Source organism: Squalius cephalus, assembly GCF_949319135.1.
Source record: "Squalius cephalus genome assembly, chromosome: 10".
Taxonomy (NCBI): Eukaryota; Metazoa; Chordata; class Actinopteri; order Cypriniformes; family Leuciscidae; genus Squalius; species Squalius cephalus.
In genome coordinates, this window is record NC_137131.1 from 20,980,937 (window position 1) to 21,036,776 (window position 55,840).

The 55,840-nt window shown below is 41.4% G+C and overlaps 2 long non-coding RNA genes across 2 annotated transcripts; both read left to right on the forward strand.

The window, feature by feature from the left end:
* Positions 1-15,958: 15,958 nt before the first annotated feature.
* Positions 15,959-17,053, forward strand: LOC307165540. Its single transcript, XR_013822495.1, has 3 exons — positions 15,959-16,037; positions 16,665-16,900; positions 16,981-17,053. It is a non-coding gene; the product is annotated as an uncharacterized lncRNA (long non-coding RNA).
* Positions 17,054-37,488: 20,435 nt separating this feature from the next.
* On the forward strand, positions 37,489-39,018 carry LOC307166044. Its single transcript, XR_013822575.1, has 3 exons — positions 37,489-37,551; positions 38,067-38,176; positions 38,951-39,018. It is a non-coding gene; the product is annotated as an uncharacterized lncRNA (long non-coding RNA).
* Positions 39,019-55,840: the final 16,822 nt, after the last annotated feature.

Consider the following 55,840-nt stretch of genomic DNA (forward strand, 5'->3'; position numbering starts at 1 on the left):
GATTTTTATTAAGAGGGGGTCATTTTTTAGGATTCTTAACCCAACCCAAGTCTCTGAGACCCTGACACCTTGCTCTTCTGGAGACTCCAGGTAGGTTGCAGTTCTGGAAAATGGTGGCGCTGGAGACTAAAGGGTTCCTGATGGTTTCACACTTAATTCTTCACCTTAATTCTTCATTCTTTTAAAGTTAACGTGTGTCTTTTCTTCTCCACCTGTATTTGTCTGACCCTGCTGACCTAATGAGCATTTCACTGTCCAATGGTCATGCCTTAACTGCAATCTCTAATAATGCATTAGTATTGCATCCTTCTCATGGGCATTTAATAATTTTTGACTTTTCAGTCTGAGTTAAATCTCTTTTTTAGCTTATTTTATCTGTAAAAGAAAACTTGCCTAATAATTCTGCACACCTGAAAATAAGGCATTTTTCATTTCCAGCCTTCATGAACAATTATATATCACTTATAAATGATTAAATACAAAATTAATTGTAGTTATTACGATTAATGTGGTTTGGAATTGGTCAAATGTGCCTGGAAAAAAAATATGATCAGAAAATCAATGTGCCTAATAATTCTGCACATACTGTATATATGAAGACTTCATGATGCAAAAGCCTCTGAGTGCCATCTGAAATTTTCTTCTAAAACAATCATTTGTATCAAGCTCGTATATTTAAGTTCAGTAATTTCACTTTAATGACAATTAATAGGTAGTCTACTTTTCATTGCCATTTAAGTGTTAACATAAACATACAAGCTTGATAAAAATGCTCTTTTAGAAGAAAATTTCAGATGGTACTTAGAGGCTTTTGTCTCTGAAGTCATCATATATATATAAAATGATATTATTTAGATTTTGTTTATTTAAATGACTATTATTATCAGCTATCTTTGCAACAAAAACAGAAGAGAGACGTAAGCATTATTTCTGCCATCTGTATAGCTCGAAAATCATTGCCTGTTCTCTGGTTTGTATAATAGTAACTTATACAACTACGTTTGGATTATTAGACAATGTCGAAATAAAGTGAATCTGCAGAGTGTTGCATTCAAAGGCATGTATTGTATCAGTATCATGTATCAGAAAAAGCGCTATATAAATGTAACAAATTATTAATTATGTATTGACAGAGAAGAGTTAAAAACTCTTCACATGTGCTCACGCTCATGACTGCTACTGAACATCTGAACACAAAAAAAAAAAAAAAAAAAAAAAAAAAAAGTACTTCGACGGATCTTCTTCTGACTGTTCTCCAAAATATAATCAAATGTATATTTCTGCAAGCATGTTTAAACTGGTTAACTGTGTCTACTACGGCAGGCAAAGGCATTCGTTTTCAATTCGAGTTCGCACGCCACTGCGCAACAATACACACAATACCGCGGGATGGCGGGTGTTCATAAACTGTGAACAATGGTAGCTTTATTTAATGTAAATTAATGTATATGTCCAAAAAAACGGGTAATGTCATACTTTCTAGTATCGTGGCGTAATAATCTGTTTGGTTGTAAAATGTATTACCTGAGTGAAATGAAATCGAATATATCATCCTGACTCCTGTGGAATCATTCATTCAGACAGCTTACGAAGATGTTCAAGTTCAACTAATAAAGATCTTCATCGCTGGCAAAAATATGATGCATTTGAAGATTTGCTCTCACTTGACTTGTGCTTAAAACTTGATGTGCTTAAAACTTCCTGTTACGACTCCGAGTCCAGTGTGAATTGAAATCGCTTCAGATGATTCAGTGCGTGCAGGGAACTGAACAGATCATTCAAACTGATTCGCGAACCGATTTAGACAGATCTAACTTGTTGTTTGATGAAGTCTTTGAACAGAATCGACTCAAAAGAGTGATTCATTTGTGAATTGAGCATCGCTCAAGTCCAGAAAAAAAGATACAGCGCCCTTGGAATAAACTACGCATTTAACACCACATATTGCATTAAAATAAAGTAACGAGAGGAACGTCGCCCAATGTAACAAAGTAAAAGTACAATTTTTTCATTAGAAATGTACTCGAGTTAAAGTAAAAAGTACCCACATTCAAATCTACTCTTAAAAGTAACATTTTCCTAAAAAAGTACTCAAGTAAATGTAACGAAGTAAATGTACTTCGTTACTACCCACCTCTGCTTGCAGTTGATGGAGATTTGTGGGATGGACATTCAGGGCACGAAGCTCCCGGTCCACCACATCCCAAAGATGCTCTATTGGGTTGAGATCTGGTGACTGTGGGGGCCATTTTAGTACAGTGAACTCATTGTCATGTTCAAGAAACCAATTTGAAATGATTCGAGCTTTGTGACATGGTGCATTATCCTGCTGGAAGTAGCAATCAGAGGATGGGTACATGGTGGTCATAAAGGGATGGACATGGTCTGAAACAATGCTCAGGTAGGCCGTGGCATTTAAACGATGCCCAATTGGCACTAAGGGGCCTAAAGTGTGCCAAGAAAACATCCCCCACACCAGCCTGCACAGTGGTAACAAGGCATGATGGATCCATGTTTTCATTCTGTTTACGCCAAATTCTGACTCTACCATCTGAATGTCTCAACAGAAATCGAGACTCATCAGACCAGGCAACATTTTTCCAGTCTTCAACTGTCCAATTTTGGTGAGCTCGTGCAAATTGTAGCCTCTTTTTCCTATTTGTAGTGGAGATGAGTGGTACCCGGTGGGGTCTTCTGCTGTTGTAGCCCATCCGCCTCAAGGTTGTGCGTGTTGTGGCTTCACAAATGCTTTGCTGCATACCTCGGTTGTAACGAGTGGTTATTTCAGTCAAAGTTGGTCTTCTATCAGCTTGAATCAGTCGGCCCATTCTCCTCTGACCTCTAGCATCAACAAGGCATTTTCGCCCACAGGACTGCCGCATACTGGATGTTTTTCCCTTTTCACACCATTCTTTGTAAACCCTAGAAATGGTTGTGCGTGAAAATCCCAGTAACTGAGCAGATTGTGAAATACTCAGACCGGCCCGTCTGGCACCAACAACCATGACACGCTCAAAATTGCTTTCCCATTCTGACATTCAGTTTGGAGTTCAGGAGATTGTCTTGACCAGGACCACACCCCTAGATGCATTGAAGCAACTGCCATGTGATTGGTTGATAAGATAATTGCATTAATGAGAAATTGAACAGGTGTTCCTAATAATCCTTTAGGTGAGTGTATATGTATATATGTATATATATATATATAAACGATATGTTACAGACGAACTATGAATGTTTAGACAAGATTTCGTTGACTAGTTGTGGATAGATTATAAAGTTTTTACTGTAAAATAGACTACTGCCACATCAAGCTTTTGTTTGCCAATTTCTACTCATATGTTAAATATATAGTATGGGATGTTGTGTCAAAAAAAAAAGTAGGTATATTGAATAATCAACTAAGATGTTATTATAGTGTTTGTTCCAATGTATATTCAAACTAATGAACTTTGAAATACATATGATAAAATTTATGCTTTTTACAAAGAAAGATTACACTTGAAATATTATTTTAATTGTTGTTGATTTACATGTGAAAAGTTTTTATTAAAATAGCCCAAAAATATTTACAAGGTAGATGTAAACAAAATCCTAAGATGTTAATATAAGCCTTCTCATTAAATTATTTATTATTGTGTTTCATGAACTTTCTGAAAATACAGTATGAGATTTAACTGCACAATTACTAGAAATGTTTACCTTGGATATTATACAATTTGCAGGCATACACAATTTGTGAAAAAAGTTTGTTTTGCATACATTTTTTTCCAGATGTTTCCAACTCTAACTTTCGAATCAATTCTATAGAATGGCCCATTTAGCCTATTTGAAGAGGATTTGTTTCCAGGTATGACTGTGTACTTAAAATGTGCTTTTGACTTTTATTTATATTTGGATTACATTGTTAACTATTCTAAATAAATTAAAAGCAATATATATATATATATATATATATATATATATTTATTTTGTCCTCACATTCTTTCTAGTAGTTCCCTCTCAGTGGGCTCATTATGCAGCTCATTATCTTATGTGTGAATCACAGCATTATTCATGATCATTCATGCACCCACACATATTGCCTTTCTAAACAAAAAGTATCTTACAAAATTTAAATCAATAGATTGTTTTATGTGAATGAGTAGGCAAGATCATTTTCAGATCATTTTCAAGCAAAAACTCTAGGCGACAACATCCATTAGTCAAAAGTCTTGGACACATATTTAGTACATTGTTTTTTAAATAACCATGCATAAACATTATTCTCTCAAAAATACAAACACTTTAAGTGCACTCCTTCTGTCACATTGGCTTTCCCATCATGAACTATACTTCCCATAACCCATTGCCTGGACGCATTATTGTTTAAATCACTTCCACCTGTGTGTCATTACCCTTGTCTATTTAAGCCCTGTTTATTCAGTCATTCTCTGCGAAATCTTGTACGTCACACTGCATTTCTGAGCATGCTCTCATTTCTCCTGTGTTTTGGTTTTGGTTTTGACCTTCTGCATGATTTCCTGGATTCCCTTGTTTGTCCATTATTTCTACCCTTGATGGATCGACTGATCGATTGCTCCTGTCTGCCTTGCTGCTGGTTTGTGTCTGTAAGCTCCGTATAGCTTTCTGTTTTGAATCTCTATTTACTATCATTTTGTTTATATTGCTAAATATAACTTACTCATCAACATATATTAGAAATAGTCTAAATATTGCCTATCACATTAATCTGACATTGCTAGCTTTTATCTAAATAGTTATCGCTAGCACAACACGCTAGTATCTCGCTAGCCTGTTTACCTGCCATCCGTGCTTTGCCGCCTTTTTTTCTCGCACTTTTTACGAGTCTATCAAACAACAGTGGTAAGTAGGATCAGTCAACAAACACGGTGAGTAATGTCTTCTCCTGTTATTGTCACTTGCACTTCGTGTCACATGTATAGCATAACCTTCTCTGTCAGCACAGAGGGCTTTTCATGTGATAAATGCAGGGAGATAGTCAGGCTGATGGAGAAGATTTCAGAACTAGAGACACGCATCCCAACTTTAATCGAGGGTAGTAAGAATGCAAGGGCTTTAGATATTGCTTTGGATGCGACTAGCTTAGTGAACTCTGTACATTGTTCGGTTCCGGCTATAGAGCCTGTGCAGCAGGGCAACTGGGTGACTGTGAGACGCTGTAGTTGCTGGACAAAATACCACTCTTCTGTTCCGATTACCATAACAAACAGATTCTCCCCACTCAGTGAAACACCCACTGAGAATCCTGTTGAAAGTGCCCTAGTTACTGGCGATTCTATTACACGGAACGTGAAAATAGAGACACCAGCCACCGTAGTCACATGTTTGCCGGGAGCCAGAGCGCCTGACATCAAAGCAAATTTAAAAGTGCTGGCTCTAAGATTATTATTCATATTGATAATAATGATGTTCGACTTCGCCAGTCGGAATTAAAAATTAAAAACTAAAATTAACGTTACAGAGGTGTGTGAACTCGCAAGTACGATGTCAGGCAGTGTAATTTGCTTTGGCCCCCTTCCTGTTCGCCAGAGTGATAATTAGTAGACTGTTCTCACTCAATGGCTTGCTGTCTAAGTGGTGTCCGCAAAATAATATTGAATTCATAGACAATTGGAAAGGTTTTTGGGGCAGACCTGACCTGTTGAAAAGAGATTGTATTCATCCCTCCTGGGATGGTGCTGCTCTTCTCTCTAGTAATATGGCACATAGTCTTAGAGCTCAAACATGAATTGAACATGATAAACATAGTGGCATGGCACATACATTTATATATATATATATATATATATATATATATATATATATATATATATATATATAAATGTATGTATATATATATATATATATATATATATATATATAAACACAGTAAACAACATGTTTTGTTTGTTTGCTTTTTTACTTAAGTGAGCATCGTGCAGGGCTTTACTGTGGCAGTGTCACAAGCTCTCATCTTGCTCTTATCATCCGATCGTGGTTGTATCTCTCTATTTTTGCTGAATTTGATACTATTGACTACAACATTCTTTTAAATAGACTCGGAAATTATGTTGGCATTAGTGGAATTGCATTATCATGGTTTAAATCATACTTACCTGACCGTTATCAGTTTGTAGCAGTAAATTAAGAGTTCTCTTAACTCGTCTCTCGTACTGCGTAAGATATCTTACGCTAGGGGAAAATCCTTTTTCCGCGAGATATTGAAGCCAAAAATTATCCTTAATTTTTCAATAATGCAAAACGCGTTGCGGCAGCATACAGACATAGGCGAGGCAGCTCGCGCGCCTATTGGCTGTTCTGCGGCAACTGCAACAGCCTATCGAGCGAGGCCTGGCGTGACGCCAGACCCAATGAGGGTGCTTCGGGCCCGTTGCGTCACATCCCGCCAAAACGGGCGTGGTCTAGGCCTATAAATACCGCTCGCAGGCAGCTATTATCTGATTTTTCATCCTTCAAGCGAAGCACACGCATCGCTGGAGCTGGAGAGAAGCCGCGCCGTCTGAGAGAGAGCATCTTCAGCGGGACGAGTCACTGAAGTCGCTGGCCGCGCCGCCTTCCTTGCCTTCCTGCTGCGCTTTCCGGCGCTTATATCCTTTTACTCTCTGTACTGTGTGTGTGTGTGTCGCCGCCGCGACACACATCCTAAAAGAGCAGCGTCTTTTTTAAGATGCCTTCCTGCGGCTCGTGCAGAGCCACACTCAGCGACGGGGACCGCCACATGATCTGCGTTTCCTGCCTGGGTGAGGAACATGCAGCTCTCGCGCTCGCTGACGGCGGCTGCCCTCACTGCGAGCTATTGCCCATGGCGACTCTGAGGACTCGCCTGGCCTTCTTCGCCGAGACTGCTCCCCCGCCTGCCGCAGTGTCGCGCCGCAAAAAGCGCCGTGCCCAGCGGGTCCCGGAACCTTCCCCCAGCCGCCAAAGCTTGCCGGTTCGCCCACCTTCACCGGCTTCGTCAGCCTCTCTTCCTGACGGACAGCGGGCGCTGTCTGCCGCCGCTTCCGTCGACATTGCTGACTAGGAAGCCCTGCTGGGAGAGGAGGAATCCTGCTCTATCCTGGCGTCAGGCAGTGAGGATTGGGCGAGCTCTGAGGATCTCGCGCCCCCTGCCCGCACATCGTCAGGCAAGAGAGCGTCCATCGAGACGGAGCTCATGCGAGTACTCGCACAGGCGAGCCTCGAGTGGTCTTCGCCCGAGCAGCCCGCTCACAACCGGCTGGATGGCTTTTTTCTGCCTGGGGAGTGCGCTTCGCTTGCGTCCAAACCAGCGCCCTTTCTTCCTGAGCTACATGAAGAAGTCGCTAAGTCCTGGAACGCCCCCTATTCAGCTAGAGTGCGTCCATCTGTTTCTTTGGCATTCTCTGCAGTTGACGATGCCAAGAACAGGGGATACCATTCGCTGCCGCCGGTCGAAGAGGCGATAGCGGCCCACTTATGCCCGCCCTCCGCTGGACGGCGCACTAAGCTGACCCTACCCTCAAAAGCTTGCCGCACGACGTCAAGCCTGCTCCGCCGCACTTTCTCCGCCGCCGGGCAAGCTGCGTCAGCGCTGCACACCATGGCCACGTTGCAGATCTTCCAGGCCGATCTCCTCCGAAAGCTGGATGAGAAAGGACCCGACGCGATCTGCGTGCCGGACTTAAGAAGCGCCACGGACCTCGCTCTCCATGCCACTAAGTCCGCAGCACAGGCCATTGGACAGAGTATGGCCTCTCTTACTGTGACTGAGAGGCACCTGTGGCTGACGCTCTCAGAGATGGCCGAGTCCGAGCGCACCGCGTTCCTCGACGCCCCGCTTTCTCCCGCTGGCCTCTTTAGATCCTCCGTGAAGGATTTTGCGGAGAGATTCACCGAGGTACAGAAAGCGTCACAAGCTATGAAGCACTTCCTCCCGAAGCGCTCCAGCTCTGCAGCAGGCCGTGCGAAACCGTCTGCACAGAGCTCACAGCCCCAGCCACCGCCCACTGCCGCCACTTCGCAGCGCCACCAGGTCCGAAGCGCGAGACCGCGCTCTCGCTCATCCGGCCGCCGCCCCGCCATGCGTGGCCCGCGGCCTAGGATTGTGGTAAAGCCCGAGGCCCCGAAGTCGTTCTAGCACGCCTAGGAAAACGACGGTGTTCGAGTCCCGCCGCGGCCGGACTTCCACCAAAGCTATTCGCTCGTCCAGTTCCAGCAAATGTGACTGGTCCAGTGTTTTCTGCAGCCAACGCCGGTTCTGTCGCCCCCTTGCCTGCACACAAATGCCGTTTTCATGGCTACCCAGATAAATCCCCAAGAGAGTGTAATTTCTGGTGTCCCGGCCACGGCCGATGGTGTTTCATGTGTAGAAAGAATGCCCACTGCCCAGTGCCCATCTCTACACACAAGCACAGCCTGTCACACAGGGCTCGCGCACATAAAATCGACTCAGATCGATTGCGCATCAAACGTGGTAAATGTGCCCACTACCCAGTGCCCACAAACACTACGTTATGCATGTCTCACGGTTTCTGTAAAAACTAAACCAACGTGCATTCGCTTCACTCAAGCGAACAATGCTTTCGGTGTGGTAAATGTGCCCGCTATCCCGCGCCCACATCCACACACAGACATGACAGTTCCTACGGGACTCGCCCAGCCCTCCCCCTCTCGGTTGACTGCCGCAGAGCAGTCGAGCGCGAGCAATCTGCCCGCTGTTATCAGCGCGCCCCCTGCCTCAAATGTCACGAGCGCGACGCCTGTGTTACAGCACACCGAAGCCTCTCCATCGCTGAGCGAACGGAGCGCGCCTCGTATTCAACCCCTAGCTATTCATGCAGATGCATGGGCAAAGCTGCCCGGGGTTTCGAAGTGGGTGCTAGACATTATAAAAAGAGGCTATTCGCTGCAGTTTCGCCGACGCCCTCGCCGCGTCACGTCACAGGCGATTTTTGAGATTCGCCTTCGAGGGCCAGGCATATCAGTACACAGTCCTGCCGTTCGGTTTATCCCTGGCTCCCCGTACATTTACGAAGTGCATGGATGCGGCGCTCGCACCCCTCAGAATGAGGGGCGTGCGAGTACTGAACTATTTGGACGATTGGCTGATTCTAGCGCAATCTCGCTCAGTGCTCATAGAGCACACGACCATTTTACTCGATCACCTCGAGAATTTGGGTCTCAGAGTCAATTGGGCGAAGAGCTCTCTGTCCCCCAGTCAGACGATATCTTTCCTGGGCACAGATTTGGACTTGCTGTCCATGATAGTGCGACTAATCCCCACAGCGCGGTAGACATTCAGCGCACAGCGAACTCTTACCGCTGCGGCGCATCTGTCCCGCTCAAGAAATTTCAGAAGATGCTGGGTCTCATGGCCTCAGCATCATCAGTGCTCCAGCTGGGCCTGCTCCGCATGCACCCACTGCAGTTCTGGCTGAAAGCGCGAGTCCCACGCCGAGCGTGGACATCCGGTCTGCTTCGTCTCAAGGTCAATCAGAAGTGCGTCACAGCTCTGAAACCTTGGAAAGCGGACGACTGGTACCGATCAGGTGTAAGCCTGGGGACTTCCTCGAGGGTGAAGGTGGTGTCTACGGACGCATCGAGGGCAGACCGTTCTTCGGCCAGAGGTCAGAACGGGAGAAGCTCCTGCACATAGGAGAGACCTCCTCTCTGAGGCCCACGGCTCGATCTGGCATCCTCACCCGGAATTGTGGTCCCTTCATGTCTGGGCCATCAACGGGTACATGTTGAACTCCCTAAGGGAGTGTTAAACACGATCACGCAGGCTAGAGCTCCGTCTACGAGACGTCTCTACTCCTCGAAATGGTCAGTGTTTTCGGGCTGGTGCACAGCCCGTGGCGTGTCACCCACAGACTGTGGAGTGACGGAGGTGCTTTCCTTCCTACAAGAGCTGTTGGATAAGGGCAGGACCCCTTCCACGCTCAAAGTTTATGTGGCGGCTATAGCAGCGTTCTCGAGAACAACGCTTGGTCAGTCAATAGGAAGGAACGATTTAGTCATCCGCTTCCTTAGAGGGGCTAAGAGACTGAATCCTCCCAGACCTCCCTCAGTCCCCGTATGGGACCTTTCTACGGTGCTGGAAGCCATGAAAGGTGGCCCAGTCGAGCCTTTACAGACGATTGATCTGAAACATCTGTCTTTCAAGACTGTGTTTCTGCTGGCTCTCGCTTCAGTGAAGCGCATAGGGGACTTACACGCGCTCTCAGTGAGCGCAACGTGCATGGAATTTGGGCCTAATGACTCAAGGGTTATACTCAAACCTAAGCACGGTTATGTTCCAAAATCCCTCAACACACCGTTTAGGGCGCAGGTCATTTCCCTGTCAGCCCTACCGGTCCCTGATGAGGAAAGAGACGCGAGCCTCCTTTGCCCAGTCAGGGCATTGCGAGCTTATGTGTCTCGCTCGTCTGTTTTCAGACAGACAGAGCAGCTCTTTGTTTCGTTCAGCGGGCGCTCTAAGGGACTAGCCGCGTCGAAACAGAGCCTATCCAGATGGATAGTTGATGCTATTGCGCTAGCATACGCCTCCAAGAGCATGCAGTGCCCGATGGGTGTCAGAGCGCACTTCACGAGAGGCATGGCCTCTTCGTGGGCCTGGTCAAGTGGGATTGCCTTGCAAGATATTTGTACGGCGGCGGGCTGGGCCTCCCCGTCTACATTTATAAGGTTTTACAACCTAGAGGTTCCCGCCCTGCAGGCCAGGCTGCTGTCGGTCTAGTTAACCAGTATTGTCTGTCCTGATGCTATCAGCTCAGAATGCTGCGTCTACTGAGCACAGCTAAATGATCGACAGTGTAAAACAATAGCACAAAGATGTGTTTGGGCAAACTGTGTAAGACCCACATTTCCCCATCAGTTCAGGCCGTACCCCGCCCTGTCTGTATGATGTAATTCGCGTCTAAGCTACCCTGCTATACGTGGAAGAGTGCGGCTTCGCCCCTCCCTCTTCCCGGACTCCCTGTGAGTTCCCTGGGTGATTGCGCACTATATGAATCCCGGGCTTTCGCCCTTGGGTCTTTGGTGTCAGATCCCAGCATGCACGGCGTCTTGCATTGGGTCCCCTAGCGTAAGATATCTTACACAGTACGAGAGACCTCTCGTAAGAGAACGTACTCGGTTACTAACGTAACCTCGGTTCTCTCTAGTAGAGGGAATGAGTACTGCGTATCTTGCCGTGCATGCACACGCTCTGGTTGCTTCGGTGATGAAAAACCAGATAATAGCTGCCTGCGAGCGGTATTTATAGGCCTAGACCACGCCCGTTTCGGCGGGATGTGATGCAGCGGGCGCGAAGCACCCTCATTGGGTCTGGTGTCACGCCAGGCCTCGCTCGATAGGCTGCTGCAGTTGCCGCAGAACAGCCAATAGGCGCGCGAGCTGCCTCGCCTATGTCTGTATGCTGCCGCAACGCGTTTTGCATTATTGAAAAATTAAGGATAATTTTTGGCTTCAATATCTCGCGGAAAAAGGATTTTCCCCGAGCGTAAGATATCTTACGCAGTACTCGTTCCCTCTACTAGAGAGAACCGAGGTTACGTTAGTAACCGAGTACGATTTCTTATCGATCACATGTTCAGTATGGAGTACCACAAGGCTCAGTACTAGGACCATTGCTGTTCACTCTGTACATGCTACCCTTGGGAGATATCATTAGGAAGCATGGCATTAGTTTTCACTGTTATGCTGATGATACTATATTTCTTAAAAGCTCTATATTTCTTCATGCCCTGATGAAACTTACCAATTCACAAAATTAACGGTTTAGCTCCCCAGTACTTGAGTGAGCTCTTAATGCATTATAGTCATTCACATCTATTGCAATCTCAAAACTCTAGCCAGTTGATAATACCTAGAATATCAAAATCAACTGCTGGCGGTAGATCCTTTTCCTATTTAGCACCAAAACTTTGTAACAGTCTTTCTAACATTGTCTGGGAAGCAGACACACTCAGATTGTCAGTTTAAATCTAGAATAAAAGCACATCTCTTTTACCTGGCATTCACATAGAACATTATAGATTTCTATTATTCAAATCAGTTAAATGATTATTAGGCTGCATAGATTAGGTCAGCCGGAACCGGGGACACTTCCTATAACACCCAGTGTACTTGTTACATCATAAGAAGAATGGCATCTATGCTAATGTTAGTCATTCAGTTTATTCCGAGGTTTACTGAAGTCAGCTGGATCCAGGCCGTATCCAGATCAGACGGTGAACCTCCACCTGGACACAATCACAACGCATCCCTGAAGTGCCATTATTATATCCCTGAAGTGCCATTATTATTATTATTATTTTATTAAAAAATAAAAGCGTGGAGCGCGTTAAGGGTTTTCTGTTAGAACGGTGTTGTATAAGCGGCCCCTAAGTTAATAAATAATGATCTTTGCAACAGAAGTGAATCAATCAAAACTATCTTTAGCTGGACAATAAATTTATTCTAGAGCTGCTGTAAAGCCAAAACAATCTCTTTTACTTTAATTTCCTATTATCATTGTAGCTCCTTTGAAACAGTCCATTTTGTTAAAAGTGCTATATAAATGAAGGTGACTTGACTTGACTTTTGCTTGTTTTGTCAACCCTTCATGTCTCATACGTGACACCTGGCAAGAGCCAGGATATTATTTAATATAACTCGGCTGAAAGAAGAAAGTCATACACCTAGGATGGCTTGAGGGAATTATGGGATAATTTAAAATGTTCCTTTGAGAATTAGGTGGAATATTTTTGCAAGACACAAATTGCTGTTTACTCACTAGGTTACAGTGGTAAATGGCTTGTGGGTGCTACTCGTTTTTAAAAGTGTGCATTTTTTAAATGTGCATACTTCATTTGCAGGTTAATATCTCCATTGTCAAGGGTCACTCTCCCTCATGTAGTGACTTGGCATTTGCAGGAACTGTGCCTAGTGCATTAATAACAATAACAATAAAAAAGATAATAGGCGCTTAAAGCTCACCTCATCAAAGGGGAGATTAGTGGCAACTTTATTAACTAGGCAGAGCGGTCATTGAGAGAACATACATAATTCAGTGAGCTGTCTGTGGGAAAGCACTTTGATTTAATTCTGCAGAATCGAGTTTGCGGCTACGTCGACACTACTGTATGAACTAGAGATCCCCTCATTCTTGCTCTCTTTCACTGTTTGTTGCTTGTGTTATACATGCTCTCTTTCTTTCTCTCTCTCTCTCTTTCTCTTTGCATACCCTATGTTCACTCACTATGGTTCATTCCTTATCGTCAGGTAGCACCTTGGCAACACTCTTGCCAACTACATTAATCTCTCAGGCATGTGCCCTCAGCAGGAATAGTGAGAAAGGAGGGAGGAAAAAAAATTATATGAAAGGGAAGCCTGTTTTCCTCTTCTGTTTGTGCTATAAAAGAAATGAGACAGAATATGCAGAGTGCAGCCACATGTGTAAGATTCAAATGTTATGAGCACTGACACGTCATATTTCTTTATTAACACAGATTTTTGACTTTCAACCCAGTAAACACAGAAAGTTCCCCCACCGTTATTGTATGGATCACATTTGGTTATTTCTTTGGGAACCAAAACATAATTAAAGTATAATTAAATATAATTGTATGTATCCTAAATGCACATTATTGACTAAAATCATTTTCACAATTCACACAATAAACATTCATTGTTGTTTGAAATAAAAATGGAATGTTTTGTTTGTTTCATTATTTTTCACTATTTTAGTACTTTAATTTTTAAAAAGAGTAAAATAGTGAATATTTTACGCTTGTGCAAGCTTCAAATGTCATAACCACTGACTCTTTCTTTATTATCACAGATTTCTGACCTTCAACCGTAAACACAGAACTCTCCATGGTCATTATTGTGTGGTTTTATTTACAATTTACATTTATTTAACATTTATTTAAAAACATTTATTTAAAAAAATGTAATAAACATAAACTAACATTCTGAGAATGTTCTGGGCACCAAAAAATTGTTAGCTCTGAAGAGGTGTATTCCTATATAGAGATAGTTACCCACCTCTCTTGGAATGCCACATATATAAAAGACCCAAGTAAGCTGAGCTCTTGTGGGTTTGTTTGTGTTTTGTTTCGATTTCTGAGCTCAGATGGGAAGTTATAAACAGAGAGGGGGCAGGTTTTGATATGAGGAGTGAAATAGCTTTCCCTCCCATGTGTCGCACTGTGAATCCTTAAGGGGCAGCTGCTGTGACTGATGTAATGGCAAGGCAGTATCAGCAGCAATAGCAGGGAACTGAGACGCGGCTTATATGAGCAGGACCTGGGGCTTGAAGTAGGGTGGGGTAATAGTGCCGATAGGAGCAGCAGCCACATTGCAATCAGTTCCGCTGCTCTGACTCACTCTGTCACCTGGTGGCTTGTCACCACAACCACCATGGTATTTTGATATGTGGGAGTTCCTATAAGATGATATTAATGGCAGGATGAACCCAGAGTTAGTTATCTGTCCCTGAAACACAGCCTCAGACAAGGGGAGGGCTCTTTCCTCAGCAAACTGCTGCGGATATTATATAATGCTGAAAAATAGCAGACAAACAGCCTCCTCCAAGGCCAGAGCAGTCAGACTCTCATTTAATCTCTTCCTTGTTTTATTTCAAGGTTTTTCTCGGTTGGATATATGAGTGTGTGTTTTTTCAAGGATAAAAGGAGGCGAGATTCACAAACATCTCTGCAGTGATGTGGAGATTTTAATGGCTCTCTTGGGGAAGCCTGTGGTCTGTTTTGGTGAGATGGAAGACCTGTTGCTGTCTCTGCTGGGACGTTTTTGCATTTCCCACTTCTCACTCTCTTCAAACTGCAAACACTCTGACACTAAAAGACTGTACTCACATCTCTTGTGCTTATTCACAGTTTGGCCAGCAAGCTATATGTCTGAATTTACTTTCAAATGCAAATTGCCGTTTCTTAAAGGTGCAGCAGTCACATCCTTTAGATGTGAGCTGTCTTGTTTTTGGGTTGGTTGCCATGTTTGTTTTGAGACAAACTTTATTACATTTTCTAGACCTACTTAGATCACTTGGTCACAAGTAGACATTCTAAAGTCTGGTTGTGCTTGTAACCCAAAGGTTAAAGGGGGGGTGAAATGCTCATTTTCACTCAATCTCCTGTTAATCTTGAGTACCTATAGAGTAGTATTGCATCCTTCATATCTCCAAAAAGTCTTTAGTTTTATTATATTTATAACAGAAAAGATAGGCTGTACCGAGTCTTTCCGGAAAAAAACGAGCGTCTGGAGGCGGGCCGTGTGGGCGAAGCCAGAGCCACAGAGAGAATCCGTCGATCTGGGCTTTGTTTATAAAACATTCATCGTCGAAATGCAGGGAACAAACAGCATCCACTGTTCCTAACGCTGGGTTCTTTGGTAAGCTTTCCCTCACATCCAAAAACACACTTTGGAGACACTATGCAGCGCTACCGATGATTTCCTATTGAAGCGCGTTGATATGCGCGGTCTCGCTCTCCTCTGGTCGACGTGTGCGCGGCCGCGCTTTTCCGGGAGAAATGCTCATACACTCTTAGAAGGAATGTGTAGAAAAATTACACAAATTATGTGTAACACTCTAATTTACACATTTTGTGTCAATATTAACTAAAACTGTGTATAAAAAAATAATCCATTTTACACATATCCATGTGTAGTTTAAAGTTTACACAACTTGGGTATTTACTCAAAGCATTTAACACAATATGAGTAGACTGATGTGCTTACACACTTTAATGTGTTAATTTTTATAACGCGACCGTTATTTAAATTAGCTAGTCGAACTGAACCAACCAATAAGGTGACTTTTGAGTGAACATAATCCAGTTCCAGTCAGTTGCAGTTCAGTAACGTTAGTAGATAAAAGTCTGTTAACGACAGCAACTATTTTGTTTTTACTATATTGTTGAAAATAAAACATGTACCTTATCACTTCGTTATCGACTACTCCTCGCGTCAAAACTGTTCGTGAAAACCACCTCTTTTACCAGGGAGGAGATGATTCGCGCCGAATCACGCCGGTGATGCTCAAGGTTCTTGAGGTAAGCTCGCTGTACTTGAATTATTTTTTTTCACTCATGTTCATTTACAAAAACAATATTTCCTGCTACTGTTATTTTAATACTGGCTTAAAAGCTAGGTTACGACGAGATTTTGCGGGCAAAAAACTCGACTATTGTCAATAGTGTAACGTTAAAGTTAGCTGAAGCACGACTAACTAAACCAAGCAGCTTTATGTTGATCAATGCTGCGAATTTGCGTGGAAACCCCGATTCAAAATCGGCATAATTTTTTTACACTTTCACTCGAAATTCCAGATACTGAAGAGACCTTTATTAATGGATTTTACACGCAAAATTTCGCCAAGCAATGGTAGCTAAACGTGACCGCACCTAGATTGTAACTTACAGTGCTACTCGATTTACAATACACAAAATGTTATCTGTAAAGGTGTTTTAAAAATCGTCTACTCTTTATTAATTTGATTAACGTTACGTATAAAATGTAATCGTAGTAGTGGATTTGAAAGTTTGCTGAAATGATTAGCAATATGTCATAAGTGCTCTTGAGTGATGTGCAGGCTAGGTAACTGTTAGCATACAATAACGTTACATGTGCTAACTTTATATAAAATAAGTGACCTTTGCATTATGTCTAATATTACACAGCAAATGAACCAATCAGAAGATGGACCATTTTCCACCGACCACCGTGTTCAGTCTCACCAGATTTAATTTATTCAGGTAAGCATTGCAGTAAAACTCACTAAATCATTAATTCATATCAAATCAAGCATTCTAAACAACTTAAGTTTTTATTTTTGCATTCTTTTGATCTATTATTAGGCCAAGGAGTCCGACCTGACCAGGAAGGTGCCTAATAAGCATAGCCTATCAGCGCACAGGTAGGTTAACTACTGAGGGAAAGAAAAAGATCATCACATGGGGATTTCTTGCATCATGTATCTTACTGTGTCTCAAACAGCTGTCCCTTCACTGCAAACAAGTTGAAATTGGCTAGCCTAAATCCCTGATTGCAGTTAAGCCTACGAATCTCATCATTTTTGGAGAGAATTAAGGAAATGTAAGTATTAAAATTTAATCTGGCATAATTTAGTTTACAGTTCAACTGAAATGTTTGAATGTGCTGACAAAAGGGTGTTACTTACAAATATATATATATATATTCTGAATTATAGTATGATGGAGATTAAAAACAATTTGATGCTTGTGTAATTTTCTCCTCTCTCTCTCTCCCTATTATATTTTTATATAGTGTTGGAACTGCGATCTTCTCTGAAGAAGAACTGAGCACATTTGTGTTGGTGGACACGTTTGCATCCAGGAAACAGGGGACTGATGCATATGTCACACTTTTCTGGAAACACTTCAGGAGTTTCAAAGTCGCGATCTGATTGGTTGAATTCTACAGGATGTTCGGGAGATGTGAGTGTCGTGTTCTTTATTGGTTCGCCTGGAAACAAATGCCGTGACACCAAAACCCCTCGTGGAAGAAGAATGCTATTGTGCTTACAACTGTGACAATGAGCGCTTACCAGGATCAACTAAACACTGGATTTTCAAAAGTATTTGAAGTTCGCGGCTCCATTGTTTAACGTTCTTGAATGAATAATTTATTAGATGCAGCCAGTCTGTTATTGTAGGGACATCAACATCATATATTATCACGCCCCTAAACATGACGCAGAACAAAACAAACTGTGATTGGTTGCGTTACATGGCAGTCAAACGTCCTCTTGGGTGGTCCAGACATTGATAATAATAATGAGAACTGTTTCTTGAGCATCAAATCATCATATAAGAGTGATTTCTGAAGGATCATGTGACACTGAAAACTTGAGTAATGATGCTGAAAATTCAGCTTTGATCACATGAATAAAATATTTTTTAAATATATTCAAATAGAAAACAGCTGTTTTACATTGTAATAATATTTCACAATATTTACTGTTTTTACTGTACTTTTGTATCAAATTAAATATTTGGTGAGCATAAGAGATTTCTTTCAAAAACATTAAAATGCTTAATATTTTCTAAACTTGGCCACCAATGTACATCAAGCCAAAAATGTTTTGGAAATAAGTGAAATTATTTTGAAGGTGGGGAAGTGTGTCATGTTACCTAATGAGATTGAGAAAATAACTGTTTTATCCTATGTTGGACATTTCCTTTTTGACTGCTTTAAATTGTATTGTTCTATTCTGGATTGAATTTAATTGTTGATATGCTAGTCATTATAATAAATAAGATAATCAACCACAGACTTTATTTTGTCAAATGCTTATTTTGTTTAGGATTTAGGATTTTAGATACCTTTCTTAACACAGTGTGTGTAGCCAAGGATAGCACATAATGTGGTAATGTTACACATGTTTACACATCTTTTACACATATTTTACACGTTTACACATCTTTTACACTTATTTTACACATGTTTACACATCTTTTACACATGTTTACACATCTTTATGTTAACCTTTCTGACACATTTAGTGTGTTAAACTCATTAACACAGTGAATGAGTTGAAATTAACACAAATCTAGTAGTCCTGGAGCTCACCCACAGATGTGTTAAAATTTAACACAGGTTGTGTCATTTTTGACACATTCTTTCTAAGAGTGTATAAGGAGTTCCACTCTGGTCTACGTCATTAGATCCACGGTCGAAAAAAAAACAGCCGAAACTTGTACCAACCCGGAAGTAAGATTTTCGGTACAGAAATTCTCCGTTATTCGTCCAAATATTTTTAAAAAACTTTGGCCATGTTAAGCATGAGAATCCATCTCTTTAACACTGTAAACAACTCTGAATACATGAAACACCATTGTACCCCCCCTTTAAGAATGTCACTACAGCTAAGATGTTAATCCATGTCAGCCCATTATGCAGTTAAAAACATTCTGGAAGGGAAATACCAGTACATAATGTGTCATATCAATGACAAAAGAGAATCAACACATGCTTTTTGCCATTGTCACCTATTACTGGACACGTCCACATTTTCAATGGTTGCCAATATCACTGTTATACTCTGGATGTCACTCGGCTCTCATTGAACATGAATGAGCCCAGGCTGCTTTAAGGTGCCCCTATTATCTTTGAACATGAATGTGCCCAGGCTGCTTTAAAGTACCCCTATTATCTTAAAGTTTTTTTTTTTTTTAAACCATTTTGTTTTAGAGGTCTCCTGTAACAGGTTTACATGCATCAAATGTCAAAAAAAACAGTTTAATTTTCTCATAATATACATTGCACATCACCACATTTGTCAATGATTCTCAACCAACTCGATGGATGAATCACTCTCTCTAAATCCCTCCTTTCCGCAAGCTACTCTGCTCTGACTGGCCGGCCAGATGGCACAGTCTGTTGTGATTGGTCTATCGTGTACAGCGCCTGTTGGAAACAAAAACTTCAGCTCCGTCCAGAAGATTCTTAAAGCGCAGCGATTGTACACACTGTAAACTAAAGACAGTAATGATGACATCGATTTTACCATGTCAATCAGAGCGAGAGACTCGCAAATCCGAAGATGAAACATTGAAAGAACGTCTCAGGTTACGACTGTAACCATAGTTCCCTGAGAAAGGGAACGAGACGATGCGTCGATAACGCTTTGGGAACGCCCCCGGCGTGAATGCGTCTGAAGCATCTATGTCAACTAGTCCAATGGAATGAATGAAATGCGCGTCACGGGCGGGTGACGTCATGACCAGGAAGCTATAAAAGCGCATCCGGTGAAACCGGCTTTAGCTTCGAAATTTGCCGAAGCAAGTCGATTACAGGAATGCAGGAAGTATGGCAGGGCGACGCATCGTCTCGTTCCCTTTCTCAGGGAACTATGGTTACAGTCGTAACCTGAGACGTTCCCTTTCGAGGGAACTCGCGATGCGTCGATAACGCTTTGGGAACGAGAATACCCAAGCCGCCAGAATTCCAAATGCCTGCGTGTAAGCCTGTTGTCAAAAAACCCACACTAAGCACTGAGCACCTGAGACCCTGGGGCAGCATCCAGGTCCAGGCTATAGAATCTGACAAATGTGAGCGGAGAAGACCAACCCGCCGCATCACAAACGTCTTGGAGGGACACTCCAGATATTAAGGCTTTAGAGGCCGCCATACTTCTAGTGGAATGAGCTCTGACCGCCAAAGGACAGGGCTGGCCAGAGGACTCATAGGTAAGAGAAATAGCCTCGACTATCCACTTACTAACTGTCTGCTTAGAAGCCGGACAACCTCTCTTGGATGATCCAAAACAGACAAACAATTGATCGGACTTCCTCCATGGAGAAGACCGATGAACATAAGTATCCAATGCTCGCACTGGACACAACAAGTTCAGCTTTTCCTGGCCCGGAGAAGTAAAAGGTGGAGGACAGAAAGCCTGAAGCACAATAGGCCTCGGAATAATGGTTGGCACCTTAGGGACATAACCCTGTTTAGGATACAAGAATGCCTTGACCATTCCCGGTGCGAATTCAAGGCAGGTGGGAGAAACCGAAAGGGCCTGAAGATCTCCGACTCTCTTGAGGGACGAAATGGCTAGAAGAAAAATAGTCTTGAAAGTCAGAAATTTCTCTGAGACCGACTCTAAGGGCTCAAACGGAGCCCCAGATAGGCCCTCCAGTACCAACGCCAAGTCCCAAGCCGGCATCCTAGTGCGTGTTACAGGCCTTAGCCTCAGGGTGCCACGAAGGAAACGAGTAATCAGGGGGTCTCGACCCAACGATACACCACCCACCGGGACGTGGAAGGCCGCAATGGCTGCCACGTATACTTTTAAGGTGGATGGACATAAACCTGACGCAAAGCGATCCTGCAGAAACTCCAGTACTGTGTTTACTGAACAGTTAACCGGGTCCCACTGACGCTGGTGACACCAAGTAGTGAAGACTCTCCATTTCAAAGAGTACAATTTCCTCGTAGCGGGAGCTCTGGAGCTTAGAATGGTCTCAACAACCTCGGTTGAAAGACCACTCTCTATGAGTTGGGCCCCCTCAGAGGCCAAACCCAAAGTTTCCAAATCTCTGGTCGGGGGTGGAATATTGTGCCCCCGGCCTGAGACAGAAGGTCTCTCCTGATCGGTAACTCCAAGGGAGGACCGTCTAGTAGATGAATCAGGTCCGCAAACCAGATTCGACTTGGCCAACGTGGTGCTACTAGCAATAGGCTTATTCCGTGCTGACGAACTCTCTCCAGAACTCCTGGGAGCAGAGCAACAGGGGGAAAGGCGTACAGACGTAGCCTCGGCCACGTCTGCACCATAGCATCCAGCCCCAGGGGGGCTGGGTGGGTAAGGGAGAACCAGAGTGGACAGTGCGTCGTATGCTGAGACGCGAACAGATCCACTTCGGCCTTGCCGTAAAACTCCCAAATCTTCTCCACCACCTCGGGGTGAAGTCTCCAGTCCCCTGGCCTCAGCTCCTGCCTCGACAGGACGTCTGCTCCGATATTCTGGCCCCCTGGAATATACACTGCCCTCAGAGAGAGTATCTTCCCCAGGGACCATAGGAGGATCTGGTGTGCCAACTTGCATAGTGGACGCGACCGCAGACCCCCCTGACGATTTATATAAGAGACCACCGATGTGTTGTCTGTCCGGACAAGCACATGGTGATCCCTCAGGTCTGGGAGAAAATGTCTCAACGCGTTGAAAACAGCCAACATCTCCAGGCAATTTATGTGCCAAGAGAGATGATGACTCCTCCACAGACCCTGAGCTGAGCGGCCTTCCATTACCGCTCCCCAGCCGGTGAGGGAAGCATCTGTCGAGATAGCAACTCGATGGCAAAGAGCTCCCAACACCGGACCCTGGGACAGGAACCAAAGTTTCTTCCATATAACCAAAGCGCGGAGACACCGCCGCGTGACCTTGATCATACGAAGCGGGTTTCCCCTCGGGGAAAACCCTCTGGTCCTGAGCCACCACTGCAAAGGTCTCATGTACAGCAGGCCAAAAGGTATCACGTTGGACGCCGCTGCCATGAGCCCTAACAGTCTCTCGAACTGCTTCACAGTGCGTGACTGACCTAGCTTTAGCTCTTTTATGGCTGTTAGGATAGCAGCTACACGAACGGGCGATAGATTGGCTCGCATCGTGACTGAATCCCATACCACACCCAGAAAAGTGGTCCTCTGTAATGGAGATAGCACACTCTTCTTGGCGTTGAGCCTCAACCCCAATTTCCGCATATGTGCGAGGACGACATCTCGATGCCGAACCGCTAACTGTTCTGATTCCGCTAGAACCAGCCAGTCGTCTATGTAATTCAGAATACGTATGCCCTGCAGCCTGAGCGGGGCCAGAGCTGCATCTACGCACTTCGTGAATGTGCGGGGTGATAAAGCTAGACCGAATGGAAGAACCCGATACTGGTATTCTTTGCCCCCGAAAGAAAACCTCAGGAACTTCCTGTGCTGAGGGAGGATGGAGACATGGAAGTAAGCGTCTTTCATATCTATTGTGACAAACCAGTCCTCGGATCTGATTTGAGTCACGATCTGTTTGAGTGTCAGCATCTTGAACTTGAGTTTTTGAACTGTACGATTCAACAGACGAAGATCTAAAATGGGACGCAACCCCCCATCCTTTTTTGGAACGATGAAATAGCGGCTGTAAAAACCCGATTCTCTGTCGGGTGAAAACACCTGCTCTATAGCTTCTTTCGCCAGAAGAGCTTTCACCTCCTGTTCCATCACCAGAGCCTGCTCGGGGTGTACCAGCGTGGGCACCACCCCGTTGTAGCGAGGAGGACGCAAACCGAACTGGATTCTGTATCCTTTCTCTACTATATGCAGGACCCATTGAGAAATATTTGGCAGATTCTTCCACTCTGTCAGAAAATCTACTAAGGGAACCAGCCTCTCGAGGCTGGCCTCTGGTGTAATTGAGACACTCGGCCCGGGGGCCCGAAACATATCGGCAGGAACCACCCGAACTGAATGTTTTTGAACCCCCCTCAGAAGGTTCATATCTGACGCAATGTCGAGTTGACATTGCACCAGACGATCGCTGGGAACCACTGCGCCCCGAGACCAAGGGTGCGGGGTTGGCAGAATGGCTCCCTGAGGACACCGAGGTGGAGCGGACACCGTATGCTGAGGTGTGATCCGCTCCACCCCGGGTGGGGCTGCCCTCATGGGTCTGACTCCATAGGAGTCAGGACCTTTTCTTTTGAGCCGAAGCCTTCTTAGCCTGAAGGACGGTCCTCAGATCCGGCTTCTGCTTTGAAGGCTTCGGCTGAGAGTGCTGCGTCTGTTTCCAGTGTTTTTGTGGCGGAGCACGAGACGCAACACTCTCTTTCTGTTGTGCTCTGTATGAGGAGCTTGACGGCTGGGACTGCTCACGCCCAGCAGCCCCAGGGGGTTGGACACGGCGAGGGAGAAATTTTTTAAATGCCTCTGACTGTTTCTTAGCCTCCTGGAATCTTTCCACAACCGAATTAACAGCCTCACCAAAGAGACCAGAGGGATCAATAGGTGCATCTAACAGAAAAGCACGATCTTTTTCTTTTATTTCTGCCAGATTTAACCAAAGATGCCTCTCAGTGGCTACAAGGGCTGCCATAGACCGCCCAATTGCTCTGGCGGTCTCCTTAGTAGCCCTGAGAGACAAATCAGTGGCCCGACGAAGTTCTCGAACCTCATCGGGCCCCACCCCCTCGTTTCTGTCCAAATCCCCCAGCAGATCAGCCTGATAAGCCTGGAGCACTGCCATAGTGTGTAGACATGCTCCAGCCTGACCTGCTGCCGTATATGCTTTGCCCACGAGAGATGATGTAGTTTTCAGAGGCTTTGTGGGCAAAGCTGAGGCCTTCAGGGACGATGCTGAACCAGGCGACAGATAGCTCGCGAGCGTCTGTTCAGCCTGTGGCATCGACCCATAACCATATTCTCTCAGCCCCCTAATATCTGAATAAACGTGAACATGGGGACTATAGAGACGAGAGGAATATGGTTTATTCCAAGATCTGGACAGCTCACTGTGCAGATCTGGAAAAAATGGAAGGCCTCGTGGTGGAAGTGATTTAATAGATGGAAGGAAACGCTCATCTAGTTTGCTTTTAGGACGAGCGTCCCTTTTCTCGGCTGGCCATTCAATATTCAACTTTTCAACAGCACGAGTAATCACATCCACCAACTCCTCATACGCTGGAGAAGAGGACTGTGAATCCTCTTCCCTTATTGTGCTTTTACTTTTTTCACTGTCAATGCTCAGCACATCCAACTCCTCAGAGCTGGAGCACTGAAGCATTGGGCTCTCTTCCCGGGCGGAAGAAGCCGCAGCGCGGGCTTCCGACACCGGGGAGAGAGCGCTGGATCCCCCAGGACAGGAAGGAGATAAGGTCCTCGGACCCGTCTCCAACCCTTCTGAGAGATCCTTTTGCGATCCCCAGGAATGCATTCTCCGCGCTGCCTCGGCAGACGCGGGTCCCGCACCCTGAGGATCGCGAGGCCGACCACTTTCCTCAAAAAGTGACAGCCGGGAGCGGAGCGTGCGGAGAGGAAGCCGCTCGCAATGCTGGCAGTCAGCCCCCTCGAAGGCTGACACCGCATGCTCCACTCCCAAACAAATGACACAAAGCTCGTGTGTACACAGATCGCTTGCTGAGGCAACAGAAGCTAAAGCCGGTTTCACCGGATGCGCTTTTATAGCTTCCTGGTCATGACGTCACCCGCCCGTGACGCGCATTTCATTCATTCCATTGGACTAGTTGACATAGATGCTTCAGACGCATTCACGCCGGGGGCGTTCCCAAAGCGTTATCGACGCATCGCGAGTTCCCTCGAAAGGGAACTAGTTATTCAACCTGAACCCCCATCGCAAGGACGCAAGCAGTATGAAATGGAGGATTGACCTTTTTGTTTGACCTTTTTACCCATGTAGCTACTAGTCAAGTCAAGTCATCCTCATTTATATAGCGCTTTTAACAATGTAGATTGTTTCAAAGCAGCTTTACAGTGACAAGTGTATAATTTAGGGTAACAGAGATTGTTTTGGTTTTATAGCGGTTCTTTAATAAAGTTATTTTCCAGCTAAAGTTAGTTTTGATTGATTCGCTTCCGTCGCAACGATCATTTGTTATTAAATTAGGGGCCGCTAACACGACACCATTCTCTCTACATACACTTTAAACGCGAACCTGTGATAAACGCTGATGGCATTCACATGCACATTAAGAATTGGTTCTATAGTTATGTGCGTTTGAATATATGTGCGCAGGTTTGGAATTCCCTACAGACCAAGCCTAAACAAAGTACTGGTCTTTCCTTATAAATTTGGTAAAGACTTTTATTTTATTTTGTCACTTCGGGGTAGGTACGCGAAACGAATTTTCGGGCAACGCTTTATCTGTAGAGTGGTAAAGGGATCCTCCATAGGGAGAGACTAGTTGGCACTTCAGCACTGCGTTGACATCGGGTCCAGGCGAAGGTCCTTCGTCAGATCTGGATACGGCCTGGATACGGCAGGCTGCGGGAAAACCTCGGGATAAACAAAGACACTAAAATTAGCGTAGATGCCATTCTTCTTATGATGTAACGAGTACATCAGGGTTTATGGGAAGTGTTCCCGGTTCCAGCTGACCTAAACTATGTAGCCTAACATTGAATTATAGTCTATAATGTATTATGTGAATGCTAGGTCAAAGAGATGTGTTTTTAGTCTAGCTTTGAACTGACAGAGTGTGTCTGCTTCCCGGACAATGGTAGGAAGACTGTCCCAAAGTTTTGGTGCTAAATAGGAAAAGGATCTACTGCCAGCAGTCGATTTTGATATTCTAGGTATTATTAACTGGCCGAAATTTTGAGATCGCAATAGACGTGAAGGACTATAATGCGTTAAGAGCTCACTCAAGTACTGCGGAGCTAAACTATTTAGTGCTTTGTAAGTAATCAGCAATATTTTAAAATGTATGCGATTTGTTTAATAGGGAGCCAATGCAGTGTTGACAGAACCGGGCTAATATGGTCATATGTTGCCCCCCTGGCCTGGTGAGTGTCAGGAGGGGTGAGTGTGATTTTAGATCCTGTATATAGAAACAATGAGACGAAAATTTTAGCTTCTGTTCAGCTCAACTGCAGTATTTATTCTGCTTCCACAAAGGAAAAAAGTAATGTTTGACTCCTTGAGGTAATAAACAAAATGCTTGTAGCCTCATGTATTTCACAGTACTTTGTGTTAAGATATCACCATATCTTCAGAACAATACCCAAATATATAATGGAATAATAATAATGGAAGCACAGTAAAATAAAACATAGTAATGTCCATACTTTTCATTGTGCTTCATTTGACATGAATTGTATATTGACCAGTTGAACAACAACATTTTTTACTTGTTCTCATTTGGTTCTTGTAATAAACATTAGTTCCATCACATTACACAAATTACTAAATTTGATTCACTTTTAAAGTCAACTACTCTGTTTAAACACAGGAAAAACGTTTAACATGTGTTATACACAGGGGCGCTGTAAAGGGGGGTAAACGATGACGATTCTCGGGGCCCATGACTAAGAGGGGGCCCAGAGAAGCCCCCAATAAAATTGTGGTGCTAAAAAAAAATATTTGATAGTAAAAATTATTAACTTTAAATTATTCTATTTGCTGTTTCCTGGTGTCAAAAAAATGTATTTGTTTAGGAAACACAAACGTCCGTGGGCCCCTCTCCCCCTCTCGATTATAATAAAATGGTTCAGTCCGCCCAAATTGTATCCAGTAACCAAGGCAACACATAGCGCGGCAGAATATCAACTTGACAGAAGAGGAAGTGAAAATGCCTCAAAAATCTGGAAGTCAAAAACGGAAAGAGAAAAAAATAAGAGAAGTGAAAGAGGCAAAGGGTCGACAGTATGTTACCCAGTACTTCATAAGAAAAGGTAAGTAGGCCTAAATTGTTAGTGGACCGCCCGTGACAATGATCGTAGCCTACGGCACTTTTCTGTGCGTACGCACGCTTTGTACATGAGGCCACAGGTCTCTACGGTAGCATTTTTCGACAAGTTAGCACGTTTCGATAGAGCAGGGTGCAGCGGGTGCACGGCTTTGCCTCACATGCAGCCGGTGTCGGCATCTTTGTACGAGGCTCCGCCCACTTTCAGTACCCTGCTGCGGTCCACGCTGTTGCACCTGTCTTGCAAGCAGTCTAACTTCATGAACTCTGATAAAAATCCTCTGCCAGCTACTGTACAAACTACTATCAGCTGTTTGTGAGGTTTCAGTGCATCTCTTGAAGATGATGTGGAGTTGTATTACTACAATGTCCCCTATATTGTCAAATACAGCATGATTCATCTCTGCCAACCATCTTCATAATACTTTCACATTATCTGATCCAGACCGTCGGCAAAACTCAATTTAAACAGCGCAAAATGACTGCCTGTGGACGTTATAGGTAGAAATGATTATATTTCTATTTTTATTCACACAATAAATATTTAAAGCCCATGTTGCAGGTTAGAGTACACAGTAAGCCAATGTATAGAAAAATAATGTAGGAACTAGATTTAAATATAAACATATACTTATAAAACGCTATTTAGGCTTCTGGAGTCGTTTTTGTGAGAAATTTTTACTTCCGCATTTGAAAATCGCTTAAACCGCCGAACCTGAAGTGACGTAACATGAGGTAGAGCGGTCAAAGTAAACAATAGGAAAGCAATGGATTGCAATGACAGATCGGAAAGCTGGGGGAATTGTAGCCTAAATGTTTACTCGTATGATATATAATTCATATATAATTGATATGTATGATGATATCATATAATTATGAGCCTGATATGAAGCCAAGTGAGCAGGACAGGCCAGGGTTAGACAGAACAACGGTGAGTTGTGGTGTGAGGAGAACAGGGCGAGAGAACCGTGTTAGCTTATAGATGCATTCACGTTAGCCGACGATATGTATAACACTATGCTCAGATCACAATACTGTACAGATTATTATCATCATGTATCAGGCAATAGCAAAGCTAGTACTTAGACCCTTACCTGCATGTGTTGTGTGTGTCAGCCATTAGGAAACAGTTTCCAGAGGAAGAGGGACTTTATAAAGGCTTTGAATTTACCCATTTGGTGACGATGAATAAAAAAAATGATCACAATCACAACTGTCTTACTGTACAAAAACTTTATATGTAGAAACAGCCAACACAAACGTTAAAGTCGGTTTGTACAGATTGAAAATGAATTATAGAACATAATATATTATATTTATAATACTAATAATAATAATAATAATAGTGTCGGCTGCAGACTAATAACAAACACATAAATGCATTACATTACAAGTTTATGTAGGATATGTTAATGAATTAAATTAAGACATGGCACATTTTGTAAAACAGATGTAACGTTACTATAAGTGATCTCTGACGGATCCGTGAGCGTCATGTTTCCCGCCGGCGGCTGAACCACATGCTGACGGCGGACCGTCACTGGGCGACCCGATGAAGGAGCTGGGACAGTGTGCACATATCGCCGGGATTATAATCATCCGGTCTATAGTGAACGCTACACACTACCGCGTTTTTCAAAGCAGAAGAAGAAGTGAAGTCCCGTCTCTTACCCGGCACAAAACGCACACTGGCACGGAAGATTGCACCGTCCTTTTTCTTATTCGGAAACCTGTGGACTCGATGTCCTGACAGGCCATAATTCACAATCATTTACCACGACGATGATTAATTGAAATACAATAAGCACAGAAAACACACTGAATCATGACCGCTCCAACTGAATACCAACCTATCTCTGCACTGAGCGCGAACGCAGAGCCAAACGACTACCTCATGTGACGTCATATGACGCGATGGTGGAAAAAAAGCGTTTTTTCAACACGGTCAAGGAAACTGTCACGTTTTCTATTAAATTTGTGCCCTTATGTCTTGCAAAACAATTTTTAATCCTGCATTTACTTTTCATATGATGTTTTCATACAAGGTTATATTAATAAAAAAAAATTACAAAAAAACTGCAACATGGGCTTTAAACTAGTTTTAATGAAAATTCATATAGTTTTAGGAAAAGTCAGGGAGCAGCAAGGCTTTGTGATTTATTTTAGACAAAGTTATTGACTATGCAAATTTCAAAACGGTCAAAATGACGCCTTGTTCGTTCTAGTGTTAAAGATAATTACCATAAGTTTAAATGTTGCGGTTAAAATGACTGCTGGTGGCCGTTCTAGTGTTAAAAGTGCATGATAAGGGAACTCAATTTTCTCCCCATGTTAGGTCAAGAAAACGCTGGAAAAAATAACAATACACAGTTTTAGTTAAACGTTCAATGCAGTCAAACGCACTTTGTCAAAATCATGCCTCGTTCCAAACAGAGTCAAATGAACCAGCAGTAGCAACTGGTCCGGCTGTCTCCCAACCCCTAACTCCAGCATCCCCTGAATCAGCCCCTGTGCTCCCACATGAAGAAGAAGGTGAGCGGCTATTAGTATTGGTTTAATGGCAACACATTAATGTCTGAAAGTGATACACACAAAATATAAGAGGCATCTGTAGAGTGGAAAAGATTGGCTATAGGAAATGCTATATACTTTGTCAGTTCCAGGACCCTCTTCCTGTTTGTCAGGGAGAACTGAGGAAGTGGAGGAAGAGATGGTAGAGGGTACAGATGCAAGTGAGACACAGATGGCAGAGAGTGAAGATGGAGATGAGAATTCAGATGCCGAGGATGGACTGAATGTTGAGGGATTTGAAAGGGAAGAAAATCTTGTGACAAACGACCCTGGTTTGTGGCCAGCAGTTTGTACTGATCAGGATAGGGAGGACATAGTCAGAAAATTGGCTGTGACCATGAGAGAAAAGAAAGTGGAAATGCCATGCGATTCAGGGGGGAAGCCGTTCCCTGAATACTTGAATTATACAAAGTCAGCCAATAAGAGAGAAAAAATTAAGAGAGACTGGCTTACTTTTAGTCAAAGCAATCAGTCACTTTATTGCATACCATGTGTGCTTTTCTCCAGTACACAGAAAAAGCCTTCCTGTAGTGCACTGGCCAGTCAAAATGGGTTTAAAATGTGTCATGTGAAGTGGCGTCGCATGTACAATAAACTCCCAATCCATGAGAGGAGTGATGCACACAGAGACTGCTACTTAAGATGGAAAAATCTGCAAAGATCTGTTTTACAAGATAAAGGTATAGACTCTCTGTTAAACAGGGAGTTCCAAACAGAAATTGAGAAAAATAGGGCCATCCTGGAGAGACTGTTAGATGTTACCCTACACCTGGCCTCAAGAAACCTGCCTTTCAGAGGCAAAACAAGCGACTTAGATGACATTCATAATGGCAATTTCCTAGGCACACTGGAGCTTTTGTCACATTATGATCCTCTGCTGAAAGAGCACTTTCAAAAAATCAGGGACAACAAACAAAAACAAAAAGAAGGAAAACAAACCAGGCTAACACATTATCTTAGCTCTGAGTTCATCAACTTATGTGGCAGACGAGTTCTGAAAAGAATTCTACAGGAAAGGGAGGATGCCATCTATTATGCAGTCATCGCCGATGCCACACCAGATATTTCCCATACAGAGCAAAACGTGGTGGTAATACGGTATGTCAAATATGACAAAGAAAAAGACGAGTGTGAGATCACTGAGAGGTTCCTTGAATTCAAGGATTTTTACAAAAAGACAGGGAGTGAGATAGCAGAGATGATTGAGTCTGTTCTTTGTAAGCATGGGATTGACATCAGTGATTGCAGAGGACAGGGATATGACAATGGGGCAAATATGTCAGGGAAGGTAAAGGGAGTACAAGCTGAAATACTGAGGAAAAACAAGCTAGCTACTTATTCACCTTGTGCCTCTCATACATTAAATCTTGTCGGCGTACATGCTGCACAATCAAGTCCAGATGTATCCACCTTTTTTGGCTGCATAAATCGCCTGTACACATTTGTAAGTAGCAGCCCAGAGCGCTGGGCAATCTACAAAGAGCAAACAGGTTGCTCATTGCATCAGCTATCTGATACCCGCTGGAGTGCAAGGATTGAGGCTGTTAAACCTGTGGCAAAGCACCTACCTTCTGTCATCAATGCACTTGATAGCATATTAATGACTTGCAGTCTCACCAATGAAGCAAGATCAGATGCTAATGGTCTCAGAAAATACTTCATGTCATTTGATGCTATTCTTCTTCTCACCATCTGGCTGAAAGTACTGCAAAGCATTGATGACAGGAATGTTATTCTCCAGTCAGGGAAAATCTCACTTGATATTGAGGCAGTCAATATCAGAGCCTTGACAGAAGAGATGCAGTCTCTGAGAGATGCATGGGGGTCTCTCCTAGCTGAGGCAAAGTTGATAGCTAGAGAAGCTCATGTTACTCCTCAGTTAAGCAAGGAGTGCAGTCGCAAGAAGAAAAGAAAGAGATTCCATGATGAAACCTGTGAAGAGGAGACAATTCAGGAAGATTCAGAAACAGAGTTTCGGAATACTGTGTTTTACACTGCTATGGATAGTATCATCAGTGACTTAGACACTAGGTTTCAGAGAATTGCTGATATTGTGAACGAGTTTTATGCGGTTCTGAGAGTTGGGCAGATTAGTGAGGACAAAATCTCTTCTGTGTGCCAACCACTGATCACTAAGTATTCCAGTGATCTAACTCCTGATTTTGAAAATCAAGTAAGACACCTAAACCGTATATGCTTCCAACTTCCCCCCTAACCTGTCACCTCTTGAACTCCTAAATGCTATTTGTAAGCTGCAGCTGCAAAGCATCTTTGGAGAAGTGTGCATTGCTTTGCGTTTATTTAGCACACTGCCAGTGACTGTTGCTGGTGGGGAGAGGGCATTCAGCAAATTAAAACTCATAAAAAACTACTTGAGGTCTACAATGTCTCAAGAAAGGCTTTGCAGTCTTGCTATGCTTTCCATTGAGAGCGAGTTGGCTAGAGAGCTCGACTTCAAAGATTTGATTAATGATTTTGCAGCTGAAAAGGTCAGACGTTGGACTTTTGTTTAGAAATGTTGAGCAAGGACAAGAGATTAGAAATGATGTGGAAAGAGTAACTCAGACTCATCTATGTTATACCTTGACCATTCTTTGATATAGTATATTATGCAAGTTCTGCTTAAATTATTAGAAATTTGATATGGCCATTTTGTTTTATGGTGGTGTTTTCTTGCTGAGATTTTTTTTTTTCACCACAGATTGTAATTCCTGTTTTTTAAATTGAAGAGTTTTATTTTGAAATTTCAGTATCAGTGTTGAAGCAAATAAATATAAATACATTTCATTGTATTAAGAGTGCTCAGTGTTTCCGTTACATTTCAACTGTCATGTTAAAAATATTAGGTTAGATTAGATTAACTTTATTGTCATTGCCAGTGTACAGTACAAATATGTACAGTACATACATAGAAATATAAATATATGTGAATACACTATATGACACATGTACAGCTATGCACAGTATATACATTATACAGTACTGAAGTAGTGCAGTATTACAGAGGACAAATTACGGGTGTGGACATGGGATGGAGTTCAATTGTCTGATTTACTTAAATATATGAGAATGATAGTCAAAATACCATAAAAGCGCATGATTTTATGTAAATTAATATGAAAAAACTCTCAGCTGTGTTGGGGGCCCTGTCAAGATTCTTTTCATGGGGCCCAAAATCCTTAGCAGCGCCCCTGGTTATACACACATTAGCACTAAATGCATTTTCAGATCAAAACGAGACCATTCGCGTTTCTATTGTTTACTTGGTTACTCATAGCAACAGGTCCGCTAGCTTAGTATGACAGTGTATAGCTGAACATCACTATTTCACACAATACGGCAAAACTACCCAACTCTAAACATTGCACGTACTTACTACAGATTCACAACACTCTTATCTCTTATACTGATATACATGCATACCATTTTGAGGAACATTAACCCACCTGTATATAGAAACAATGAGACGAAAACTTTAGCTTCTGTTCAGCTCAACTGCAGTATTTATTCTGCAGCGCTTGTCTCATAATGGTTTTAAGTTCCTCCCGGCGCTCACCGCCATCTAGTGACCTCTATAAGTATCGCCCCACCATAGTAACAAGTACCACAATCAGGGTCGGCGCCACGAGGGGGCCCCAGGGGGCCTGGCCCGGCCACCTAGGTTACTGTGCCCCCTCACCTCTGGTCAGCACACCACAGTGCCTCGGAGCGCGATTTCATCCGTTGAGACTCAGCAACAGGCACGGTGACGGTTCCACTATGCCCTCGTATTCCTGACATATAATAGGGCTTGGGCGTCGTGATGTCATACTTGGCGTGGCGGCCATGTTGATGGCCTCGCGAATGTAAACATACAGCAAGTCAACGAGGAGAAGCAGAGTTGGGAGAAAGAAAAAAGATGTTAAAATCCCGAAAAGGATGTGGAATTTACGGGGATACGTTAAATAGGGAAGCAAGGGACCAGTATGTGGACAAAATCTGCAAAAAAAAAAGTGTAGTTAGTAGCTGTCAACCCTCCCGTTTTTCCGGGTTTCTCACGTATTTGAGCTCTTTTCCCGCTGTCTTCCCGTTTTAGTATTTACCTATAAAATATCCCGAAAAATTACAATTTCAACATTCACCTTTCTGTTACTATCCCTCTGCAAAACTGCAGCATTAACTAAGCGAGTTGTGAAGCTAGGTCTAACGTGACTTTGCTTACAGATTGGCGTGAAATCGTGCTCTCACAACAACCACGCTGTTATCTAAAAAAAAGGCCAATATCACGCTAAGGTTGCCTTCAAGTAAGCAAAACGATGCTTTGAAAACATCTGTTTTTCTGGAAGGGCAAGGGGGTAACAACAGGACAACAGTACAGAGACTGACAGGTCCGATGGAAGGGCTAACATTAATTATGATAGTAAGTTATTAAAATACGGGATATTTTACAGGAAAATTTGTCCACATAACCCAGCCAACACGTTTATGTGGGGCCCATATGGGTTACAAATGGGCGACAGGGGTACAGAGTGGGCATGGGCTCAAAATGGGCTTCTTATCTGGGGCCCATATGGGTTACAAATGGGCTACAGGGGTACAGAGTGGACATGGGCTCAAAAGGGGCTTCTTATCTGGGGCCCATATGGGTTACAAATGGGCTACAGGGGTACAGATGGACATGGGCTCAAAAGGGGCTTCTTATCTGGGGCCCATATGGGTTACAAATGGGCTACAGGGGTACAGATGGACATGGGCTCAAAAGGGGCTTCTTATCTGGGGCCCATATGGGTTACAAATGGGCTACAGGGGTACAGATGGACATGGGATCAAAAGGGGCTTCTTATCTGGGGCCCATATGGGTTACAAATGGGCTACAAGGGTACAGATGGACATGGGATCAAAAGGGGCTTCTTATCTGGGGCCCATATGGGTTACAAATGGGCTACAGGGGTACAGATGGACATGGGCTCAAAAGGGGCTTCTTATCTGGGGCCCATATGGGTTACAAATGGGCTACAGGGGTACAGATGGACATGGGATCAAAAGGGGCTTCTAATCTGGGGCCCATATGGGTTACAAATGGGCTACAGGGGTACAGATGGACATGGGATCAAAAGGGGCTTCTTATCTGGGGCCCATATGGGTTACAAATGGGCTACAGGGGTACAGATGGACATGGGATCAAAAGGGGCTTCTTATCTGGGGCCCATATGGGTTACAAATGGGCTACAGGGGTACAGATGGACATGGGATCAAAAGGGGCTTCTTATCTGGGGCCCATATGGGTTACAAATGGGCTACAGGGGTACAGATGGACATGGGCTCAAAAGGGGCTTCTTATCTGGGGCCCATATGGGTTACAAATGGGCTACAGGGGTACAGAGTGGACATGGGCTCAAAATGGGCTTCTTATCTGGGGCCCATATGGGTTACAAATGGGCTACAGGGGTACAGATGGACATGGGCTCAAAAGGGGCTTCTTATCTGGGGCCCACTTGGGTCAACTAAGTAGGTCCAACATGGGCAAACCCAGATGGGCTCCCTATGTGAGACCTAGTCAGTTCACTAATGGGAAATGAGTAGGTTACATACCCAGCCAGCACATGACCGACCTTCAACGTTGAAATATGGTTGAAATAATGTCAGTTTGTTGTTGAAAAAGATTAACAAAAACCATTCTAAATCAGCGTTGACATTTTTACAAGATCCCCAGCCAACACATGTGGGGCCCAAACGGGCTGCAAATGGGCTGATATCCGGGGCTCACCTGGGCTACCCAACTGGGAACCCAGCTAATTTTGGTTTTGTTGGCCACGGATTCACGCGCAAACATTTACATCACGTTTCCCAGCTCAACGTGGATTCATCCGCAGACACCAGAGGACAATCTGGACAGAGCTTGCCCCAGCTAACACACCCATGTGGGGCCCAAACGGGCTGCAAATGGGCTGATATCCGGGGCCCACATGGGCTACCCAACTGGGAACCCAGCTAATTTTGGCCGCGGTTTCCGTGGTGGCCCCACATGTGTTAGCCCAGATGGGTTGATGATGGGCTCTTGATGGGCTCCATATCGGGCCCATGTGGGTAACCTAGGTAGCACCCATTTAGGGCCTACAGGAGTCTGCCCAGATGGGTTGATGATGGGCTCTTGATGGGCTCCATATCGGGCCCATGTGGGTAACCTAGGTAGCACCCATTTAGGGCCTACAGGAATCTGCCCACATGGGTTGATGATGGGACCCATATAGGTCTTATCTAGGGCTCTTATGGGCCACAACGGGTATATATATGGGCTACCATATTTGTCTGTTTGGGTTACCTTATTTTACAGTAAACCCCTAAATACAATCATTACATGTAATCCACTAAACTATACTAAAATGTTAAAGGTATTCAATGAACAGAAACCAGTAGTTCACTTTTTAAAGTTACTTTATTAAGCAAATACAAGTATCACAAAACAAGAAAAGAAAAAAGTAAAAGATTTAAAACACTTCTAAATCAGCGTTGACATTTTTACAAGATCTGTACGTTGAAACAACATACAGCAGAAATATCTGCCTTTCAACATTATTGTGACAATTAATTAGCATTTCATAATTTTTTTGATATAACAGCTCTTCAGTATATGTTAAAATATAATTATCATTATTAACAATAATAGTTTCAAACCTTTTGCCTTATGTGATTTTGTTTGAATTTACAATTTTGTCTGCTTGCCTAACCGTTTACATTGCATTATTACATTTGTATTCATACACTGTCATGTCATTTGACTAATTAATTAAATAATAATACAGACTGCAAATAAAACTCAATACACCGCTATGTTAACTGTTATTAAACTATTGTTATTGGTTGTTTCGCCGTTTTACTTTGAGCATGATTGGTTAATCTGTCTGTCTTCCAGGAAACTGTCCAATGAGAATGTGCGCGGCTCTGCGCGGCTCAGTCACCGACCGAGATCAACGGACGTATTTTCAAATTTAAAATAGGCGCGCACTGAGCAGCAGCTGAGCTGCTGCTTGCATTGATTAGCCTACTCGGTCAGACCTGGATTATTTTATATCTGCCTGTTGAATTCTTAAATTTTGAGCGAATTTAAGTTGATATCAATGAAGAACAAAAGCTGGAATGTGAACAGAGGAAGGGTTCGTACGTGGTCTGTAAAAATACTGGCGATATCAGGTAAGAAAACATTTTTCAGTCCTTATAGCAGTCAGTTAAATTAACGTTAACGTTTATGGACATGAGAAACGTTAACAGTCATAGGCTTAATGCAACCTTATACGTTCAATAAGTTATCTCTGTGTGTGTTTTTGTACTGCTGTAGCAATATAAGCACGTATTTCAATGTAATTTAGTACCATCTGACATTGCTGTGTTTTGTTGTTGGTAACGTTGTGTGTTTAATGTCAGCTAACGTTAGTTTAAAAACGCATGAGAGGTAAAAAAGCGTTGGAATGAGTAAAGTGATAAAACAGTCATTTATTCGTTAGAAGTATGTTTACATAACCTCTTCAAACACTGATAACAGTATTGGAAATATATTTGTTTACATTTTTTTTTTGTTTTTTGTTTTTTTGTGTGTGCTTCCTTTGCAATGATACACATTTCTGATGGGATTGCCATGCTTAAAGTTTATGTTTACATTTTTAATCATCATGTAACAACTAACAGTCTCAAAGATGACATTACTAGGGCTGGATTTATTGGATGGGATGCACGCTACAATGTTCCATTCATTCATCAACTGAAAACAGGTTGACTAATCGATTCTTGGGATTTAAGAATTGATATTGTTTCGTAAAAATGAGAATCAAATAAAATCGAGAAATCAATATTTTTTACCCAGCCCTTGACATTACTCAGTTCATGTAGTGTGAATGTTATAATGGCAAACGTTTTTTTTTTTTTTTTAATTTAAGATTGTTTGAAGGAATGATATAAGAAAATACTGCTTTTTAAGGACTTTTCATTGAATAATTTCTTCTTTCCCCCTCTTCAGATTCGCCAAGGACCAGCTGATTACTGGCAATTTGGTGGAGGATTATTCTTTAGCTGCTACATTGCACTATCACTTCTGGTACAGATTCATTGGCCTTTTGTGTTATTTTTTTATTTTACTTGATTTAATAAATTACTTTTAATTAGTAGCCTACAATGTATGGTTAGGATTCTGAATTAAAACAGTGTAATGTTTCTCCACAAATATTATCAGAAATATACGGAGCCCCCAGGGGTCAGGCAAATTGTTGAAACAATATAAACCTGCATTGAAAGATATAGGCCTAATTCAAAGAGCAACAGACCACAACCCTCTCAGCTCAACACCACAATTTGTTGATTTCTTCATCTGTTTTAAAGATGAAATCATGACCTTATCATTATAGTAATCGTAACTGACACATGGGAGTAATATTAATTTTTTTACAATTCCATGTTGGGGCTCTGAAGAATTGCTTGTGTGAATACATAAAATGTGTTTTAGAATGGATAGTGTTGTATACTTTGTTTTCTACCCGACTAATTGAACTGTAAAGTGAAAATCTTGTACATGACTTATTTTGTATTGAGTTTTTCTTGCTTTTATTTATACAGGATAGTACAGACAGCAGGCAAGAAGTGAAGAGGAAGTGATGGCATCAGGAGCAGCACAACCAAAAGCTTGTGACCCCATGGAAGTTGTCCGAGTGCGTGGAAGAACAAGTGTAAGTGCAGAAGCCGATCTTAGGATGTAGTGGAGGAAGTGTATATGAAGAAGATATAAAGGAGCCAACTTGTTTAGTTTTTAAAATTGAACTAAGAGCCAGTGCAAATGTTGTAAAACAGGAGAAATATGTTCTGTAACATAACATTAGAGCGAGTAGACTTTGTAAAGTTGCTACTACTTACATGTCAAGTGATAAGCAATATTTGAGTTGGATGAATGATGGGCAAATATTTGGTTTTCTAACTTGTCCTGGGAACCCTCAGTACTGCACACCCACTTCAGATCTTGCAGTTTCTATAAATGAGCTAATGTGATGAATCCGGTATATTAGATGAGGGAAACGTACAAAGTCTGCATCTGAAAACTTAGGCAGCTGACTCATTGCCTCGCTGCCCTATCAGGCAACGACTTAGCAGGCAGCGTTTACACACTAAGGTGCCTCACAAAACCGATTTAGTTTAGTTTTTATTTATTTGAGCAGTAACCATTCTGATTTCAGACAGACTTATGAGGCAGCATAACGGTTTAATGATCTTCAACACTAATTATTTTTTAGAAATTACTTCAAAGTGGTAAAAGTTGGTCAAAATGTACATTTTGTGCTTCCAATATGTGCAGTGCAGGGGGTGTTCCAGGACAGGTTTGCAAACCCCTTATCTAGATACACTTGATGTGGGGCACCAAAAGGCTAACCTGACACATCTGATTGAACTGTGAAAAGGAATTAAAAAAGTGGCATAATGGTTGACTGATTTATTTTCTCTTTTCAAAGGGCCGTTGGGAGAGCGACAACAGAGGAGTGAGAAGCTGCACGGTTATTGTTTTGTTTGTGAAATGGTTAATTTTTCAGATATGCATAACGTGTGCATATATATATATATATTACTTTTTTCTTTTCTTGTTTTGTGATACTTGTACTTGCTTAATAAAGTAACTTTAAAAGTGAACTACTGGTTTCTGTTCATTGAATACCTTTAACATTTTAGTATAGTTTAGTGGATTACATGTAATGATTGTATTTAGGGGTTTACTGTAAAATAAGGTAACCCAAACAGACAAATATGGTAGCCCATATATATACCCGTTGTGGCCCATAAGAGCCCTAGATAAGACCTATCTGGGTCCCATCATCAACCCATCTGGGCAGATTCCTGTAGGCCCTAAATGGGTGCTACCTAGGTTACCCATGTGGGCCCGATATGGAGCCCATCAAGAGCCCATCATCAACCCATCTGGGCAGACTCCTGTATGCCCTAAATGGGTGCTACCTAGGTTACCCACATGGGCCCGATATGGAGCCCATCAAGAGCCCATCATCAACCCATGTGTGCAGACTCCTGTAGGCCCTAAATGGGTGCTACCTAGGTTACCCATATGGGCCAGATATGGAGCCCATCAAGAGCCCATCATCAACCCATGTGTGCAGACTCCTGTAGGCCCTAAATGGGTGCTACCTAGGTTACCCATATGGGCCAGATATGGAGCCCATCAAGAGCCCATCATCAACCCATGTGTGCAGACTCCTGTAGGCCCTAAATGGGTGCTACCTAGGTTACCCATGTGGGCCCGATATGGAGCCCATCAAGAGCCCATCATCAACCCATCTGGGCAGACTCCTGTATGCCCTAAATGGGTGCTACCTAGGTTACCCACATGGGCCCGATATGGAGCCCATCAAGAGCCCATCATCAACCCATGTGTGCAGACTCCTGTAGGCCCTAAATGGGTGCTACCTAGGTTACCCATATGGGCCCGATATGGAGCCCATCAAGAGCCCATCATCAACCCATGTGTGCAGACTCCTGTAGGCCCTAAATGGGTGCTACCTAGGTTACCCCTATGGGCCCGATATGGAGCCCATCAAGAGCCCATCATCAACCCATGTGTGCAGACTCCTGTAGGCCCTAAATGGGTGCTACCTAGGTTACCCATATGGGCCCGATATGGAGCCCATCATCAACCCATGTGTGCAGACTCCTGTAGGCCCTAAATGGGTGCTACCTAGGTTACCCATATGGGCCCGATATGGAGCCCATCAAGAGCCCATCATCAACCTATCTGGGCTAACACATGTGGGACCACCACGGAAACCGCGGCCAAAATTAGCTGGGTTCCCAGTTGGGTAGCCCAGGTGGGCCCCGGATATCAGCCCATTTGCAGCCCGTTTGGGCCCCACATGGGTGTGTTGGCTGGGAACTTACTGGTCCCTGGTTTCCCTATTTAACGTATCCCCGTAAATTCCACATCCTTTTCGGGATTTTAACGTCTTTTTTCTTTCTCCCAACTCTGCTTCTCCTCGTTCGACTTGCTGTATGTTTACATTCGCGAGGCCATCAACATGGCCGCCACGCCAAGTATGACGTCACGACGCCCAAGCCCTATTAACTACATATCGTCGCTGTCGCCTGTCGGGTGGAAACCTCGTATGTCCAAATTTGGTCAATTTCATATTTTTTCACAAATCGATGCTACTGGTCAGTCCCCACGTGGTACTGTTATTTTTACAAATTCTTAACCAATCTAAAGTGTTGAAAATAGCTTGAGAGCAAATCTCTTAGCTCCATTGGACACTTCAACTGTCTGAGAATCCTCGTAACTCCACCTCTTCTTCACTCGCGGCGGCGGGAGCCTCGCGGCATTTTGTCTCCTCAGGATTGAAAGTCACAACGATTAAGAAGTCCTCCTCGTCGAGCAACACGTAAAGCAAGCCTTAACTCTGATTTTATCTGTGTTAAACTATGATATCAGTTATTGATGTATTTTAAACGTCTAGCCTACTTATACTAGGCTTATTATACGTGTGCATTGAAGTTTTAAAATGTATCTAATATAATACTTGAATTGAATTAAATGTTTTGGATACCAGCATTAAATTATTGTTTTTATTATTATTTTACTGACTCGAACTTGGCACTGTGCATGTAAAATACCCCAAGTAGTTTATTTATGGGAGAAAAAGGTAGGTCTACTGGTCTAATTTCCGCCTATTAGACAGCCTAACGTTAGTCAGCTCATCGTTTTTTGTTCTGCTTCACTTAATAGCTCTTAAACCTTTAAAATGGAGTAAAGGAAGATGTATGTAACCACAATCGTTAGCTTTGGTTAACTACTGAAGCCTTTTCTCTTGTCAAAAGGCTCAACGCGACCGCTGACTTTGTTTGCGTGCAGATTAATTTCCGCCTATTTTAGACAGCCTAGTATTTTGGTATTGCTTGCATGCATCACTCATATCTCTTAAACATTTAAAGTGAAGTTTAGGAAGATGTATGTAACGACAATCATTAGATTTGAATGGCTCTTAAAGCCTTATCTCTTGTCAAAAGGCTCAACGCGACCGCAGACTTTGATGAACACTGCTGGCAGCAGCGACGTCTGTGTCGTACCGTTCAACATCAGCGTAAATTAACCTCGTATCTCCCTGCTCCCAAGTCATAAATCTCGTATCTCCGATTAAACATGATTTTGGGGACAGCGCCCGACAGCGAGGATATATAGGCCTATTTTAAAAAATATATATATATATATTTTTGTAAATTAGTTTAGTTTTACTAGAATAAAATCAGTTTTGCAACTTTGCATTTTCACTCGCGACAGGCGATTAAATAAATTACATCACTAGCAGCTTGTATGTAATTGATTGAAATATGACTGTACGTCATGACGTTAAGTATTTTTTTTTTTCAGTCAACTTCTACTCTTTATTCATAATAATCTGTATTCGTCTAAAACACCTAACGTGCTTGATCATTCAAGCAATCATGGATTTATAAAGGTTGTTGTTGTTGTTTTAATTAAAAGTGGGTGTATTATTATTATTGAGGGTGGGAGAGGTATGGGGCATTGTGACACAACGAGGCCCCCTCGTTCCGTATGTCCTGGCGCCGACCCTGACCACAATACAATGAAATTGGTCTCTTCGTAACAATTTAGTACACATTATCATAAAAAAAATATATGGGTGTCTATTTTTCCCACATTGTTTATTTTTGCGATAAATGGTAGTATAATAAACTGTACCCAGATAGCACACGTACGTCGGGCCGACGTTGGCCCAACATCGAGCGTCGGCCTCCCTCCCTATAACATCGCAAAGGCGTCGGCCAGGCGTAGGCAGATCTCTTGTCAGTCAGTGCTCTATTTCCCAGCTCCGTTACGTCGGCTTTAGGTCGGCCCACTATACGGGAGGCCGATGTCGCGTTGTGCTTGTGAACTTTCAAGTCGCTTTCAAACACTGGAGCGGCCGCGCCGCAGAGTTGCCATGGAAACGCCGCGGGACCACTGCGACTGGTAAGCAGGAAAACTCCCTCTCTCGCTGTTGTTTTCAAATTCACTGCTTTCAGGTGATATTAGTCTCTAAAATCACACGGATAATACACACAACTGTTCTTGACACTTCTCTTACTTGTAATTGATACGCTTATGTTGAATATTTACTTTTATAGACATGGCTTTGTGTCTTCGGAAAAAGTCCGTTAGCATCTCAACCGTTTTCAGAAGAGGTAAGTTAAGCTAAGTTAACGTTAACTCGGTTGAGCTTTTGTTTATGAAAGTTTGGGCTTTTAATCACCTCTTATGTGTATATGAGAGGTTTTGTAAAGGTTTTACTTGGAAGTGAGCTAACAGTTAATTTATTTTACACAAACGTAAACATAAACGTATGCAGAGGTGGGTAGAGTACCCAAAAACTGTACTCAAGTAAAAGTACAAGTACTTATAGAAATATTTACTCAAAGTAAAAGTAAAAGTAATAATCTTAATAGTTACTTGAGTAAGAGTAAAAAAGTATCCAATGAAAAAACAACTCAAGTAGCGAATAACTTACTTCGGATCATATAGGCCTATATATATATATATATATATATATATATATATATATATATATATATATATATGAAGACTTCAGATGCATAAGCCTCTGAGTGCCATCTGAAACTTTCTTCTAAAACAAGCATTTTTATCAAGCTCGTATATTTAAGTTCAGTAATTTCACTTTAATTACCATTAATATGTACTTTTCATTGCCATTTAAGTGAAATAACTGAACATAAACATACAAGCTTGATAAAAATGCTCTTTTAGAAGAAAATTTCAGATGGTACTTATAGGCTTTTGCATCTGAAGTCATCATATATATAAAATTATATTATTTAGATTTTTTTTTATTTAAATGACTATTGTTTTCATAAGTAGATTGGCTCTCTTTGCAACAAAAAGTAAAATCTGTAGCCCGAAAAAGAAAATCATTGCCTGTCCTTTGGTTTGTATAATAGTAACTTATACAACTACATTTGGATTATTAGACAATGTCGAAATAAAGTGAATCTGCAGAGTAGGGATGCACCGATCCGATACTCAGTATCGGAATCGGCTCCGATACTGCCATTTTTGGCGGATCGGGTATCGGTCAGACAAGGCCGATACAAATCCGATATTGTGCGTATACTATTCAGTGTTATTGTTAAGCCCCACAAACATTATAAAGCACCATAAGTTTTCGTGCACAACAGGGGCGGACTGGCCATCTGGAGCACCAGGACTTTTCCCGGTGGGCCGCTGGCCAAAGTGGGCCGGCCCACCCGGACCCGGTACACAAATATATAGGCTAGTATATATATACATTTTTTTTTTTTTTAAATGACGGAAATCATTACATTTATTTTCTACGCAAATGGATGAGTGAGTCGATCGCGCGGGCACGGCCGACAAGTGTTTAGCGAGTGGATTGCACTCCCTCCCAGCTAACACAAATACGTGACTGTTACGTAACTGCAACGTAATCTGGTGACCAATTAGTTACGTCGTGGCAACCGGAAAAGTGAAATTCCTGGAACTTTGTAACGTTGTCAGCAGGTAACGGCGACGTCGTGGCAACGTTGTGGATCGACAGTCGTGTGTTGGTAACCAGTTGGTCATTTTAGTTTTTAATAATATGGGCGGACATGCAGTGGTCTAATTTAACTTGTCCTCATTGGCCCAAAACTATTTTAGAGACTTTTTCAACGACATATGAACGATATACAGACTCAAAATTTGGTTAATTCAGTTCATTTACTATAGAACAAAGCACAAACAGCAAAAACAGTTTGCAAACAGGTTATACATTTAAATGAACAAGATTTTCCTCAAAAGCTTGAACATCAAACTACTCCTACACGTCTTCATTTTGGTGGCCCTAATAACAAAGCAAGAATAAGAAAAGAAAAATGCAAGAAAAAAGAACAGTTGAGTGTTTTCCCATTTAACATTTAAATACACAAAGCAATTAGCACTGAAAGATAGAATCTGTATAAGCAGACAGTTTTGTTTAAAAATCGCTTGTATATTTTTCTAAACATTGTCACAAAGTTATGTTGTGGCAAGTGCATTATTTCCTTTTAAAATAATTTGATAACTTAATGACATGTATCACTATATTCTATAAAACCTTAGTTTGAAATCATTTTTTTTGTACATTTAATAATACATTTGCTTTTCTTCTTCTGAAGTCATAATTACAATGTCCTTTTTTTTTTAACTAGGAAACTAGGCCTATTTATGATTATTCCTGAAGGCAGCATTAAACTCCTAAAATGTCAGGTGGTGGTGCAACTGTCCGAAACAAATAAACAGATTAAGAAAACAATTTAAAATGGTGTCTTAATAATAACAAAATAAAAACTATTCCATCATTTTAGGTTTGAAGCCTTTCATTTAATTGTTTTTTATAAATATCAGTAGTTTTAAAGCTGTTGAGATAATTGATAAACTTTTGTCCGCCATTTGTATATTCTCAAATGTTATTATGAATTTACAAGGTAATAACAGTAAACATGATAATGCATCATCCAGAGGAGCCTAACTGATCTCTTTTGCAGAGTGAAAAAGTTTGTAGAGCTCTTTCAAATACTGATAAAAACTGCTAATTTCAAGTATGGGTAGGTTGGTGGTACACTTTCCATGTCAGGTGGTACAACTACAATACATAATATTTTTGCTGTACCACCTGACATAACTTAAATTAGTTTAAACACTTTAAAATATCATTTAACATCTGAAAATTGTTTAAACACATTGTCTTCAAGAGTGTTGATGTCATTAGAAGTCTTCCCAAGTAGGGCTGAACGATTAATTGCATTTGCGATAATATCGCGATATGATGAAACGCGATTTTCTAACCGCAAAAGCTGCGATTAAACTTTGGTCACGTGACAAACGAGAGTAAAGCAGTCTGCACTACGGAGGAAGCATCAACTTGGCACGCTATTATAGACCTGGCATAGGCTACAGGAAAGAATAGTTTGTGTTTAATTTATGTGATATTGTGTTATAGATTCTCTCCAACGATTTTGTATCTATTCAGATCATTTCAGAATAGAGTCTGAGCTGTTTTAAACACAGATACGTGATGACGCTGCGTGTGCTTTATAAACAACCGTAGCTTGCTTCCTCTGTCTCACACACACGCACACGCGACACCACTCGAACCTTCCGAAAAATAATCTTTCATAAAGTTCGGAGAAGTTGAAGCGAATTACAAGGACATTCGCAGGCTGCATTGCACAAGATGCGCGATAAGATACGCGTCACGCGTGCTCTGCTTGATGTCTTGTAGTCTGGCCCGTTCAAATACTCACGCGCGCTTTGCGAAGAGCGCTTGAGCATGCGGCTGTGAGCGACTCCGTCTACGTGGTTTAATGTACTTGCATCTCAAAATGCTTTTATGACGCGAAATTAATGTAAACGCAGTCAGTTATTTTAACAGACAGGACAAACCACATCTTATTTCAAAAGAGATGAAAACGTTCAGACAGCCTACCCTTAAATACTGAAAGCACTCTTTGTTTATTGTTTGTAATGTTTTTATTTCATTTGCTTTTATGTTTTGAAGCTATATTAGTTCAAATTCTTAACATATAGTTGTATTATTTAGTTTTTTAATGTGTATTTATTTTTAAAAGTACTTATAATTATAAATATTTTAAGTTTTATTAATAATATTAATTAATAAGAAAATTTTTTGATTGGCTCGTGAGGTGCCTAAAGATTCCCATCCTATTTTACAATGATGTATTGCTTGTTTTTGTTGAAATAATAGAAAAGATAAAGAGCTTAAAAAATAATCGCATATTAAATCGCAATCGCAATATTGGTGAAAATAATCGCAATTAGATTATTTTCCAAAATCGTTCAGCCCTATTCCCAAGTGAGGCTGGATCCGAAATGGAGCTGCTGTAATCTCTAGTAAAATATGCTGAGCATCCTGAGGTAGAAACAGGGAGACAACAGGAGAAAGATTAGCATTGCTGCTGTTCATATTATTTCAGGCAAAAGATGGTCATGTGCACTTTTTACTATTTCATCATATAGTGCAAGATTATGAGATGTGTTAATTGAATGCTTGGCTAAAGAGATGTCTTTAATTTAGATTTAAATTAGGATAGTGTTTCTGGGCCCCAAATATTATCAGAAAGGTTATTCTAGAGTTATTCCCTTACATTCTATTGAATTAATAGGAAATCATCTGATTTTAAAAAGAAAACATGGCCTCACGAGTCAGCATTTTAATATTTGAATACTATACATTCTTACAATGCAAACGTCCTAAACATTTCTGAGTATTATCAATGTTGAAAACAGTTGTGCTGATTAATCTTTTTGTGTAAACCAATGTAAAAGTTTAATCTCTCTCCAGGATTCATTGTTAAATAGACCCAACATATACACTACTGTTCAAAAGTTTGGGTTCAATAGAGTAAAAATAAAAATAAAAATCATATTTTATTCAGCAAGGATGCATTAAATTGACCAGAAGAGAGAGTAAAGATTTCTGTTTCAAATAAATGATGCTTTTTTTTCTCTTTCATTCATCAAATAACCCTGAAAAACACAAAAATATGAAGCAGCACTGCTGTTTTCAACACTGATAATAATCTTAAATGTTTCATCTATGTTTTTAGTTTTACTTATTCACTTATTCATATTGCTCATACAGTTTCACTTAAGTTTGGATGTCAAAACTTTCATAAAATAAATTAAAGGGACAGTAAGTAGGAGTTACTCCCATCTAGTGGTGAATTTGTATTTTGCAATCAAACTAATTTTGCTCTCCAGCGCCTCGCGTTTTCAAATGCGCGTTGCATGTACGGTAAGCGATATGTACCAAAAAGCTTTGACAGGATGTCTTCTAATAGCACCTCGTGGAGTTTTCCTTCAGGTGAACAGGTGTGTTATTTCAAACAAACTACAACTTGACACAACGAACAAACAAATGTTACAGTTTTGAACAACAAAACTTACAACCTTGTTTATAGGACCTTCTCTACTTTACTCAATAGCTGCTATTCATCAAAGAGCCTGTTTAACTTTTAACTATGTTCTACTGTCTATATCAGTGTTTCCCAACCTTTTTTCAGTCAAGGCACCCTTTGAAATTAAAAAAAAATGTGTGGCACCCTACACTAGTGTTGTCACGATACTACTTTGATACTATACCTTGAAATGTGCTGGGTTTTTTTTATTTTATTTTTGATGTGCACAAATAAATGACAGGTACCATAAGATTTTCTTCTTCCTGTTCCTTTTTTTTTCTTCTTCATGCATGTTACAAATGAATGAATGAATTAAACATTTTTAATTTTATATAATATATAATTTTGTTATAATTGCACAAGATAGCTTGTTTTTACTATATTTTATGTAGCCTAATAATTTCACAGTAAATCTCCAAATTAATGTAGAAACATAATAAAGACAGTATATTTCAAATAATTGTTTAATGGCATATTTTTATGAATGAAGTGTTATTTGATTCTGATGTCACTGCTGCACTGTCACATGTGGATCCCACACGCGTCCCATTTTCTCACAACTCTTAACGTTCATTTAAGACTTTATTTAACTAATTTAAGACTGCTCTCATGAGGATAGCCTACTCAAAGCGAAAGCGCGAAAGAGAAGTCGAGTCTGGCGCTCGTCGTGTCAGCATCACAGGACAGCGCATTCTCTTTTGTATTTTCTCGCTTGCATGGTTAGAAGCATTTGCATGAAGAAGAACGTGATTATATAATGTAACGCAAGCCAAAGGATGACAGAAAAAAAAATGCTGCTTTAATTGCGTTAAATATTTTTAACGTGTTAAACTGAAAAACATTAATCGCACGCGTTGCGTTGACAGCAGCACGGACATAACCGATGTGTTTATGTGAATACGCGGCAAGACGGACGTTGTGACAATGTTTTCGTGTGTATTTGACTGTAAGCGCATCAATGAAAAATAGGCAGCTTTATGTGGACGCACTGGGAATGAGGCACAGGAATAAAATCATGCGTAAGCGCAACCTCCGCAATTCAACGCCGAAAACTTCTCTTTTGCATTTTTATTATAAATTTGTGCGCATTATTTGTTGTTATTAGAGACTTCCGACGATCCGAGATTGATGGTAAAAAATTGTTTTTTTACACAGCACCCCTGCTCTCGCCAGAAGCACCCCAGGGTGCCGCGTCACCCCGCTGGGAAACGCTGGTCTATATAGGCTAGTAAAAAAATAAAAATAAAAAGCCTGTAATTAAGACCTTAACATTGACTTACCTGTCGAGAAGAAAGCAGGCAACTTCAGCGTCTCTTTTGAAAGCTTTCTCCTGCATTAGCTATCCCGACATAAACCCTTGTTTTTGTAATCTCCGGTCACGTTTCCTTTTACGGTCTTATTTAGGACTTTTTCGACGAAGATGACTCGTTATCCTGTGACTTAACCGTGAAGTGCAGCCTTTTAAACTTGCCGCGGCAGTGACATGCGCCTCTCTCTGCTCTGCTCCTCCGCTTCTGTTGACTTCAGTCACGTGACGCGGGCTCTGAACGAAAACGCGTTGTGGAAACGCGTTGGCCTAGTACTTTTTGTCCCTCTCTGCTATTATAGTTTTTCAAGATGGCGGAACTACATGGAAGCCTCCGTGGACCTACCCGTCCTATGTATATAAAGATAATAAATTCTTCGTTTACGAGGACAAGTCAGATCATTGGCAGAGGTATTTGGACACCATTGAGGACATATTTATGAATAAAAATATTGATTTTAGATAATAAAATACCTAAAAAGATACATATTGTCCCTTTAAACAAATAAATGTAAATGTAAATATGAGAATTTAAAATAACAGATGCATGGTGATGTACAGTAGGTGACAAAATATTGTGAGAAAATGGATATGAAGTTATTTAATGAGCTTCCTCACTTCACCTGTTTCCAACTTCTCTGGCAGCAGCTTTCTTCAGAAATATTGAAGTCGTGGAGCTTCCCTCTGTTGTAGAAGGATTATTTTGTTGATGCTGAAATCACAGAACTAGTTTTATCAATTTGTGTTTACCATTGCAGTGTTTCCTCTATGTTGATTGGTTAATGGCGGCCCGCCACGGCAACATTTTTGCCGCCACGGTAACGTTAGGGCTCTACAGTGCGACCATTTCACTCGCATTTGCGCCTAAATATGTGTGTGTGCGCAGGGCCGTTTGAAGGAATTTGGGGGCCCCAAGCAAAATGGACATGGAGGCCCCCCCCAATACCCCCCCCCCCCCCCCACCACCGCAGTTTAGCCATAGTTCACCCACACTTTATACAAATAAAAAATGTTTACAGTGCAAATACTGCAGTTGCATATAGGCCTACTGTGCATAAAATTTTGAACATTTTCAACAATTGAACATTTGCAGTAACCTTGAAGTAACTGTTCAAGATCCATTGATAACTTAAAAATAATGTCATATTTGCATAAACTGTCACTACAGAAGCCTATATCCTAACACTAGCACATTAAGATAAGCTATGAAACAAGTAATAAAAACTCAGTGAGTGTTTTAGCGCAATTTTCTGACGTCATGGGATCACAACACTAAGAGATAGTAAATCTTTTCCTGGATTTTTTTTTGTGCGTTCCCGAGATTAGACCTTCCTTAACATAATGCCGAAAACCCGAAGTCTCTAGGTGGTCTGGTTGAGGAGTAGATAGAAGTGCAAGATTGGTGCGCACAGACAGAACAGAAATCATGAGTTAACAATCGCAATTTTGTCCGGTGGAAAATTGCGCTAAAAAGTTGCACTAACTGTTCGTTACAAGCAGCATTTGCCATCAGGCAGATAGCTAATAAACATATTTTTGCTAGCCTACCTGCTGCAAAAGTACACCATTTGTACAAGACAAGTAGAGCTATTTTATCCAGTGTAATTTATCACTTATCACTATATTTTTTTTACCTTTAACTTCTTTCTTTTCTGTCTTCCTGAAGCATAATTCGCTTCATGATAACTGCCGAGGAGGTTTTGTATTTTGCCGGCAGCAGAGATCGCGTGGTTGGCTGGCTGCTGTCAGCGACTACTGAGGGGGGGCCCCCTTGAGGGGGATCCCGATAACAGTGTCATTGCACTTTACTGCATTGACTATCAAAGGGGCGCTCACACAGTTTGTCGTTGCATTTTATTCTTAACCAGTCGTTGTCTTGGGGCCCCAGGCCAGCTGCGAGCACTCTCTTTGCGAAGCAAGAATCCACGTTTTAATGAATGGTTAAACGACTGATCTTTCCAACACTGAATTCACGAGACGTCTGAATCGGTGTATAACAGATCGGTAACACTTTACAATAAGGTTCCATTTTTTAAACTCTAGTTATAACTACATTAGTTAACATTAAACTTTTAATAAACTGCACTTCTACAGAATGTATTAATCTTTGCTAATGTTCATTTCAACATTTAATAGCCTACATTATTGAAATCAAAAGTTGTATTTGTTAACATTTAGTTAATGCACTGTGAACTAACATGAACAAACAAGAAACAGCTGTATTTTTATTAAGATTAAGATGAATACATTCAGTAACATGTATTGCTCATGGTTCATGTTAGTAATAAACTAAAGTTAAATCAAACCATATTGTAAAGTGTTTCAAAAAAATAATTTACAGAACACCTTAAAATAAGAACGTAAGGTGTGCTTACCCCCTTATACAGCCTATATGGTTAGCAAGATTTAGCCTTAATAAACTACAGCATTTACAACTGAATGGTAGCCTATTCAATTGTAGATGGTAGAAAATAAGACTATTAGTTAAAATAAACTTTTTAATGCTACTTTTTCCTCCCTGCTTTTTTATATTGATATGATTATATACCCAAATAATCTATTAAAGAAGGATTTTAGGGACTGTTCGTTATTTATTTAAGGGGCCACCGGAGGAGTTTTGAGATCTGTTGTCAAAAAAGACATGACCCTCCCTTCGCCAGCAATATTTTTTTCTATGACCCTCCAAAATGATTGTGAAAAAAGGCATGACCCTCCCCGATAATTTATTGATTAGCCTAATTCTGTAGGCTACTGGTTTGCGCTTGGCAAAGATGTTCAGATAGCCATTGTTTGTTTGTTTTTTAAACCATAAACTCTTGCTTTCTCATCTGGCTGTAACGATAGACCAAACCTACGATTCGGTTCGTATCTCGATTTTTTATTTTAGATTTGAAAAAAAAAAATCATGTTTTCGGTGCTGATGCGGTGTGACTCGTTCAACATGTGGGTGGCGTTACGAATAAAGCATCTAAAAGCTGTCACAAAGAACCGGCAAAAGTAATGATTATTAATATGTCATATATAGCTAGACATTTTAATTGTTTTTAATAAACAAGTGTTTTCTGTGTCTACTGCAAAGATGAAGTTGACGATGCGTCGCGATCTTCTCAGAACGCGCCAGAGAGAAATGCACATTTCATAAGGAGAAAGCAGTCTGTTTTCCTTCGTTTTGAATTGTTCTGCATGTTTTAAAGTAGACATTTCAAGCTTTCTATATATTTATCAGGTCTATGAGGCAAGTAGCATACCTTACGCTGAGTTTCGGTTCATTTATGAGACAAGAGTCCAGTTCACTCGCCCGCGCCTCCGTGTCATGATTATCTATTTTCTACTATATTTAGACTACTTCTTATTTATTAAATCCAGATGAAACATTGATTAAAATTAAGATAAAATTAATAAAAAAACCAAATTCACTTTAAAGAAAGGCTTTGTGCTTTCTGTTTGATGTCTCTGAAGCGACTTTAAAAATTGCACAGAGCAGTCATGTCCGTGCGTAATGGAGAACTGTCACGTCCATAACATTTTTTTTTTTTTTTTTCACATAAATGCAAACACGAAAAATAAAATAAAAATAATATAAAATTTAATTTTCTGTGGAGGCCGATCCTTATTCATCCGGTGGGTATATATAGGCTATTGGTTTGCACAATTTATAGAATTACTGAAAAAATATTTTGCCACCTAAAAGTTAAAAGATTTTTTTGTGTCACGTCACATGTGCATTTCCCTTATATTAAATATAAAACGCATGTGTAGACTGATATTTTTCTAATGTCTTGACTCCTTTCAGACGTTTCAAATAAATGCATTAAGTTTTGACTGCAAATGTCACGTCCATTCACTGGAATCGCCCAATTTTAACGAATTTATCCTCAACTAGTTTTTGTGGTGTAGGTCTATGTATTTTATGTTAACTTAAATAATAGCCTTCTAATAGTGATTTAAAGATGTGGTAGCGCTGCGAAGATCGCGAGTCGTCAACTTCATCTGTCTAGCCGACACTGACATAAAAAATAACTGTTTTATTAGTAAACAATTAAAATGTCTCCTGCTATATTGAACATATTTGCCTGTTCCTTACAAAACACTGACAGTGGGGTTTTTGACTTTTTTTTTTTTTTTTTTTTTTTGAGCAGCTGCGGACAAATTATTTCGAGACACACACACACACACACAATATTGATAAACAGGATTTTTTTGTTGCTTTTTTTAATACAATAAAAATTTAATTTAATTTATTGTTTAATAAAATTATAAGCCTATTATTTTTAGTTTATTAACAGCAACAACAGCTGTAAAGATGAAGTTGACGATCGCCATCTCCGTAGTAGTGAACACGCCTATAGAGAGAAATGCACATCATTACATAACCAGAGAGTAGCCTATTTCTTTTCGTTTTAAATTGTTAAAAAGACATTTCAAGCTTTCTTAAGATATATTTCATGTATGTGAGGCATATGCTGAGTTTCGTTAAGTTAGGATGAGATGCGCTCCTGTTTACGAGCAGCGCAAGTGACCACGCGGGCGCCTCTATGATAGTGTTGTCTGCTATATTTGGTATTTGGCAATTGGTTGATAAAAAATTTTTTTTAAATTAAGATACAATTTATACAAAACGAAATTCACTTAAAAAATCGTTTTCTATTATATTATAGTAATATAGTAATATTGCGTATACTCGTGTGTGCGGTTCACTTTTCAAAATCAACATAGATGAAAAAATAACATTATTATATTTTAACAAAAATGAAACTAAATGAGCTTATTTAATGGTAACAACACAGTAGGCCTACAGACTCTGTATTTGTACAAATTGCTGCACATTCATTTTATTCTGAATTTTGCACACACAAGTTGAAAGGCATTTGTTGCATGCATGTAAAACATATCTGCAACATTTATCAAGTTCACTGATAATTATGCGTGCATTTATTAATTATTATCTTAATGAATAATGTAACAAGGACGAAGCATGTAAACTGTTTGTTTAGAATTTGGATCGATCATCGCAAATAGATCCGAATGAAGAAACGTACAAAACCATAGGCTATAGAAAATGGGTGGGCCGGAACCTAAATGCCCACCCGGGCCCAATGGTAGCGGCGCGGCTGGTGGTAGCCCTACATCTTACACATCGTGGAAACAAAATAAGAATGGAAACTAAAATATGCAGTTTTGCGCAACAGCGCACATTCTATCAGCAGTTCTGGCGCCTCAGTCCCAATACTGTAAAACTCGACGTACGTAACGTTCACATCACATGTTAATGCAGCGGTAGAGTTACACTCACAGGACACTGTGCACTTCAGTAAGTTCATTATTTGCTCGTGCTTTAAAGCTTTGCCGGGTAAACATTTCTGACATGATGCACTTTTTCTAAGCGCGAACTGAAGCGCACACTGTCAAACAGCGCCAAACTGGATTTTTGTTGGGTCAGACCCATCTGATATCGAAGGGGGGCTGATAACGCGAGATCAACATGGAGCTAAGTGGAAAAAAATAGCACCAAACAAGCCACTTTGAAATGTTGCTGTTTTAATGAATATAAAAGTTGGGTGACCCTCCCCCTAGACTAAAAAAAGTTGGATGACCCTCCCCTCAACAAAGAATAAAAAGACATGACCCTCCCCTATTTTCCTCCGGTGGCCCCTTCCATAAATACCGAACGGTCCCTTATCTTACAAAGCTATGAAATCCAGAGGTAAAATCACAGCTTTTTTTTTTTTTTTTTTTTAAAGTGTTGGCCACCGAAGACCATTTTTGACCCAGGTAAAACCCTGCAGGGCCAACAATGTTTGTGTGCGGACATTCACACTTCAAGCAAGAATCACTAGTGAGGCACGAAATGTATGAATTTATGAATTTTTTTTATGACAGCCAGTGTAATTGTTTTTCTAAAACTGAAAATATTTAATGTTCATAAGGTCAACTTTTGTCACACAATGTGGCACAGTAATATTGTGTCGTTAAAGGGGAAAAAAACCCTTTCAATTGTATGTGCTCCTAAATTTTTTTAATTAGGAGCACAAGTGGGAGGGGGGGGGGGGGGGGGCGGTGGTTGTTCGGACAGACCTGCCCCCACTGCTAAAAAAAATCCTAAAGGAAACACTGCATTGAGCTAGTTTCAGCCAATTGTCACACTCCATGTAACGTTACGTGACGTCATCGAGTACGTTTATGTTAAATACGTTTATGTTAAATAAATTAGCTCACTTCCAAACTAACTTATTTTTTACAAAACTATCAAAACCTCTCATCTACCCATAAAATGTGATTAAAATCCTAAACTTTCATATCAAAAGCTCAAGCTATGAAGTTAGCAAAACGTTATCTCTTCTGAAAACGGTTGAGATGCTAACGGACTTTTTCCTAAGACACTAAACCATTTCTATAAAGCAAATATTCAACAGAAGCGTATCAATTACAAGTACGAGAAGTGTCAAGAACAGTTGTGTGTATTATTTGTGTGATTTTAGAGACTAAACTCACCTGAAAGCAGTGAAAACAACAGCGAGAGACGGAGTTCTGCAGCTTTGTCAGTTGCAGTCAGTGGGGCGGTCGGTGACGCGCCGTTTCCATGGCAACTCATCTCCGCTCCAGTGTTTGAGGGCGACTCGAAGGTTCACGCGCACGCCCATTAAAAAGTCAAAGCCACGCAACATTTACAAACATAAACATCTAAAATTATAACCTTACTTGAATAAAATGAACGTATTTCAAACGTACAGTACGGAATACTAAACAAACAATTGAAACAAATAAAATATTTCATAGAAATGCAGTCTGATAAGATATGGTAATGAAATTACGGGCCCGTGACGTTGCAGTTCCGTTGCCAGTAATGGTGCCTTCACGTGCTATGGTAATTATGGTAAATACCAAAAGCCGACATGGAAAATGCACATGAACACCCCCTCATGTGGTATTTTCCACTGGGCAACTCGTAGAATATTTTGATGCACGAGTTGCCGAGATGAGATAACCTTTGACCTTTTCAAAATGGCGGAGAGCAACGCAAGAGTCGTGAATACTGTTAGCGGATAGTTTTTGTAGCCTATACAATGTT